Below are 72,089 nucleotides of genomic sequence, written 5' to 3' on the forward strand. Positions count from 1 at the left end.
GTAGCCGAGCTGGCCCAATTATTAAGGGCGAACTCAGCCAAAGGCAAGAAGGACACCCAATCATCCTGATCAGCAGAAACAAAGCATCTCAGATATGTTTCCAAAGTCTGATTAGTTCGTTCGGTTTGGCCATTTGTCTGAGGATGGAAAGCCGAAGAAAAAGACAAATCAATGCCCATCTTAGCACAAAAGGACCGCCAAAACCTCAAAACAAACTGGGAACCTCTGTCCGAGACGACATTCTCCGGAATGCCATGGAAACGAACCACATGCTGGAAAAACAATGGCACCAAATCAGAGGAGGAAGGCAATTTAGACAAGGGTACCAAATGGACCATCTTAGAGAAGCGATCACAAACCACCCAAATGACCGACATCCTTTGAGAGACAGGGAGATCTGAAATAAAATCCATGGAAATATGCATCCAGGGCCTCTTCGGGACCGGCAAGGGCAAAAGCAACCCACTGGCACGAGAACAGCAGGGCTTAGCCCGAGCACAAGTCCCACAGGACTGCACAAAAGAACGCACATCCCGTGACAAAGAAGGCCACCAAAAGGATCTAGCCACCAAATCTCTGGTACGAAAGATTCCAGGATGACCAGCCAACACCGAACAATGAACCTCAGAGATAACTCTACTAGTCCATCTATCAGGGACAAACAGTTTCTCCGCTGGACAACGGTCAGGTCTATCAGCCTGAAACTTCTGCAGCACCCGCCGCAAATCAGGGGAGATGGCCAGCTGTACTGTTATGGACCTGGTGGTTAGGAGCACGCGGAAAGACCTGATGGTTAAACTAACACAGGAAAAGCGCTGGGAAGTGGGAGCTCTGCTGACCTCATCCCCTAATCCTATCACACACACTAGAAATAGCCGTGGAGCGTACCTAACTCTGCCTAGATGCCTCTTCACAGCCTAAGAGCTAACTAGCCCTAGAGATAGAAAATAAAGCCTACCTTGCCTCAGAGAAATTCCCCAAAGGAAAAGGCAGTCCCCCACATATATTGACTGTGAGTTAAGATGAAAGTCACAAACACAGAAATGAAACAGGTTTCAGCAAAGGAGGCCAGACTTACTAAACAGACCGAGGATAGGAAAGGTATCTTTGCGGTCAGCACAAAAAACTACAAAAGACCACGCAGAGTGTGCAAAAAGACCTCTGCACCGACTCACGGTGCGGATGTGCCACTCTGCATCCCAGAGCTTCCAGCTAGCAAGGCAAAATCATGATAGCAAGCTGGACAAGAAAACAATGAACAAATAATTAACTAGCAGGGACTTAGCTTCTGCTGGAGTAGACAGGTCACCAGAAAGATCCAAGAGCGAACTGAACCAGTACAATAACATTGACAGCTGGCATGGAGTAACGATCTGAGTGGAGTTAAATAGAGCAGCCAGCCAAAGAATAAACTAAGTCACCTGTGGAAGGAACCTCAGAAGCAGCAGCTCCACTCACAGCCACCAGAGGGAGTCCATGGACAGAACTCGCCGAAGTACCATTCATGACCACAGGAGGGAGTTCGATAACAGAATTCACAATAGAGTACACAGGCGGCAATGCTTTGTTCAGTGGAGGAGGACAATGGTAATGAGTGGCGCAGACAGACTTAGTAGGCCTAAAATAAAAAAGTAGGCTAAATGCAGTTCAAAATTGGTAACAAGAGTACTGCTATGGACCTGGTGGTTAGGAGCACCCGGAAAGACCTGATGGTTAAACTAACACAGGACAAGCTCTGGGAAGTGGGAGCTCTGCTGACCGCAACCCCTAATCCTATCACACACACTAGAAATAGCCGTGGAGCGTACCTAACTCTGCCTAGACGCCTCTTCACAGCCTAAGAGCTAACTAGCCCTAGAGATAGAAAATAAAGCCTACCTTGCCTCAGAGAAATTCCCCAAAGGAAAAGGCAGTCCCCCACATATATTGACTGTGAGTTAAGATGAAAGTCACAAACACAGAAATGAAACAGGTTTCAGCAAAGGAGGCCAGACTTACTAAACAGACCGAGGATAGGAAAGGTATCTTTGCGGTCAGCACAAAAAACTACAAAAGACCACGCAGAGTGTGCAAAAAGACCTCTGCACCGACTCACGGTGCGGAGGTGCCACTCTGCATCCCAGAGCTTCCAGCTAGCAAGGCAAAATCATGATAGCAAGCTGGACAAGAAAACAATGAACAAATAATTAACTAGCAGGGACTTAGCTTCTGCTGGAGTAGACAGGTCACCAGAAAGATCCAAGAGCGAACTGAACCAGTACAATAACATTGACAGCTGGCATGGAGTAACGATCTGAGTGGAGTTAAATAGAGCAGCCAGCCAAAGAATAAACTAAGTCACCTGTGGAAGGAACCTCAGAAGCAGCAGCTCCACTCACAGCCACCAGAGGGAGTCCATGGACAGAACTCGCCGAAGTACCATTCATGACCACAGGAGGGAGTTCGATAACAGAATTCACAATAGAGTACACAGGCGGCAATGCTTTGTTCAGTGGAGGACAACTGTAAGGAGAGGCTGACACAGTTAATAGGCCCAAAAAATTAAGTAGGCTAAATGCAGTTCAAAATTGGTAACCGGAGTACACAGGCGGCATTGCTTTATTCAGTGAAGGACAACTGTAATGAGTGGCTGACACAGTTAGTAGGCCAAAATAATAAAGTGGGCTAAATGTCTGCCAAAAAATTGTTCATAAATAAACTGGTGGCATAGCTAGGTACAGCGGTGGGCTCCTCTGCTGAGTAGCAGACAGTGGTAGTTGGCGCAAAGTATTAACTGGTCTAAATGAAGGTCAGGGCCCTTGTTTAATTTTACTATCATCTATCATTTTAACAAATTTGTATTGACAGTGCCATTGAAGGATTTAACAGCACAGACTACACAGTGGTGGAGCAGGGAGAGGTAAGTTTTGCAAGTGGTAGAGCACTGTTCGAGCTGGGGGGGAACACTCTCTCGTGGGCGGCGGTACTGGCACAGGGCCCCTCATATTATGATGGTGTGTCTGATGTTGGTTGTGCACCACCACCATCAGAGACACTTCATTGTACTATGAGGGACCCTGTGCCAGTGCCGTCGCCCAAGAGTGGGCACACCCACCTGTCCAGGCAAACGGCACTCGCACGGGTGCTTGCGCCAAGTGGTGACCACGGCCCTGTGGGGGGAGTCAGCCCATTTAGGGAGGTGTAAAAATGGCCTATGGTGGACATTCAGCAGCTGCAAATGGAGTAATTGGAGCAGTCAGTAAGAGGAGGCCAAAAGCAAGACATTTTTCAGGTAAGTTACTTGTCAGCAGGGGAAGGTGGGGCAAAATAATTTGAAATCCATGATTGGTTCATTTTAATGAAGGTTAGATCATCAACATTTCTGGTAGCCAGACGTGTCCTTTTTTCGGTCAGTATTGAACCAGCAGCACTGAAGACTCTTTCTGATAGCCCAGTAGCAGCTGGGCAAGCGAGCTCTTGTAATACATATTCTACCAATTCAGGCCAGGTGTCTATTTTAGATGCCCAGTAATCAAAGGGGAATGACCTGTGATGGAGAACATCTATAAGGGAGGAAAAATAGTTTGTAACCATACTGGACAAATGCTGTCTCCTGTCACTTTGAATCGATGCAGCAGTACCTGTCATGTCTGCGGTCATTGCGAAATCACTCCACAACCTGGTCATAAAACCCTTCTGTCCAGCACCACTTCGGATTTGGGCACCTCTAACACCTCTGCCATGTTGCCCCCTACAGCTCATGTGAGAACCATCACGGGCGCTGTGTGCTGGGAATGCCTGAACCAAACGGTCTACAAGAGTTGCTTGTTTGGTAGCCAATATTTGCTCAAGGTTCATGATATTTTGTAATTTTCCTTTATATCGTGGATCCAGGAGGCAGGCCAACCAGTAATCGTCATCGGTCATCATTTTGATAATGCGGGGGTCCCTTTTTAGGATACGCAAGGCATACTCAGCCATGTGGGCCAATGTTCCAGGTGTCAATTCACTGCTTGTGCTGGGTTGAGGAGCACTTTCCTGCAAATCAACATCACTTAGAAGAAAAAAAACCCATCGCATATTTAATATGCCAAAAGTGGAGATACTAAGTAGTATCAACCCACATTCACAATATTTTATTGACTCTGTAATGTAACTATATAAATAGGAGAAAAACTGGAGTAACCAATAAATAAGTAAGAAAGTACAAAATTTATTTTAAAAAAATCAAAGAAAAACACATATAATAAAATTGTCAATCAGGACAAGGACACGGAAGTACATACAGTAGTCAGGTGCACATGGGAGTTCAGAGGTAGTACATCTTTCTGATTTACATTTGAATGCTTGTCCATGTGCTAGGTAAGTAGAGCCAAAAATAAGACACAATAAATAAAGCCCAAGTATTGTATAACAATGCGGGGATCCACAGCAGCAGCGGGAGCTCTATAGCAAGGTTTAAAGCCAAAAGTAAGGCAAAAAAAAAAGGTCAGGGTAAATCAACATAGATCAAGCCCAGCTGGAGATCCGCAGAGTAAAGGGACTGTATCATAAATTAAGGGCAAAACTTACCAGGCCTAGTGCACAACACTACTCAGATGGTAATGAGCCCCAAATGATGGCGGGTGACCCCGACGTACGTTTCGTGTCTATACCAGACACTTCCTCAGGGGGTGTGATGTAAGTGTGAATAGAAGGACCTTATATTGCCATGACAATGGGTCACAGGGTGTATCACATGTTTGTGATCACCCTATGAGAAGCGGCGCTGTCGGCGCGTGTGCAGTGCGTCCCCGCAGGTCATAGCATCCAGACAAAGCGTCAGGTAAAGACGCCCGACTGAATGCCGGAAGCGGGGGACAACAGCGCGCACGCGCACGGCCGCATATAAACAAAGGGGAGGTATCTGAACTTACAAAATGTGCTAGAATATCAAATCATGTTGGTACACATAAAATCCATACATATCAATATAATAAGGTGGCATACAAATTCTGATATAAAGAGAAAACAGTATACTATATAAATATAATAAAATGATGGCACAATATATTTCTCCACTTGTTTTTCAGTGATGGGTTGGCACGGCAGAATGTTCATAATAGGGTCCAAAAAAGAGACGAATAACCACATAAAAATATAACTAAAAATAAAGAGAATACATAGAAAGAGTTAAAACAATAAAAATAAAACCACACACTCATTAAGGCCCTTGGGGGCCACAGTATCCAGCTTAACAATCCACTTTGCCTCTCTTTGGGCCAGGATTTTCTTGTAATTACCCCCTCTAATACCTAGATGAATAATGTCTATCCCCCTGATTTTCAACGTTTTGGCATCACAATTGTGATATGCCCTAAAGTGGCGGGGGATAGTTTTTAATTGGAGGGGGTCGACCACTGTCTTGGCCGCGCAAATGTCCCGCACGTGCTCACGTACGCGGATGCGTAATTCTCTGGAGGTCAAACCTATATATATTTTAGAACATCCGCAAGTAGCGTAGTATATAACATTACTGCTACCGCAGGATATTCGTTGTCTTATCTGAAATTGTTGTGACCCATCTGAAGATTGAAAAGAAGAGCAGCGCAGGACATTTGCGCAGGCAAGACAGTGGCCACAGGGAAAGCAGCCCGGAATAGGGCCCTTAGTACCAAAATGATTAGCCATTTTAGGTACATAATGGCTATTAACGAAGAGATCATTCAAATTTTTAGATCTCCTTGATGTCATCAGTGGGAAGTCGCCAATGGCGGGAACCAGGGAGGACTCAGCACCAAGAACAGCCCACTGTTTGGCTAGAATGTCTCTCATTTTATACCATTCGTGGTTAAATGTAGCGATAAAACGAATTTTCTGACAGTCACTGCCGGTTAATGTTTCCTTTTTAAGTGGATATAACAAATCACCACGGGGGGTCTTCCTTGCTCTGCCGTATCCTTTCTTTATACACCTGATACTGTACCCTCTATCTTGAAAGCGAGTTTTCAAGTCGAGGGCTTGTTTCTCAAATCGGTCATTGGTGGAGCAGATCCGCCTCATCCTCAGAAACTGTCTGACCGGGACAGCCCGAATAGTAGCAGGGTTATGTGATGAGTCGGCATGTATAAGAGAGTTTACTGATGTTGGCTTTCTGTAGACATCTAGTGGTATCGATCAGTAGAGAGATGTCCAGAAAGTCAATAGTAGCTGAACTATATTTATAACTTAATTTAATATTAAGTGTTTTGTTGTTCAAAGATGTCATATATTCCTCGAGCTGATCCACAGTCCCGTCCCACAACAACAGTACATCATCTATGAATCGTAGCCAGCACAGCACATGGGAGGCGGCCTGCGCGCCTTCGCCGCCAAATAAAGATCTCTCCCAGATTCCCAGGAAGAGATTAGCATACGAAGGCGCACAGGCCGCGCTCATGGCTGTACCACGCCTCTGTAGATAGTAGTTGTCCTTAAATACGAAGAAGTTCTGGGTAAGGACAAAGTGCATCAGCTCGAGGATCAAGTTGCACATCGGGCTGTCCAGGTCGGAGGTCCCGAGGAAAAGGCGGACCGCATCCAGACCGTGCTTGTGATCAATACAGGTGTACAAGGACTCGATGTCTGCAGTGACTAGAAGAACATTATCGTCCACAAGGACACCGTCAACCCGTGCCAGGACGTCTGTTGTGTCACGGATATATGATGGTAAGGACTCAACTAATGGTTTCAGGTAGAAGTCAATAAACTTACAGATCGGATCACAGAGACCCTCTATTCCGGACAAAATGGGACGTCTGTGTGGGTTCAGGGCGTCCTTGTGGACTTTCGGCAGAAGATAGAAGGTAGGTATTTTTGGTGATCTGACTGTTAAACCCTCAAGAACGTCCTTTGTAATTACATTGTTTTCTAAGGCAGAAATTAATATACGTTGGAGTTCACACGAGAAGGAGGTAACAGGGTTATAAGATAATTTTGAATATGTGAGAGGATCTCTCAATTGGCGAAAGGCCTCACGTTCATATAGAGTGGTAGGCCAGACGAAAATGTTCCCTCCCTTGTCCGCCCGTTTGAATACCACATCAGATAACGATTGTAATTCGGCAATAGCCCGATGCTGTACAGCTGTTAAATTATCAAATCTGCGTCTTGTAGACAATTTCTTGAAATCACTTGTGGCCCGCAAAAACCCTGTACCTGACCTTGCAACGCCACCAGTTTCTATTGCCCCCTGAGAAGCATCCTCCTCCCATAAATATTCATCCCCATCATCCTCCTCCTCCTCTTCATCTGCCACCTCATCCAGAAGAGTTCCATGAGCAGACAATGGCTGACTGTCATCAATGCTTCCCTCCTCCTCGGCTGCAGACGCCTGCTCCTTAATGTGCGTCAAACTTTGCATCAGCAGATGCATTAGTGGGATGCTCATGCTTATGATGGCGTTGTCTGCACTAACCAGCCATTCCTCAAAACACTGAAGGACTTGACAGAGGTCTTGTAGCTTCGACCACTGCACACCAGACTACTCCATGTCTGCCATCCAACTGCCTGCCCGTGTATGTGTAGCCTCCCACAAATACATGACAGCATGCCTCTGTTCGCACAGCCTCTGAAGCATGTGCAATGTGGAGTTCCACCTTGTTGCAACGTCGATTATTAGGCGGTGCTGGGGAAGATTCAGCGATCGCTGATGGTTCAGCATACGGCTGGAGTGTACGGGCGACCGGCGGATGTGCAAGCAAAGTCTTCACACCTTCAGGAGCAGGGCTGGTAACCCCGGATAATTTTTCAGAAAGCACTGCACCACCAGGCTCAAGGTGTGAGCCAGGCAAGGTATGTGTTTCAGTTCTGAAAGGGCTATGGCAGCCATAAAATTCCTTCCATTATCACTGACTACCTTGCCTGCCTTAAGATGTACACTGCCCAGCCATGACTGAGTTTCTTGCCGCAAGTACTCGGCCAGTACTTCCGCGGTGTGCCTGTTGCGCCCAAACACTTCATTTGCAGCACAGCCTGCTGACGCTTACCACTAGCTGCTAGGGGTGGCGAACGCCTACAGCCAACTGTTTCCTAGACCGTGGGCTAGGCAGAACTGTCCCACTATGGCTGTCTCCTGTGGACCCTGCATCCACCACCTTAACCCAGTGCGCCATGATGGACACACAACATCCCTCACCATGCCTTCTGGTCCATGCATCTGTTGTGTGGTGCACCTTTCTACTGACTGATTGCCTCAGTGCATGGACAATGCGGTCTTTGACATGCTGGTGGAGGGCTGGGATGGCCTTTCTCGCAAAGAAGTGTCGACTGGGTAGGTCATAGCGGGGTACTGCATAGGCCATCAGGGCTTTGAAAGCTTTGCTTTCAACCAACCGGTAGGACGTCATCTCTAACGAGATTAGTCTAGCAATGTGGGCGTTCAAACCCTGTGTATGCGGATGAGAGGATGAGTACTTTCTTTTCCTAACGAGAGTCTCTTGTAGGGTGAGCTGGACTGGACTGGAGAGCGGCATATGGTGGAACTAGCGGGTGTGGTGGTGGACATGGCAGATTGAGAGAGGGTTGGTGATGGTATTCTTGATGTTGGCCTACACACAGTATTTCCTACCAAGAACCTTGTGATTCCCTGACTGCTTTGGCCTTGCAACGATACCTCCACATATGCTGCTCGTGTTGTACTAACCGGTGGGCTTACAGTGAGGGAAGCAATGTAGCGTTGCTGACTACCTTCATTCTGAGCATGTGCACTAACGGTGCGGGACGTTTGGTAGTTAGTCCAGGCTTGCAAGTGCATGCTGGTTAAATGTCTAAGCATGCAACTTGTATTTAAATTTTGAAGATTCTTCCCTTTGCTATAGGTCTTTGTGCTTTTCTTACAGATAACTTTGCACTGATCATTCGGATCTTGGTTAAAAATTCCCACACTGCACTCTTCCTACTATGGAATACCTTTTCAGGCATTGCACACTGTGCTACTTTAACTGGATGGCCACGATGTTCTAAAACTGTTTTTGGTTTTGACAAACGTTTTTGGCCAGAAACGGGCCTGCCAGATGAAAGCTGTTGCGATGTAGATGGCTGCTGCGGATCATCCTCCTCCACTTCTGAGCTACTGGCAGCGGCACCCTCTTCCCCCAATGGCTGCCAATCTGGGTCAACAACTGGGTCAACTATCACCTCCTCTTCAATGTCATGTGCACCTTCCTCTGTGTCACCATGTAAGGTGCTATAGCGTTGGGGACGGGGCACCATAGTCTCATCAGGGTCAGATTCTGGCTCAGTACACTGCGAGGGCAATGTAGTGATCTGAGTCAATGGAACAGTATAATAATCTAGCTGTGGCTGTGCATCTGTGCACTCCATGTCCGATTCATCTTGTAATGGGCTGCTAACAATTTCCCTCTCTAACCCAGGCACAGTATGTGTAAAGAGCTCCATGGAGTAAACTGTAGTGTCGCCTGCCACATCCTTCACTTTTGGTTTGGGTGAAGGACACAAGGAAGTGACTTGTTCCTGACCGGGAGCATCCACTGACGACTCGCTGCTTTTATATTTCGAATTTTCTGAAGAGGAGGCGAAAGAGCTAGAGGCTGAGTCAACAAGGAAAGCCAAAATTTTTTCCTGCTGCTCCGGCTTTAGAAGCTGTTTTCCTACTCCCAGATAAGGGAGCCTTCGAGGCCTTGTGTAGCCACACGATGACGCTGGCTCAACACCTCGAGCTTTTGGTGCTATTTTGCTTTTCCCACTACCACCAGATGCTCCACCACCACTATCAGTACCAGCTGGCAACAACCGCCCACGGCCTCTTCCATCAGACTTCCTCATTTTTGGAAAAATCTAACCAAAATAACAACCATTATATGGTACTGTAAAACAAGGTAGAAGGTGTACATAAACTTGTTGAGAATTTAAAACTCCATTTTTTTTTGGGGGGAGACTGCAACAAAACTCAGGCCCAGTGTATTACACTACACAATGTAAGTGGCAGAACGTGGCTGAAAGATATACGATAAACTAACAGAACTGACTTAGATCCACTTAGTGCCAATTTAAATCTCCCTTTTTCTGGGGGGAGACTGCACCAAAACTCAGGCCCAGTGTATTACACTACACAATGTAAGTGGCAGAACGTGGCTGAAAGATATACGACAAAGTAACAGAACTGATGTTGATCCACTTAGTGCCAATTTAAATCTCTCTTTTTTGGAGGGGACACTGCACCAAAACTCAGGCCCAGTGTATTACACTACACAATGTAAGTGGCAGAACGTGGCTGGAAGATATACGACAAACTAACAGAACTGACTTAGATCTACTTAGTGCCAATTTAAATCTCCCTTTTTGGGGGGGAGACTGCACCAAAACTCAGGCCCAGTGTATTACACTACACAATGTAAGTGGCAGAACGTGGCTGGAAGATATATAAAAAAAATACAAAGACTGTAGTACAATTTCAATCTCCCTACAATGATCTCAGGACAAGTATGGCAGCAATAAAAAAGAACTGCTGCACACAAAGTGTGGACAAATAAACAAGAAAACTGTGCAGAAAGGAGCAACAGGATTTTTGCTTTTAAAAAAGCAGTTGTTTGCACAGCGGCGTACAAACAGCAATGCAGCTATCAGGGAGCCTTATAAGGCAGCCTAATAAGCTACAGCGCTGATGCACAAAAATATAAACTCCACTATCCCTGCAAAGAAAAGGTGGTGTTGGACAGTGGAAATCGCTACAGCACAAGCAGTTTCGGGGCTTAATCTTCCCTCCCTAACTATATCCCTTCTTCTGATGCAGCTGCAGCAACCTCTCCCTATGCTACGATCGGCAGAAATAAGATGGCAGTCGGCATGCACGCCCCTTTATAGCCCTTGTGATGCCACAGAAAGCAAGCCAATCACTGTCATGCCCTTCTCTAAGATGGTGGGGACCGAGACCTATGTTATCACGCTGCCCACACTCTGTGTCCTCCTCCATTGGCTGAAAAATGGCGCTGAAAACGTCATACAAAACGTGACTTTGGCGCGCTGATCGCTGACCTCATTGCCAATCCCACACTAGGATGGGGTCGGGTTTCACGAAACCCGACTTTGCCGAAAGTCGTCGATTTTTGAATTTGTCCGATCCATTTCGCTCAACCCTAGCAGCAACCTCTCCCTATGCTACGATCGGCAGAAGTAAGATGGTGGTCGGTGTGGATGCCCCTTTATAGCCCCTGTGACGCCGCAGAAAGCAAGTCAATGACTGTCATGCCCTTCTCTAAGATGGTGGGGACCGAGACCTATGTCATCATGCTGCCCACACTCTGCGTCCTCCTTCGTTGGCTGAAAAATGGCGCTGAAAACGTCATACAAAACGCGACTTTGGCGTGCTGATCGCCGACCTCATGGCCGATCCCACACTAGGATCGGGTCGGGTTTCACGAAACCCGACTTTGCCGAAAGTCGGCGATTTTTTAATTTGTCCAATCCGTTTCGCTCAACCCTAGTCCTCAGCACAAAAGTGCACTGCACCATTGTCAGGATTCCTTGACCGCTGCCACCAATTTGTCACGATTCACACCGTGACCGTCACCCCTATGTCACAGATCAGGGTGACTTTAGGCCAACAGACGGCTATCACATGTGCAGGGGGCTTATCTTAGTTATCCCTCCACTCCACAATGTGATGAAAAAACACACACAAGGCTATTGACCTCTTAGTTTACAGCAGGGGCTTATTCTAGGTATCCCACTGCTCTTCAATATACCACGAACTGCAGGGATTTATGTATATCCCGCTTACAGTTCCACTTAAAACTTGCAGCTCTCTGGCGCCCCCCTTATTCTCAGGTCAGATGTGATACTGCACCCTGGGTAATTAGTCGCCAGACAGGCTGCCTTCTATGTACTGGCTATTGGGCACGCTGCAGCGACGCGATAAACTACTCCCACTCAGGCAGGAACAATAATTATCAACGCCGCAGTCGCTACAACATAACCCAAAAGTTTGCGCACGGTATCACTGCCACAAGCTTCGATTAAACGGGTCCGAAGCTAACCCAACACAGTAGCGTATTTCCCTTCAAGAGACAGGGTACGTTTAGAGCATGGAGAATGAACTAATATTAAATATTATATCCCATAAAAATTAGGCAGTGCTTTATCAAAAATATGTTATAAAGATGTTACAAATGAGACAATTGCAAATATGTACAAGGGTAATTATAAAATAAACAGGGATTAAATGAGAAAAGGTATCACTCACATGTTCTCAGTTTATTGCATGGCAGGCAACCATACGTCCCAGCTCATTGGACGTGCTCAGGGCTTCAGGAGACAAGACGTCAAGAAGAAAGACAAGCTGCTGAGAGCCTGCCACAAACTTAAGACCTGCAGCTAGTGACATCACAGAAAGGCTGGGTTATCCAGACCCTCCTCTCTCTACATTCTGAGTACTTCCAATCTTAAATTTATCTACTTTCTATAACTTCGCTACAAAACATGTCATAGTCATAACAAACCCAGCATTCATCTCGGATTACCGTGGGCATTCTAATGAGATCAAATATGTCCTATCTGGGATACATATTTACAGAGAAATACCTACTTCTTTACTAGATGGAGCTAGAAGCTCAGGTTTACCGTGGCGAATAGATCCACCGAGGGATGTAAAGAATATATATTTTCGTGTTCTTTACGTAAACGGTTTGTGTAATATCTTACAAAAGCAAAACAAAGAACTTCCATGAATTTTGGAGCCATTTTTCCAGTTCCAGCTAGTGCAGGTGGGAGGGGCGAGGGACTTTCGTCGAGCCTGGAATTTATGACCCCAGGGCAATAAAACCCCCTTCTAGCATACAGTCCGTAGCCCAGAGAGAAACAAGGAGAGTCAGCTAGAGAAGGGGGGGTTTAGCCCACCTCATGAGCTGAAGAACAACTAAACTTATATGATATTTCATACCATATCGTGACAACCATTATCAGCACTTCCACTTCCACGCACTTCATTAATGCATGCCTTATGCATTTTGTAATTGCTAGGCCTCTTGAAACCAAGTTTATGTTTTATAAAAGAAAAAAATTGGTTACCTGCAGCAATCAAAGCAGTTTTTGGAAGTTTACTCCACCGCAATGTAACAGAAAGCTCACAAAAGTGTATGGAAGGCATTCAAATTCAATCCAGAAAAATGTTTCAATGCTTTTTTCAGTTTTAGAGACCACAGAAATGTTCACAGACTGCGTAACACTGTATGTCTGAGAAATGGAAGCCTTCAAAATTTTTAAAAGCTTTTTAGCAGGTTCAGAGATCACAGAAATTTACTCCACACTATGGAATTGTTTATGGCTGAGAAATGTAGCCCAGGAAACTGTTTCAACTATTTTTGGGTGTGTTATATTACACAAAAAAAGGAACTCAAAGCACAAAATACTTGATGGATCAAAATGTAATACATTTTTAAACCCCCACAAAAAATACTGCAGCTATATATTTACCAACGGACTTCAGAGGCCTAATCCCTGTTTACAAACTAGATTCTGTCACTGTTCCTGCTCCTACGACTCTCTCTCCTTCCCTATGCTAAATGAAGATTGTATGACATACAAATGATTAGCGTTTAGAAGAGCTGTTAGTATGAAGGCTCAGCTTCAACACCAGTATAAACACTACAGTCCTTTGATTCGTTATACTATGCACACACAGGCCTCGACAAGAACTCTCTACCAGCCAATCACATTAATTACACAATCAAGATGGCTACAGCATTACAATGAATTAAAGTCAATGGCCCCATGCTTATTGGCTGCGTAATAGGTGCCAAAGATGTGGGGAGGGGATTTGAGTTTTACGTCAAGCACCGCCCATTACTTGCCAAGTAACTAGCACATCCAAGCATCATGATACTCAAATGATAACCAAGTATCATTGAGCACGTTCGCTCATCGCTAGTTATCTTATTTAGTTTGTAAATAAATTCAGTCTTTTTTTGTGATATCTTTCTAAGTATACCATCTCCTCTACAATCTCTATCTATATTGCAAGACGGCATTGCTATCAAACCATTTGGATTGCCAGAGTGGACTTCACACTGTGGGTGTTAAAGAGACTTTTTTTAATGTTCTCCAGGCTTTATTCATACATAAGTATTTTATCAATATTGCCAAAATCAGGAATGTCTCCAAAAGACAGAAAAGGTGTCTTTCAATTAAAGTTTTACTTTGTATGTTCCACTCCTGATTTTGGCATAGAAATACCTTTGAAAAACATATAGGTATAAATGAGGCCTTAGGTGTTTATTTACTCTTGTTTTAAATGTCCTCCTCATTCTGTAAACGTAATGATAAATGAGCTGTGATGCAATGACCCATGTTACAGCCAGGGGGCGCTCTATATTCTCTTAAGGATACGCATGGATTCATATCTGTGTGGGTGATAATAAAACAGTGTCCGGCATGATTGTAAATGGCCGGTAAGTGTCGCAGAGGGAGTCTGTGTTGTAAGCCTGTAGTATTGTTGTTCTGGGACATGTAGTCCCACAAGTGTTTGTTGACTTAAATGGGATGCTTGCAGGGTTAGTCGGAGAGCTGGGCAGAACTGTCTTACCACGCACACACCTCCCACCTATGGGGGTGATTACAGGTACTTAATGTGACCAGGGTTTGGGTCACATGGTTGAGAGTGTATGGATCTGTTTGGTCCATGTGCAAAGTCCCGGAAGCCTATGTGTTGGGAGTGATCTCTCCCTAAATAGCACATGGTGGGGCTTTGGCACTGAGTGGCCTGTGTTTTGGACGGTCCCAGCTGAGGAAGGACGTCCTAAAGAGCGCATGGAAAGGCCATGTACCTACAGAGCCTAGGACAGCCTCTGTGTTGGCGAAGCCAGGACTGACAAGGAGACAGCAGGAGGAGCGGAGCTCCTGGAAGGTAACCCCAGACAGGGGGGGTTGTAATATATGGCCAAGAGGTTTATCTGATACATGAACAGACTGGTGGTCATGATATGTTTGTGGATGTAATGAAATGGACTTTATGTTATGTGGTTTATGCGGAGTTAATAAACCAAATAGAGTGTTTATGTGAGAAACCATGCCTGAGTGCTTTAATCCGGTTGCAAAGCGAGTGTCCCCCAACCAACTCAGGTAGCGCTATCTCACAGCACTCACAAATTTAGCAGATAAACCACATTAGTTGTATCAGAACTGATTTGTTTCCAAGTTTCATATATTTATCACTATTTCTATGTTTATATGATTTTTGATTTTTCAGTTTTAGTATTTTAAAAACCTTTCATTTTTTGCATAAAAAACTTTTATGTTAGTGTTTTCTACAACCCCAATTTCAAAAGAGTAAAACATAAAAGAAGCATAAATACAATGATGTGGAAAGCTCTGATATCCATATTTTTTCACAATAGAACACAGATGAGAAAATGAAAGACGTTTTGTATTTCATAAAAAAAAATTACTTATTTAAAAGTTTGTGCTAACCATGCATCTCAAAAAAAGTTGGCACAGGGTTAACAAAAAGCTGGAAAAGCAAGTGAAAGTCAGTTTTCAACATGACTGTCTATAGAAAGAGCATGTTAGAGGGGCAGAGTCTCTCAAAAACGAAGATGGGCAGAGGTTTACCAATCTGTGAATAACTGTTCTTAAAAATTGTGGAACAATTTAAAAAAAAAATGTTCCTCAACTTAAAACTGTAAATACTTTGAACATCCAACCATCTACCGTACATTAAATCATAAAAAGGTTCAGAGATTCTAGAGAAATCAATGTGTATCAGGGAAAAGGTCGACATATTTGATGCTCATCATGTTATGGACCATCAGGCAGCGTTTCATTAAAAACAGCCATGATTTGGTCATGCAAATCATTACATGGACTCAAACATACTTCCAAAAATCATTGTCTGTGAACACAGTTTGCCATGCAATACACAAAAGCAAGTTAAAACTGTTTCAGTAAAAGAAGAAACCATATATCAACACAATCTAGAAACGCTGCTGTCGTCCCTGGGCCAAAGCTCTGTTAAAATAGACTAAGAAAAAAATGCAAAAAAATGTCCTGTGGTCAGATGAGTGAAAATTTTAAATTTGTTATGGAAGTCTTGGATGCTGTGTCCTGCGGACTCAAGAGGTGTGCCACTATTCAGCTTCTTAATTAGGCATGAGGTTGTAGTAGTGCCTACAGAATGGGCAGCTTTTATTTCTTGAAAGGCATTTTCAATGCTGAGCATTAGTATGTCGAAGTTTAGACCAACAAATGCTCCTTTCCAGACAACATCTATTTTAGGGAAGGCCTTTCATATTTCAGCAAGACCATGCTAAACCACGGTTAGGACTGGCGGAACGCACCAGGAATAAGATGTAATATTAATAGATGCGTTCGCAGTCCGGGGTCCACCGTGCAGGTGAAAACCTGCTGCTAGTAAATGGCAGCGTAATATGGCGGTGGAAGCGAACCCAGTTAAGCCACTGGTCCGCAATACCGCACCTAGGAGTGCAAGCAAGGAGTCAGCGAACTCAACCCAAAGACTCAGGATTGAAGTCCGATCAGACTACTAGCACTCAACACCGCAACTGGGTGTGTTAGGTAACAGTAATAATTAGAGCACCGAAGTGCGAACTGTGCCGAGCTGGCAGACACCACTAAGAACCCAGACGTGGGTCAGGAGGCTCACTACTGGCGCGTGGCGCCACACTGGCGGTCACAACAATAGACGCTGATACGTGTGTGACACGTTGAGTGGTTAGTCGGGCGCTAGATAGCAGCCATACACCATACGCGAACAGTCATACAATAGGGTAGGGGTATTTAATGAACGACTTGCACTCACAACAAACACACGTATACAATTGTACACTAGCGCATGGCCGTGCGGTCATGCGAAGCTTATATAGCTGCAGTACTTTCAGGACCTGCCAGGAGGACCAATGGGAACCACTGCAGCATCTGAGCATGTGACCCTCGATCTCCAACGGGAGATCTCACCCTGGGCATGCTCAGAAGGGAAAAAGCAGGACTTAGTCTCAAAGGCGTCCACTCGCTGCTGCCCAGCACTGGCTTTAATGGCAAAAGCTGGAGAAGCAACAGCAAGCCTAAGCAGAGAGTGAGACTGAGCCAGACGCAAGGACCGTCGTCTCTGCTGAGCAGGTTTACCTGCGGCAGGAGAGGAATGGGAGACCGCAGCAGAAGCGGCCCGAGATTCCCCCTGTGCAGAAGCGGGAACTCGACCCCTAACATTGCCTCCCCTCTTAGGGCCCCCCCTTCCTTGGGCCTCGCTACGTTCGAAGGCAGCAATGAGCTGCGGAACCCGAATGTGCTCAGCAGGCTCCCAGGATCTATCCTCAGGGCCGTAACCCCTCCAGTCTACCAAATAAAATTTTCTGCCACGAACCACCTTGCACCCCAAAATAGCGTTCACCTCGTAATCGTCCGTAGACGAACCCGACGTCCCGGTAGATGACTCAGAAAACCGGGACATGTAAACGGGCTTAAGGAGGGACACATGAAAGGTGTCAGTGATACCTAGGCGTGGAGGAAGGGCTAGACGGTAAACCACAGGATTAACCTGTTCGAGGACCTTGAAGGGACCCAAGTAGCGAGGAGCAAACTTAGTGGACTCAACACGCAGCCTGATGTTACGAGCGGAGAGCCACACTAAGTCACCTGGAGCAAAGGTCGGAGCAGGGCGCCGATGTGCATCGGCAGAGGACCTCATTCTCTCCTTGGAGGCCCAGATTGCATCCTGAGTGAGGTCCCAAATGTCTCGTGCCTCCACCGCCCAGTCTGCCATCCTGGAGTCAGCAGAAGACACGGGCATAGGCACTGGAACCCGCGGATGCTGGCCGTAATTAAGGATGAAAGGAGTCTGACCGGTGGAATCGGCTACAGCGTTGTTAAGGGCAAACTCTGCCCATGGTAACAAAGATGCCCAGTCATCCTGCCTGGCAGAGACAAAATGTTGCAGATATGTGACCAAGGTCTGGTTGGCTCTCTCCACCAACCCATTCGTCTCGGGATGATAGGCAGAAGAGAGATTTAACTCAATACTGAGAAGATGACAAAGCTCTCTCCAGAACCGAGACGCAAACTGAGGACCCCGATCACTGACAATTTTGTCCGGCATACCGTGAAGGCGGAAGACATGTTTAATAAACAACGCTGCCAAGACCCGTGCAGAAGGTAGCCGAGGAAGCGGCACCAAATGCACCATTTTAGAAAAAATGACAGTACAGCCACGTGACTTGGGCAAACCCACCACAAAGTCCATCCCGACCATCTCCCAGGGCCTGTCTGCCACCGGCAGAGGATATAACAATCCAGCTGGCCGTTGACGAGGAGACTTATTTTTGGCACAGGAGACACATGCCCGAACATAATCTCCGACATCACGAACCATATGCGGCCACCAGTACATTCTCGCCAGCAACTCAGATGTCCTCTTTGCCCTAAAGTGTCCACCCACTCTGGACGAATGAGCCCAAGAGAGAACCTCCGGTCGCAAATTGATGGGAACAAAAGTCTTGCCCGGAGGCACAGACTCTAGCGAAACCGGAGCTACGGTTCTCAGACTCTCTGAAGGGACAATAAGCCGAAGCTCCTCTTCCTCCTCCTCAGTTGACACAAGGGAGCGAGAGAGAGCGTCAGCACGAATGTTCTTCTCCCCGGCGAGATAATGGAGAGTGAAGTGGAACCGGGAGAAAAACAAGGACCATCTAGCCTGATGAGAATTCAGCCGCAAATAGACCAAATTTTTGTGGTCCGTGAAGACTTGGAAGGGAAACCGAGCACCTTCCAAAAGATGTCTCCACTCCGAAAAGTCCAACTTCATTGCTAGCAACTCCCTGTCCCCGATGGAGTAATTTCTCTCCGCTGGTGTGAAGGTCTTTGAGAAGAAGAAGCATGGATGCTTCCAACCTTGAGCATTCTTTTGATAGAGGACTGCTCCAGCACCAACGGATGAGGCATCCACCTCCATAAGGAATGGCTTATCCACATCGGGACGATGTAAGATGGGAGCGCTAGCAAAATGGGACTTTATAGAAGTGAAGGCCTTGGAGACCTCTTCCGACCACAATTTGGGATTCGCTCCCTTCTTGGTGAGGGATACCAAGGGAGCTACCAAAGTTGAGAAGTGGGGGATGAACTGGCGATAGTAATTTATGAACCCCATAAAGCGCTGCACCGCTTTAAGAGAATGAGGTTCCTGCCAGTCCATCACAGCCTGTAGTTTGGCAGGATCCATAGCCAATCCCTGGGCCGAGATGATATAGCCCAGGAAAGGTAAGGACTCCTGCTCAAACACACACTTCTCCAACTTAGCATAAAGGGAATTCGCCCGTAGGAGTTCGAAGACTCTGCCAACATCTCTCCGGTGGGAGTCAATATCTGGAGAGAAGATGAGGATATCATCCAGATAGACTACAACTGAGGTGGAAAAGCATATCCCGGAAGATATCGTTGACAAAGTCCTGAAAAACAGCTGGGGCATTACAGAGCCCGAAGGGCATCACCAGATACTCATAGTGCCCATCCCTGGTATTAAAAGCCGTTTTCCATTCGTCCCCCTCTCGGATGCGAATCAGGTTGTAGGCACCCCGCAGATCTAGTTTGGTGAAAACCTTTGCTCCCCTTAGCCTGTCAAAGAGCTCAGATATCAGGGGCAACGGGTACTTATTTTTAATGGTGATAGCATTAAGACCCCTGTAATCGATGCAAGGACGTAATTCCCCGTTCTTCTTCTGTACGAAGAAGAATCCCGCCCCTGCAGGAGACACTGACTTCCTAATGAACCCTCTTGCCAAATTCTCCTGAATGTATTGAGACATAGCCTCCGTCTCTGGGAGAGAGAGGGGATATACCCTTCCCCGAGGAGGTTCAGCTCCAGGCAAGAGGTCAATAGGACAGTCGTAGGGGCGATGAGGCTGTAGAGTCTCAGCAGCCCTTTTAGAGAATACGTCACCATAGCACCAATAGCACTTGGGAAGAGAAGAAAGGTCTGCGGGTACCTCGGTAGTAGAAACCTGAACACACTCACTCACACACCTGCCCATACAAGACTTACTCCAACCCAATATTCTCCCTGAGGACCACTCAATATGTGGGGAGTGGAAACGGAGCCAGGGTATTCCCAGCAAAATCTCATCCATTCCCTCGGGAAGAACAAGAAGGGAAATAATCTCCTGGTGGGAAGGTGACATGGACAGCGAGAATGGAAATATCTGGTGTGTGATTTGCAGTGGAAGTGTCGTCCCATTCACAACTCTAACTGTTACAGGTTTGGCGAGCATGACTAGTGGTATAGCGTGGCGCAGAGCAAAAGCAGAGGACATGAAGTTTCCCTCTGCTCCTGAATCCACACAAAGCTCGACTGTTAGAGTGGAGGAGCCTAACAGGATTATCCCTTTAAAGGACAGTTTGGAGGAAAATGCAGCTGTGTCTAGTGAACCTCCCCCAACGGTTGCTAGACGCGATCGTTTCCCGACCGCCGCGGACATTTATTGGCGTAATGTCCTAGTTGATGACAGTTTTTACAAACCACGGATACTCGAGCGGCCTGAGACTTAGGTCCCGCTCGAGAAACCTCCATGGCCTCATGGGAGTCGGACGCCAAGACAGGAGATTCAAGAGGTCTGGCGAAGGTGGGAGCCAGCCGAAACCTCTGCCTACACTGGGTCCGCTCTAACCTCCGCTCATGAAAACAAAGGTCGATGCGGGTAGATACAGAAATAAGTTCCTCCAGTGTGGCGGGTATCTCCCTGGTGGCCAAGGCGTCCTTCACATGGTCTGCCAGTCCCCTCCAGAACACCGGAATAAGAACTTTGTCTGGCCACTCTAACTCTGAAGCTAGAGTCCGGAACTGGATGGCAAACTGGCTGACCATGGACGAGCCCTGAGTAATAGACAACAACTGGAGCGCGGTATCGTGGGTAACACGACCTAAAAAGACCTGCTTCAGAGTGTCCAGGAAGAGAGGAGCACTCTGTACCACACGATCATCTCGCTCCCAAAGTGGCGTTGCCCACTCCAACGCCCTGCCCGACAAGAGAGATAGAATAAATCCCACTTTCGCCCGTTCCGTAGGGAAACGTGACGCCAGGAGCTCAAGGTGTATCGAGCACTGGCTCACGAATCTGCGACATTGTTTACTGTCGCCAGCAAACTTGTCAGGAAGTGGGAGACGGGATAAAGTCGGAGCAGGGGTGGCAGCGGACAAACTGGCTGCGGCTACACTTGCAGCCTGAACAGCGACAGCAGTGACATCCACAGCTGAGGTTGAACGCTCTAGAGCCACCAACCTTCCCTCCAGCTGCTGGATGTACCGCTGTAAACGCTGATCGTCCGCCATTTACTAGCCAGACCCTGGCGCTAGTGTTCTGTTAGGACTGGCGGAACGCACCAAGAATAAGATGTAATATTAATAGATGCGTTCGCAGTCCGGGGTCCACCGTGCAGGTGAAAACCTGCTGCTAGTAAATGGCAGCGTAATATGGTGGTGGAAGCGAACCCAGTTAAGCCACTGGTCCGCAATACCGCACCTAGGAGTGCAAGCAAGGAGTCAGCGAACTCAACCCCATGACTCAGGATTGAAGTCCGATCAGACTACTAGCACTCAACACCGCAACTGGGTGTGTTAGGTAACAGTAATAATTAGAGCACCGAAGTGCGAACTGTGCCGAGCTGGCAGACACCACTAAGAACCCAGACGTGGGTCAGGAGGCGCACTACTGGTGCGTGGCGCCACACTGGCGGTCACAGCAATAGACGCTGATACGTGTGTGACACGTTGAGTGGTTAGTCGGGCGCTAGATAGCAGCCATACACCATACGCGAACAGTCATACAATAGGGTAGGGGTATTTAATGAACGACTTGCACTCACAACAAACACGTATACAATTGTACACTAGCGCATGGCCATGCGGTCATGCGAAGCTTATATAGCTGCAGTACTTTCAGGACCTGCCAGGAGGACCAATGGGAACCACTGCAGCATCTGAGCATGTGACCCTCGATCTCCAACGGGAGATCTCACCCTGGGCATGCTCAGAAGGGAAAAAGCAGGACTTAGTCTCAAAGGCGTCCACTCGCTGCTGCCCAGCACTGGCTTTAATGGCAAAAGCTGGAGAAGCAACAGCAAGCCTAAGCAGAGAGTGAGACTGAGCCAGACGCAAGGACCGTCGTCTCTGCTGAGCAGGTTTACCTGCGGCAGGAGAGGAATGGGAGACCGCAGCAGAAGCGGCCCGAGATTCCCCCTGTGCAGAAGCAGGAACTCGACCCCTAACAATCACATGCTGCATTTATCACAACAGCATGTCTTCACATAAGAAAAGTTTGGGTGATGAAATGGCCGCCTTCAGTCCAGACCTTTCACCAATAGAAAACGTTTGGCGCATTATGGAACAAAAGATGTGTTTTATAATCTACAAATTCTAAACACAACTTTGTATGTGTATCACATGTTATAGCAGGGACAATTAAAGGTACTATCAAGGTAAGGCTAGTTTCACACTAGCGTTTCCCTGATGTGCGACGGGCTGTGGACTTCCTCCGTGAAGCCCCGCCCTCGGCCGCACCTCCGCCGCCAGCTCTGCATGCGGCCCGTATGCGGCCTGCGTACCTATATTTAACATTAGGTACGCAGGTCGTGCGGCTGTATGCGGATGGTGCTTTGATGATGCGGCAACCAGCAGAGACGGAGCCACGTAGCATTTTTTTTCCGCATCGTCAAAATGACGCATGCGGCACCATCCGCATACAGCCGCATGACCTGCATACCTAATGTTAAATATAGGTACGCAGGCCGCATGCGGGCCGCATGCAGATGTAGGCGGAGCTAGCAGCGGAGGTGCGGCTGAGGGCGGGGCTTCACGGAGGAAGTCCGCAGCCCGCCGCAGATCAGGGAAACGCTAGTGTGAAACTAGCCTTACACAGCAGCCATTTTGTGGTGAGTCTGGGTAGTGATAGGGCATCACTGCTCACAGCTCAGCCATAGCGGTTAGGAGAGAATCCCATAAAACACTGAATAGTCTGTATAGATAGTGTGGTGACAGCACAGCAGTGAAGAATTCGAATTTTAAAAGATTTCCTCTTATGTATGCTTATGGGAAAGATTTCATACTGACTAGAGATTAGAAAATTGTTTTAACTGATATCAGTTTGGTGGTTTCTCAAAGCATTTCACAATTTGTCAGCTTTTGGAAAGCACTGGCCAAAGTGACGCAAGCAATCTGATTCACCCATCTCGTGTTGCGACCTTTTTAATGTATCTATATTTAACTAAATACTTGAAACTGATTCAAGTCCCATCTAGTTCGACATTATTAAACTTTATTCCGAAACCAGATAGGGCATGTATACCTGTCCTTAAATCAAACAGAGCAGGAATAAGAAACCTTTATAAACAGAGTGCAGTCTTTATTTTAGGTATTGTATGATGTAATTGTCTTTTGCTTAAAGGCACAAAAGGGCTGCCCAGATTGACAGGGAAAATAAATACGCCTCCAGCTACACATATTGTAGACATACAGTGCGACTATAGGAGTCACATGGTAATGAAAGTATTATTTATACATAGAGATTGGAAAATCATTAATAAAAAAAAAATTCTGCTATTTCTATTAGTTATTGATTACCAAAGGGAAATAAAGGCAATTGTAGCATTGTTAGAGATGTCAACTGCGACCGCTTTACGGATTGATAGTTGAGTAGTATGCAATGGCAACATTCAGAGTGCCCTTTATCGAAGCGTGACTTTTATAAAAGTTGGTGGCTTAACAAATTTGAATCACCTACATTAATGTCAAACTCCAAATACCCTATAATAAATTTCTGATGTGTAATTCTGTGAGCTGCAAACTACAGATAGAGCATACTAGAAGGGCATTTGTCATATATATACCGTTGTCCCGTTCTGAACAATATTCCCCATATACCGGTAATATCCGGAACATTATTCAGTATGTTTACCTACTACATCTATGGTTTGATTTATTTGCTTGTGTGGTTTGGATGGGTTGTTTACTGACATTATTATTGTTATCTATTCTGATGACATCTGATGAGAATTTCATGTCAAAAGCACCTTTAGAAACATATTTACTTAGAAAACTGGTGATGTGTTTCATACTTATTTCTCCCGCTGTTTTTTTTTCCTTTTTGCTCAATCAATATTGTTCCTCCATATAGAGGCATATGGAGGGAAAAATAAATATTTGATACACTGCTGATTTTTCAAGTTTTCCCACCTACAAATAATGGAGAGGTCTGTAATTTTTATCATAAGTACACTTCAATTCTGAAAGACAGAATCTAAAAATAAAAAGCAGAAAATCACATTGTAAGATTTTAAAATAATTAAATAGCCTTTTATTGCATAAAATAAGTATTTGATCACCTACCAGCCAGCAAGAATTCTATCTCTCACAGACCTGTTAGTTTTTCTTTCAGAAGCCCCCTACTCTGCACTCATTACCTGTATTAATTGCACCTGTTTGAACTTTTTACCTGTATAAAAGACACCTACCTGTCCAAACACACAATCACACTCCAACCTCTCCACCATGGCCAAGATCAAAGAACTGTCAGAGAACATCAGGGACAAAATTGTAGACCTGCACAAGGCTGGGATGGGCTACAGGACAATAGGCAAGCAGCTTGGTGAGAAGGCAACAACTGTTGGCACAATTATTAGAAAATGGAAGAAAGATAAGATGACTGTTAATCTTCCTCAGTCTGTGGCTCCATGTAAGATCTCACCTTGTGAGGTAAGGATGATTCTGCGAAAGGTCAGGAATCAGATCAGAACGACACAGGAGGACCTGGTCAATTACGTGAAGGGAGATGGGAACACAGACTCGAATATTAACATTAGAAACACACTTCACTGTGATGGATTAAAATCCTGTAGGGCACACATAGTCCCCCTCCTCTTGCCAGCACATGTCTCGAGCAGTTCGCCAATGACCATCTGGATGACCAAGAGGTGGCATGGGAGAAGGTCATGTTGTCAGATGAGAAGAAAATAGAATTTTTTGTAGTAACTTCACTCGCCGTGTTTGAAGGAAGAAGAAGGATGAGCACAACCCCAAGGGCACCTTCCCAATTATGAAGCATGGTGGGGAAAATGGCATACTTTGTGGGTGCTTTTCTGCACGGGACAGGATGATTGCACCATATTGAAGGGGGATGGATGTATCACAAGATTTTGGCCAACAACCTCCTTCCCTCTGTAACACCATTGTAGATGGGTCATCGCTGGGTTTTCCAGCATGATAATGACTCGAAATACACATCCAGGGCAAGTAAGGAGTGCCCCCATAAGAAGAATTCCAAGGCACTAGAGCGGCCTAGCCAGTCTCCAGACCTGAACCCAATAGAAAAATCTTTGGAGGTTGCTGAAACTCAATGTTGCCTAACGACAGCCTCAAAATCTGAAAGATCCTGAGAGGATCTGTATGGAGGAGCGGACCAAAATCCCTGCTGCAGTGTGTGCAAACTTGGTCAAGAACTACAGGAAATATTGGACATCTGTAATTGTAAACAAAGGTTTTTTTCACCAAATATTAAGTTCTGTTTTTGTAGTGTATCAAATACTTATTTCATGCAATAAAATGCAAACTAATTATGTGAAAATCCTACAATGTAATTTTCTGGAATTTTTTTTAGATTCTGTCTCTCACAGTTCAAGTGTACGCACGATAAAAATTACAGACCACTCTATTCTTTGTAGGCGGCAAAATTGGCAGTGTATCAAATACTTATTCCCCCCACTGTATAGAGATTTTGTTTTTTACCGGACTAATTACAAGTTCTACAACTTTTTTCTGTGTGCGTGCATATAGAGGAGAACATTTGATGGCGCTCCACATTGACGAAAAGATTTGCAAATGACTCCATGTGCCCCATTATTGACACCTACAACTAGTTCTACCATGCATGTGGGGTATCTACTTTCAAATATTTATGGTAAGTTAATTCTTAATTTTCTTCTAGGCTTATAATTTTTGTATGTGTTATCACATTCAAGCATGAGAATATATTGTACAATTACTGAGACGGTGCTGGTTATATAATTTTTATAATGCGTCACAGAGAAACACTACTATATTTGGGAATGTGTATAAAGGTGCATCCTTCTTTCTACCTTAACTGCCAATATTAAGATTTATACAGAAAACACCCTTCTGAAATATTATATGTTCGCATCATCACAGTTTCCAAGGTCAGTTCCCTATCTGGTACATGGCTCATTGACTTCTGTATCAGCAGTGAGGTGTTAATGGATGTCCACAGTGTTTTTCTGTCACATAGTGTCCTGATCTCAACACACCGATATAATGGCCCCACCTAACTACATGGCAACACTGAAATCTTGGCTATTTGCCACACATTTTATAAATAATTGTGTGCGAAACCTCATGCCCATAATATATTGTGTGGCAGCCAAAAAGAAATTACAGTTTCAATTTGTTGTCAACCCTTCTTAATCCCCAGCCATTCTAGTGAAGACATCTCAGTAAAATGATATTTAATATGTTAACTGTGTCAGTAAACCATCTTGAATGGCTTTATCATAGCTCACAATAGACTGTTTGTTTTTGATGTGTATGTTTTACACTTCCAAGCAGCAGAGTCATTGGAACGAAAGTTCCTTTTATTTTATAGTGTCAGTTTCCATTTTGTGTAGATATCTTTTTCTAGATTTCCAGGTGCAGTAGCTGCATTGACCACATAGATACTCCTAGAACAGATGCATTGCTGGATGCTACACTTGAGCTTCAGATTGTGACCAGGTTGTCTTTTACATCTTTACATTGAATGTAAAAAAATGTTCTGCTTACTGAAAATTGCATGTCTTCTTCAAATATCTGTCAGTCCACAACCTTGTCTAGGGCTGTGCGCTATGTCTAATAGTTGAATGAACCTCGCCTAGGAAAAATGTGTCTATTTTCCAAAAAGCTGATGGGAACTTGTTTCTCATGAAAAACCTTTTTAATGATTGAAGAGTTCCTATGATAATCAAATGTTGTTGCAAGAAATAGTCGGGCTTTTTTTTTAAATTAAACTACGCTTGTTTTATATGACAAAAATTAAAATGAATGTCCACTGGTTGTCATTATTGTCATTATGTCATTTTTAGGTCCAGCATTCTGCTATAACTCTACATAGCTCCATAATCCCTGCATAGATAGAAGTATAAAGGATAAAGTTGTAGTCCGAAGTAGCGCCCTTTAAAATGAGTTTAGGAGCTATTTGCATACAGTTCAGCGTATAAATTGTATATAGTAAGCTAATATGTCCTATACGTTAATAGTGCTTGGAAGAAGTCACACTGATATAATTGATGTGAATCTGACAACGGGGTTACTGGATGTGTTATTACAGTTGTGAATATTTTACTCTGAAATGCAGTGGTGTTTTAGAGAAAATACATTTTGAAAAGATGCTGGGACCATGTATCTCGGATGACAGGCACCAAAGCCACCACACACAGATGTATCCAGGACATGGGCTACAAGTGTCACATTCCGTGTGTCAAGCCGCTCATGACCAATAGACAATGTCAGAAGCGTCTTACCTGGGCCAAGGAGAAAAATAACTGGACTGTTGCTCATGCTCAGTGGTCCAAGGGGTTATTTTCAGATGAAGATAAATTTTGCACTTCATTTTGAAATCAAGGTCCCAGAGTCTGGAGGTAGAGTGGAGAGGCACACAATCCAAGCTGCTTGAGGTCTAGTGTGAAGTTTCCACAGTGATGGTTTGGTGAGCCATGTCATCTGCTGGTGTAGGACCACTGTGCTTTATCAAGACCAAAGTCAGCGCTGCCGCCTACCAGAAAACTTTAGAGCACTTCATGATTCCCTCTACTGAAAAGCTTTTTGAAGATGGAAATTTCATTCTTCAGCAGGATTTGGCACCTGTCCACACTGCCAAAACTACCAATACCTGGATTAAAAAACAACAGTATCACCATGCTTGATTGGCCAGCAAACTCACCAGACCTAAACTTCATAGGGAATCTATCTGGTATTGTCAAGAGGAAGATGAGAGACAACAGACCCAACAATGCAGACGAGCTGAAGGTTGCTATGAAAGCAACCTGGGCTTCCATAACACCTCAGCAGTGCCACAGGCTGATCACCTCCATGCCACGCTCCATTAATGCAGTAATTGACACAAAAGGAGCCCCAACCAAGTATTGAGTGCATTTACTGATCATACATTTCAGTAGGCCAATGTTTCGGATTTTAAATTCATTTTTCAAACTGGTGTTATAAAGTATTCCAATTTACTGAGATTAAGAATTTCTGGTTTTCATTGGCTGTAAGCCGTAATCATCAACATTAACAGAAATAAACACTTGAAATAGATCACTCTGTAATGATTCTATATAATACTGTTAGGTCCATATATATTTGGACAGAGACAACATTTTTCTAATTTTAGTTATAGACATTACCACAATGAATTTTAAACAAAACAATTCAGATGCAGTTGAAGTTCAGACTTTCAGCTTTCATTTGAGGGTATCCACATTAAAATTGGATGAAGGGTTTAGGAGTTTCAGCTCCTTAACATGTGCCACCCTGTTTTTAAAGGGACCAAAAGTAATTGGACAATTGACTCCAAGGCTATTTCATGGACAGGTGTGGGCAATCCCTTCATTACGTCATTCTCAATTAAGCAGATAAAAGGCCTGGAGTTGATTTGAGGTGTGGTGCTTGCATTTGGAAGGTTTTGCTGTGAAGTAAACATGCGGTCAAAGGAGCTCTCCATGCAGGTGAAACAAGCCATCCTAAAGCTGCAAAAACAGAAAAAACCCATCCGAGAAATTGCTACAATATTAGGAGTGGCAAAATCTACAGTTTGGTACATCCTGAGAAAGAAAGAAAGCCTGGTGATCTCATCAATGCAAAAAGACCTGGGTGCCCACGGAAGACAACAGTGGTGGATGATCGCAGAATAATCTCCATGGTGAAGAGAAACCCCTTCACAACAGCCAACCAAGTGATCAACACTCTCCAGGAGGTCGGCGTATCAATATCCAAATCTACCATAAAGAGAAGACTGCATGAAAGTAAATACAGAGGGTTCACTGCACGGTGCAAGCCACTCATAAGCATCAAGAATAAAAAGGCTAGACTGGACTTTGCTAAAAAACATCTAAAAAAGCCAGCAAAGTTCTGGAAGAACATTTTTTGGACAGATGAAGCCAAGATCAACCTCTACCAGAATGATGGAAAGAGAAAAGTATGGCGAAGGCGTGGTGCACTTCATGATCACAAAGCATACCACATCATCTGTAAAACACGGCGGAGGCAGTGTGATGGCTTAGGCATGCATGGCTGCCAGTGGCACTGGGTCACTAGTGTTTATTGATGATGTGACACAGGACAGAAGCAGCCGAATGAATTCTGAGGTATTCAGAGACATACTGTGTGCTCAGATCCAGCCAAATGCAGCCAAACTGATTGGTCGTCGTTTCATACTACAGATGTACCATGACCCAAAACATAAAGTCAAAGCAACCCAGGAGTTTATTAAAGCAAAGAAGTGGAATATTCTTGAATGGCCAAGTCAGTCACTGGATCTTAACCCAATTGAGCATGCATTTCACTTGTTAAAGACTAAACTTCAGACAGAAAGGCCCACAAACAAACAGCAACTGAAAACCACAGCATTGAAGGCCTGGCAGAGCATCAAAAAGGAGGAAACACAGCGTCTGGTGATGTCCATGAGTCCAAGACTTCAGGCAGTCATTGCCCACAAAGGGTTTTCAACGAAGTACTAAAAATGAACATTTTATTTAAAATTATTGAATCTGTCCAATTACTTTTGGTCCCTTTAAAAACAGGGTGGCACATGTTAAGGAGCTGAAACTCCTAAACCCTTCATCCAATTTTAATGTGGATACCCTCAAATGAAAGCTGAAAGTCTGAACTTCAACTGCATCTGAATTGTTTTGCTTAAAATTCACTGTGGTAATGTCTATAACCAAAATTAGAAAAATGTTGTCTCTGTCCAAATATATATGGACCTAACTGTATATGAGTTTCATTTTTTGTGTTGAAGAACTGAAATATATTAACTTTTTGATGATATTCTAATTTATTCAGAAGTACTTGTATAATTGATACAACCTGCGCAGCCACTCAGGGGCCCAAGAGGTAAGGGGGCCCACGTCTACGTCCAAAGCAGGCACAGTTTTGCATTTTATGGAACTCTTGGTTTGCAAAGGGTCCATGTATTGTTCTTTCAGGTAGCTCATTAACCCTTTAGGTGATTTTCAGGAATTAATGCAAAGTGACATGACAGGAATGAGAAAGTTTATTTTTACCACCTAAATGTTTCAAACTTCTGAACAGGCCGTTATAGTTGGAAGACAGACATTATTTGGCCATGACTTGCCATCAAAATCAACAGAAGTACGCGATGAAGATCTCAGGGTGCCGATGGGGTTAAAGAGGGAGCCCAAACACTCTTTTAACCTCATATAGATGCCGTAGTCGCTATTTGCAGCAGCATAAAGGGCTATGGTCGGTGCCAACACTGATCACGGCTGATGCAAATAGTTGTCAGCTGTAGTGTACTGCTGATTGCCGCTGGATTGTCACACATCGGAGGATGCTATTATATCGCAGGTCAGTTTTAAGTCGTATTGTTGGTCATTAAGTCATTAACCTTTTTTTTTCTGAGCCATTGTACCACTAACAGGTACAGTGGTAAAGTGATTTATATAGGGGCCAAGTCCCTTATATCACTGTATAGGTCATTAAAAATGCATTTTAGGAGTGACACAGTCCCTTTAAGCGTAATCAATTATGTGATAAACTACAAAGCAAAGTGCCTTGAGAATAGTTAAAGAAGAAATAAAAATACCCAAAGTGTATGCAACATTGTTATCTCCCAAATAAAATCCATTGTTTCCCTATGTGGCACCATGCAGCCTTTTCCTAATGTGCTCACAGGAAACATCACATTGTGCACTCTGTATGATAGCATCTGCATGTAGACAATTGAGCAAATGCCATAGATAGTGTGATGCAAAATCAGCTTTGTTCATTACAATTACATGGCTTTCCAGGTCATGGTATGTGAAAGAGATGATTACTTCTTACGTTTAGGTTTCCAGTGCTTTTTAAACATTATTTGACTTTCAGATATGCGGTATCTTGATTATGTTATGACAATAGCTAAGGATAAAAACCTAAAATATATTCACCTTCACTACAGGGTGGGCCATGTTTATGGATACACCTAAATAAAATGGGAATGGTTGGTGATATCAACTTCCTGTTTGTGGCACATTAGTATATGGGAGGGGGAAAACTTTTCAAGATGGATGGTGGTGACCATGGTGGCAATTTTGAAATCGGCCATTTTGGATCCATCTTTATTTTTTCCAATGGGAAGAGGGTCATGTGACACATCAAACTTATTGAGAATTTCACAAGAAAAACAATGGTGTGATTGGTTTTAACGTAACTTTATTCTTTCATGAGCTATTTACAAGTTTCTCTTTGTTTACAGCCATTGACATGTCACAGAGGTTAACAGGTGAGGAGCGGATAGAAATTGTGTTGATGTGTGGTATACGCAGAACCCAGGTCATTACAGCAGATTTCAATTCAAGACACCCTACTCAAGAAAACTGTCACCATTTCCATGTTATTTAGGTGAATCCATATAAATGGTCCAGCCAAAAACGTTTGCCTCATCACTGAACATAATGTTCTGTGTAAACTGAGGGTCCTGTTCCAATTTTTGTTCTGCCCATTCTGCAAATTCAGCGCACCAATCTGCCATCAGTCAAATATCCATTCGGCGGATGTTGGCTACTCACAAATGGCACCCTTACAAAATCCAGCTGCTGTGGCATCTCAACGAAGACGACTCACATCGGCGTGCTGAATTTGCAGAATGGGCAAAACAAAAATGTAATGATGTAAACTTTAAATCAAGTGCAGCAGTGCTGGGAGGAGATGGCCAGAGGTGGGAGGAGACAGAGCGTTTCAGAGAATCATATGCCTGGTTGCAATTGTGCAGCCAGGTTGCGATTCATGCTGCCCACGGTTTGGGCAGCATGAATCTCCTTACAGACTCCCTTTAGGTGCTATTATTGTACCTTTTATGGCATACATCATATGCATTTACATAGGGCGAGACCTGCTGTGGCGCTGGAAAAAGTCTGATCTCCAGCTTTGGTCCGTGAGTCTTAATTTTGGGGAAAATGTGGCTTGTTTCAAATAAAAATATATACCTGGCTGAACTGAGCAGCCTGTGATTCATATTACCTGTGTTTGGGGCAGCATGAACCACCTAACAGGTTCCCTTTATGTTAGCTGCTGCATGATATGTCTGTGACCCCCTGGGAAGCTCTTTTATACTCTAAGGAAGCACTTATACTGCCCAAATAACAGGAAGTTTGTTCCCAATAATTGGTAAGTACTTAAAGGCAGTCATCTAACAGCCTCAGGTTGTTTACTGTAAAATTACCTAAAATTATTCCCTACTCTACAGTATTTTTAACACATTAAATACAAGGTGATTTTTAATTTTTAGGCTTTCTTTTTTTTTTTACTCGTCTTCTTTTAAGAACCATTCATTTTCTATTCTGTGGTCAACATAGCCAGAGCTTGTTTTTGCAGGACAAATTGTAGCTTTGTATAAAGCAATTCATTTTACCCTACAATGTACTAGAAAATTACAGGAAAAATTAAGTGCAATGAAAATGCATTAAAACAAATCACTGCAGTGCATTGGCATGCAGTAACCTTGACGACGTCACCGCAAGTCACTGATGCTGCCGGGTTGAAAACTGTTTATCCCCAGACATGGATTACAGAGTGGGATAGTGTTGTCTGCTTTAGCTTGGCTGGTTGTCAAAAATAGGGGGACCCCACACAGATTTTTTTTTTATTATTTATTTACAGCGCAGGCGACGGCTGTTGAATACTCCCATCAGCCACTGCCTGATCTGGCTGTTATTAGCAGCAGCTGTTTGCTGATCGGAGCAGTAGTCCCATTAGCCAACACCAGTGAATGGACGTAAACTTTTGACCTCCTATCACAGCTGTGGGATCATGCTGTCATATGACAGCAAGGGAACCGCGGCTGTCTGACCGGCGGTATGATTTTTTTATCTATCGGAAGCAGTGTTTGCCACACTGTCATGCACATGACAGCATACAAAACACCCGGAGTGCAGGGGCAGAACCCAAACAGTAACACAGACTTCCTGGTGAAGTCTGTGTTCGGTGTCCACGCCCAAACAGTAGGTGTTCGCTGCGGACACCAAACTTTAATTTTTGGGTTTGCCCATCTCTAATCACCATCAATAACCATACTGTAATCTCATACATATTCTGCAGGATTGGTATCTGCTACTATATGGTCTCGAATGGCGGTAATATCAGTGTTGGTACTTGTGTAGAGATATATTTTGAGTAGCAGCATTATCATCTGCTGAAGTTCTTTTTATACCCACCATTAGGATGCACCACCATAGTTTTAAATATGGTTACTTGGTTAGGGGCCCACTCAGATGTTTCACAACCACCCCTGATCCAAACCCCAAGCTATGTCCCTGCTTCCAGGGCAGTAGCTAGTGGTAACATCAGCTTGGACCCCGCAGGCATTGGGGCCAGAATGACACAGGAGAGATTCAAGATTAAAAAGAAAAGCAACACCATATTCAGGAGAGCAGGTAAAAAAAACATTTGTATAGCAATTGACAGGTTTTTTTTAACATATGATTTTACTAGAATGGTACATTTTTAGCGCAGTCCTAGATGTATATTAGGTCAAATATTTGTAAAAAATACATTTTTAAGGGTTCACTATCCGGCTTTGCTGTTCTTAGAGCTATAATCCAATTAATGTTGATCTTGACAAGTTATACATTATTATGCTAGCTTGTTTAGTGCCAAGATATTCTGCAGCACTTTACATGCATTATCATCACTGTCCCTATTGGGCTTACATTCTAAATTCCCTTTTACTATATACTTGTATTTTGTAGTGTGGGTGCAAACCGCAGTACGCGAAGCAAACCGATGCAAAAACGTAGACAACATACAAACTCCTTGCAGATGTTGTGCTTTGTGGGATTTGAACCCAGGACCTCTGTGCTGGAAAGTAACAGTGATAAGCACCTAGATATATGTATGTATAGATATTAGTAGTGTAGTCATATATACTGTATATCATAGACATTTTCTTTTGATAACAGTATCCGGTATACCCATAAGTGCACGTTCCTTAGATTCATACAGAAACGGATGATGAGAAACTACAATTTATACAAAGGACCAAGCATGCCTGAAAACCTGCAATTTGTGTGGGTGGGAAATAGTTACAAATGAGTGTGGCAAGGGAATGTGTTAAAATAAGAAATGGGAGACAAGATTACCTTTCAGATACAAATGATGATAATGTCATTCATTAAGACAGGTTTTAAACATGCTGTCAGAAGAACCACGAATCACCAAAGTGTTAAACAAATCCTCAGTTATCCATAATAGAAAATTAACAATGACCTGTAAGCTTGTTTCTTCTTTTTATAAAATAATATAGAAAGGGCTTCAATTGATTAGGCATAAAGGAGAGTATTAGTGCTTTCCAGAGGCGTAGCTAGGGTTTTGGTTCGGGGGGGGGGCAAAACTTCTGAGTGGGCCCCTAACCAGGTAACCTTCATTACAACTCGATGACGTCCCCTAATAGTGGAGGAGAACCTCAGCAGATGACCGCGCTATTGCTAAAGATAATTTCTATATAAAGACCAACATATATACCATATATAACAGATATTACCGCCATATGGTCAGTGGTAGATACTAGCCCTACAGAGCATATAAGAGATCACAGCACAGTTATAGATAATGACTTACCATTGACATCCTTTCTGATGAAATCGTTCACTTTTCCCGTCTTTTCAATCTGGCCCAGACCGACATGACAACTTCTTCCAGCCAGGACTCGTCTGCAGAGAATACAACAAAGACACGTTTCACTTCTCATATTCCAGCCCCATCACCATCTATTCCCAATCTGCACAACCTCCTCATCCTGCTGATACCCCAATACTGAGCCGCTGCTGCCGTATGTGTCCCTATTACTGCACCTGATACCCCAATACTGAGCCTCTGCTGCCGTATGTGTCCTTATTACTGCACCTGATACCCCAGTACTGAGCAGCTGCTGCCGTATGTGTCCCTATTACTGCCCCTGATACCCCACTACTGAGCCGCTGCTGCCGTATGTGTCCCTATTACTGCACCTGATAATGCAATACTAAACCGCTGCTGCCATATTTGTCCCTATTACTGCCCCTGATACCCCAATACTGAGCCGCTGCTGCCGTATATGTCCTTATTACTGCACTTGCTGTGTGTTTCTCTGTGCCCTCTAAATTCTAAGGCACCCCTGTATAATATAGTAATGCTGGGTGCAAGTGCCCTAGAAAACAGTGCCCATATTTTGCCCCCTAGAAATTAATATTGCCCTGTGTGCTCCCTTTGATAGTCACAGTAACCTGAGTTCCCCTATAACAATAAGTGCCCACTTTACATTTAATAATGTTCCCAGTCTCCCCTGTACAGCTCCCCTATACACAGGGTGATGCTCTCTTATACACAGTATACTGACCCCTTAGTCGCCTCCAAACTGTTTGATGGCTCCAACACTGTAATACCCACACTGTATGATGCCCCTCTAGATGGCCTCCATATAAAATAATGCACCAGATCGTCCTCAATATAGTATAATGCACCAGATAGTCCTCAATATAGTATAATGCACTCCCCATAGGCAGACTCTATAGCACAAGGTAGCATCCCGCAGGCAGACCCTGTAGTATAAAGCAGCACCCCTATAGGCAGACCCTGTAGTATAAGACAGCACCCTTATAGGCAGACCCTGTACTATAAGGTAGCACTTCTATAGGCAGACCCTGTACTATAAGGCAGCACCCACATAGGCAGACCCTGTACTATAAGGCGGCACCCCCATAGGCAGATACTGTACTAAAAGGCAGCACCCCCATAGGCAGACCCAGTAGTATTTAGTAGACCACCCCCATAGGCAGACCCTGAAGTATTAGGCAGACCCCCCATAGGCAGACCCTGTAGTATTAGGCAGACCCCCCATAGGCAGACCCTGTAGTATAAGACAGCACCCCCCATAGGCAGACCCTGTAGTATAAGGCAGGCCCCCCACAGGCAGACCCTGTAGTATTAGGCAGACCCCCATAGGCAGACTCTGTAGTATTAGGCAGACCCTGTAGTATTAGGCAGACCCCCCATAGGCAGACCCTGTAGTATTAGGCAGACCCCCCATAGGCAGATTCTATAGTATAAGGCATCACCCCTTAAAAAAATAAATACTCACCTCTCTTTTTCCTGGTTCCTGCGCTGCTCTGAGCTCCCGCTTATCTCCTGACAGCGGGCGCCGGGCAGTGACTCATCACGCCCACTGTCAGCATCACCGAAATCAGATGCTGACAGGGGGATGATGAGGAAGGACTGCAGCGCAGCGCTCCTTCCGTCATCATTGCGGTCAGCTGTATTAGCTAAATGCCAGTACAGTTGACCCTGCGATGACAGGCGGGGGGCCCACTGCTGGCACCGGGCCCCCCGCCTGCTCAGGGCCCCATAGCGGCAGAGTAGGGAGACCGATTCTCCCTGCTCTGCCCCCAGAAGGTACAGTTACAGCAACGTAGCTCCAGGTGGGCACCCTAAGAGCACCAGGCCCGGGGCGCCGGCACCCTCTGCTCCCCCCCACTCCCCGGTAGCTACGTTACTGGTGCTTTCTATTTTTTTTTTTAATAAAAGTGTCATTATCTTTCTTTCAATTAAAGAATTTTATTCTGGCTGTGTCTTTTTTACAATATAACTATGGGGTCAGTAATGTGAGTGTCTTATAGATACCTCTCCATTACTAACCCCTGAGCTTGATGTCAGCTGCAAATTCAAAGCTGACATCAACTCCACAACCATTACCCCATTTGCCATCGCACCAAGGAAAGTGGGAAGAGCGATGCTAAGTGCCCGATTTGGTGCAAATTATTGATGCACCATTTCTTGGGAGACTGAGGTTGGATGTTTTTAGTCTGGTAGAGGGCCAATATTCATGGCCCTTTCCTAGGCTGTTAATATCAGCCTGCAGCTGTCTGCATAGCCTTTGCTGGTTATTGAATATAGAGGGGCCCCAGGTCATTATTTGGGGGGGTCTCCCCTATAATAACCTGTAAAGATTAAGCAAAAAAAAGTGGCTCCTTCCCAAAGTATTAACATCACCATCCATTTGATGTGCCTTTTCTGGGGTGGCTGTGGGCTGTTATTTTTAGGCTATTGGCATAATATCCATAGCCCCTTACCAATCAGAGAATACAGGCCCCCAGCTGTTTGCTTTAGCTTGGCAGATTGTCAATAATGGAAGGACCTCAGGCTTTTTTTAAATTATCTATTTAAATAATGTTAAATGGCGTGAGACCCCTCTGTTTTTGATAACAGGCCATGATTAAGCTGGCAGCTGAGGACTGCAGCCCACAGATGTCATCAGTTTTGCCTACGCTGGTTATAAATAATACAAGAGAACCCATGTCATTTTTTTTAATTTATTTATAGCACAGGTTTTGGCTGATGAATGCTTTCATCAGTGGCGCCTGGTCTTGTTGTTATCAGAGACAAGAGGCATAGGCTGATGAGTAGTACTCTCTTTTCAGCTGATGCCTGTGAATGGCGGTAACCTTTTTACTACTTGTCACAGCTACTGGCTCATGCTGTCATCTGACAGAGTGAGAACCACAGTTATCTCACCGGCGGTAATGATCTAACCGCCGATCAGAGCCTCCGGGGTTACTTGCAGTCTCTTGCAGATAACAGCATGGTAAACACCTGATGTTCTGGGTGCCAAACCTGAACAGTGACACTGACTTCCTGGAGGAGTCCGTGTTTGGGGTCCATGCACAAACACTAGGTGTTCAGTATGGACCCTGAACTTTACTGTTTGGCTTTGCCCATCACTAGTTGTTAATATTGCTATTGCATTTTTTAAATGGTAAAATGGTAAATTGTAAAATATGAATATTAACATGTAACAGTTTTTTTTTATGTCTGGAATAGCCACTCCGTATTATCAGTCTGTAAAACAAAATATTTTAAAGGTTTTAAAAGTTTTCAAGAACATATATAATTCATACTTGTAATGTTACCAAGGATCAGCAAATCTGAGATAATTTTAATTTTTCAGATTTGCTCAACTTTGGCTTGGAAGTTGAATTTAAATGTGCCATGTCATGCTCTATGGTCCTTTTCAGAACAAAACAAACATAGGTAAATATACATATTAACCTGGCCCTCACCTGTCCTGATACAGTTATTGATATAGTTGAAGCAGCAATTCCAAGAAATGTTTTATTTGCTTAACTTGTCTACATGTGTGTAATGTGATGTAAGTGCATTAATATAATTACCAACCACCGTCTTGCCTGCCACTCCGGTCTTCTCATGAAAATGACTGAAATTCCAACCTGTCAGATCACACTGGTGTCTATAGGTGAACTGAAAACGGCTTTTAAAATGTGAATCTATGGAGCATTAGAACCAGGCACAATAGACTTAGGTCGGCGTCACACTAGGCGTACGAAAATACGGTCTATTTTTAATGGCCGTAATACGCAGTAATTGTCCCAAAACACTGTTCCATATTCAATACGAGGATGCGATTTTTACGCACAAATTTATCCCTGTGTCATCCGTATGGCATCCGTATGGCTTCCGTACGGCGATTTTTTTCTCGCAGACTTTCAAAATGGACATATCATGGATCCATCGGCTCAAATATTCTGAAGAACATATATACAGTCTACATATAGATATATATATGTATATATATATATATATATATATATATATATGGCAGTGAGACACACACACATATATATATATATACATATATATATATATAAAATTCAGCGCTAGATAGCAGAAAAGCCGGTAATTCAATTGCCGGCTTTTCCCATCTCCTTCACAAACCCGACAGGATATGAGACATGGCTTCCATACAGTAAACCATCTCATATCCCTTCTTTTATTCCATATTCCTCTTTAGTAATGTAGGAAGTATCTTTGTGTCAAATTTGGGGTCTCAAGCTATTAAATTAAAGGGTTAAATCCCAGAAAAAATTGGCGTGGGCTCCCGCGCAATTTTCTCCGCCAGAGTGGGAAAGCCAGTGACTGAGGGCAGATATTTATAGCCTAGAGAGGGACCATGGTTATTGCCCCCCCTAGCTAAAAACATCTGCCCCCAGCCACCCCAGAAAAGGCATATCTGGAAGATGCGCCTATTCTGGCACTTAGCCTCTCTCTTCCCACTCCCATGTAGCGGTGGGATATGGGGTAAGGAAGGGTTAATGTCACCTTGTTATTGTAAGGTGACATTAAGCCAGGTTAATAGTGGAGAGGTGTCAATTATGACACCTATCCATTATTAATCCAATAGTACGAAATGGTTAATAAAACACACACACATTATTAAAAAGTATTTTAATGAAATAAAGACACATGGTGTTTTTATATTTTATTATACTCCTAATCCACCTGAAGACCCTTGTCACCTGAAACAAAGTAAAAAAAAAGCAAACAACAATATTCCATACCTGCCGTCGTTACAGTCTTGTCCCACGCTGTAAATCCATCTGAAGGGGTTAAATAATTTTACACCCAGGAGCTCTGCTAATGCAGCTGTGCTCCTGACTGTAAAACTTGGTGAATGAATGGAATGCAGGGGAATGTACTGTAGTTACCCCGAGTCGCGGTAATGCGCCCTCTGCTGGATGAACTCATATGAATTTGAGCCTGGGAACTTTTCAGAATATTTTCTGGGGTGCTGGGGGCAGATATTTTTAGCCGGGGGGGTGCAATAGCCATAGTCCCTCTCTAGGCTATTAATATCTGCCCTCAGTCACTGGCTTACCCACTCTGGCGGAGAACATTGAGCGGGAGCCCACACCAATTTTTTCCGGGATTTAACCCTTTAATTTAATAGTTAGAGACCCCAAATTTGACACAAAGACACTTCTTACATTACTAAAGAGGAATATGTAATAAAAGAAGGGATATGAGATGGTTTACTGTATGTAAACCATGTCTCATATCCTGTGGGGTTTGTGAAGGAGATAGGAAAAGCTGGCAATTGAATTACCGGCTTTTCTGCTATCTAGCGCTGAATTATATATATATATATATATATATATATATATATATATATATATGTGTGTGTGTGTGTGTCTCACTGACATATATATATATATATATATATATATATATATACCTATATTATGTGTACACATTTATTCTACCTATTCTATTCTATCCTGTCAGTGTGATTTTACTGTACACCGCGCTGAATTACTGGCTTTTCTATAGAACACCACTGCGTATTTCTCGCAAGTCACACGCATGGTCCGCGTGTAGTCCGTAATTTTCTCACCCCCATAAACTTTCATTGGCGTATTTTTTGCGCAATACGCTGACAAATGCAGCATGCTGCGATTTTCTACGCCCGTAACATACCGTATATTACGGATGTGTACTATACGGCAGATAGGAGCTGCCCCATAGAGAATCATTGGGCCGTGTGCAATGCGTATTTTCTGGACGTATTTTCTGCGCTCATACATCCGTAAAACTCGCTAGTGTGACGCCGGCCTTACAGTGTAAAATTTACTTCCAGCAAACATATTGAGCCCATTGTGATCTGGCAAGTCAGAATTCCAGTCACGTAAGTGAAAAGAGGATCAAAACAGCATTGGAAACCAGTGGAGACGGTGATCGGTGATAATTTTATAGCACTTACATTTCAAATCACAGAGTTTTAAACAGATTTAGCTAATAGTTCATTTTGTGGGAGTGATTTTTAAACATTCATCTATTGTTAAAATATGTATGCTATATATCATATTTACACCAGAGAAGTACAGTTATAATCTTCCATGAAGTTGAGATTTCTTTTAATATGAGTCTGGCTCTCCCTAGTGGAGAGATTTTTTTAATTTTCTGTTTAAATATTTGGATATCTACTTTTTTTGTTTAGTCATTTTATTTAGAGTAGTCTTCTTCAGGAAGAGAATCTATGAAATATATTTTTAACCCCTTCCCGACCTTTGACGCCACGTAGGCGTCATGAAAGTCGGTGCCAATCCGACCCATGACGCCTATGTGGCGTCATGGAAAGATCGCGTCCCTGCAGGCCGGGTGAAAGGGTTAACTCCCATTTCACCCGATCTGCAGGGACAGGGGGAGTGGTAGTTTAGCCCAGGGGGGGTGGCTTCACCCCCTCGTGGCTACGATCGCTCTGATTGGCTGTTGAAAGTGAAACTGCCAAACAGAGCGATTTGTAATATTTCACCTATTATAACGGGTGAAATATTACAATCCAGCCATGGCCGATGCTGCAATATCATCGGCCATGGCTGGAAATACTAATGTGCCCCCACCCCACCCCACCGATCGCCCCCCCAGCCCCCCGATCTGTCCGGTACACTGCTCCGGCTCCCCTCTGTCCTGTGCTCTGCTCCCCCCCGTGCTCTTGTCCGCTCCCCCCGTGCTTCAATCACCCCCCCGTGCTCCGATCACCCCCCCTGCACTCCGATCCACCCCCCTCCGTGCTCCGTTCCACCCCCCCGTGCTCCGTTCCACCCCCCGTGCTCCGTTCTACCCCCCCCCGTGCTCCGTTCCACCCCTCCCGCGCTCCGATTCACCCCCCCCATGCTCCGATCCCCCCCCCCCGTGCTCCCCTCCCACCCTATCATACTTACCGATCCTGCCGGTGTCCGTCCGTCTTCTCCCCGGGCGCCGCCATCTTCCAAAATGGCGGGCGCATGCGCAGTGCGCCCGCCGAATCTGCCGGCCGGCAGATTCGTTCCAAAGTGCATTTTGATCACTGAGATATAATCTATCTCAGTGATCAAAATAGAAAAAATAATAAATGACCCCCCCCCCTTTGTCACCCCCATAGGTAGGGACAATAAAAAAAAAAAAGAAATTTTTTTTCCACTAATGTTAGAATAGGGTTAGGGTTAGGGGTAGGGTTAGGGTTAGGGGTAGGGTTAGGGGTAGGGTTAGGGGTAGGGTTAGGGTTAGGGCTAGGGTTAGGGCTAGGGTTAGGGTTAGGGGTAGGGTTAGGGGTAGGGTTAGGGCTAGGGTTAGGGGTAGGGTTAGGGGTAGGGTTAGGGTTAGGGGTAGGGCTAGGGTTAGGGCTAGGGTTAGGGGTAGGGGTAGGGTTAGGGGTAGGGTTAGGGTTTCGGTATGTGCACACGTATTCTGGTCCTCTGCGGATTTTTCCGCTGCGGATTTGATAAATCCGCAGTGCTAAACCGCTACGGATTTATGGCGGATTTACCGCGTTTTTTCTGCGCATTTCACTGCGGTTTTACAACTGCGATTTTCTATTTGAGCAGTTGTAAAACCGCTGCGGAATCCGCACAAAGAAGTGACATGCTGCGGAATGTAAACCGCTGCGTTTCCGTGCAGTTTTTCCGCAGCGTGTGTACAGCGATTTTTGTTTCCCATAGGTTTACATTGAACTGTAAACTCATGGGAAACTGCTGCGGATCCGCAGCGTTTTCCGCAGCATGTGCACATACCTTTAGAATTAGGCCATGTGCACACGGTGTGGATTTGGCTGCGGATCCGCAGTGGATTGGCCGCTGCGGATTCGCAGCAGTGTTCCATCAGGTGTACAGTACCATGTAAACATATGGAAACCAAATCCGCTGTGCCCATGGTGCGGAAAATACCGCGCGGAAACGCTGCGTTGTATTTTCCGCAGCATGTCAATTCTTTGTGCGGATTCCGCAGCGTTTTACACCTGTTCCTCAATAGGAATCCGCAGGTGAAATCCGCACAAAAAACACTGGAAATCCGCGGAAAATCCGCAGGTAAAACGCAGTGCCTTTCACCCGCGGATTTTTCAAAAATGATGCTGAAAAATCTCACACGAATCCGCAATGTGGGCACATAACCTTAGGGTTAGGGTTGGAATTAGGGTTGTGGTTAGGGGTGTGTTGTGGTTAGGGTTGTGATTAGGGTTATGGCTACAGTTGGGATTAGGGTTAGGGGTGTGTTGTGGTTAGGGTTGTGATTAGGGTTATGGCTACAGTTGGGATTAGGGTTAGGGGTGTGTTGGGGTTAGGGTTAGGGTTAGGGCTGTGATTAGGGTTATGGCTACAGTTGGGATTAGGGTTAGGGATGTGTTGGGGTTACGGTTAGGGTTAGGGCTGTGATTAGGGTTATGGTTACATTTGGAATTAGGGTTGTGGTTAGGGTTAGGGGTGTGTTGGGGTTAGGGTTGTGGTTAGGGGTGTGTTGGGGTTAAGGTTGTGATTAGGGTTATGGCTACAGTTGGGATTAGGGTTAGGGGTGTGTTGGGGTTAGTGTTGGAGGTAGAATTGAGGGGTTACCACTGTTTAGGCACATCAGGGGTCTCTAAACACAACATGGCGCCACCATTGATTCCAGCCAATCTCGTATTCAAAAAGTCAAATGGTGCTCCCTCAATTCCGAGCCCTGACGTGTGCCCAAACAGTGGTTTACCCCCACATATGGGGTACCAGCATACTCAGGATAAACTGCGCAACAATTACTGGGGTCCAATTTCTCCTGTTACCCTTGTGAAAATAAAAAAATGCTTGCAAAACATCATTTTTGAGGAAAGAAAAATGATTTTTTATTTTCATGGCTCTACGTTGTAAACGTCTGCGAAGCACTTGGGGGTTCAAAGTGCTCACCACATATCTAGATAAGTTCCTTGGGGGGTCTAGTTTCTAAAATGGGGTCACTTGTGGGGGGTTTCTACTGTTTAGGCACACCAGGGGCTCTGCAAACGCAACGTGACGCCCGCAGACCATTCCATCAAAGTCTGCATTTCAAAAGTCACTACTTCCCTTCTGAGCCCCGACGTGTGCCCAAACAGTGGTTTACCTCCACACATGGGGTATCAGCGTACTCAGGAGAAACTGAACAACAACTTTTGGGGTCCAATTTCTCCTGTAACCCTTGGGAAAATAAAAAATTCTGGGCTAAATAATTATTTTTGAGGAAAGAAAACGTATTTATTATTTTCACGGCTCCGCATTATATACTTCTATGAAGCACTTGGGGGTTCAAAGTGCTCACCACACATCTATATAAGTTCCTTTCGGGGTCTAGTTTCCAAAATGGGGTCACTTGTGGGGGGTTTCTACTGTTAAGCCACATCAGGGGCTCTGCAAACGCAACGTGACGCCCACAGAGCATTCCATTAAAGTCTGCATTTCAAAACGTCACTACTTCACTTCCGAGCCCCGGCATGTGCCCAAACAGTGGTTTACCCCCACATATGGGGTATCAGCGTACTCAGGAGAAACTGGACAACAACTTTTGGGGTCAAATTTCTCCTGATACCCTTGGGAAAATAAAAAATTGCAGGCTAAAAGATCATTTTTGAGAAAATATATATTTTTTTTTATTTTCATGTCTCTGCGTTATAAACTTCTGTGGAGCACTTGGGGGTTCAAAGTCCTCACCACACATCTAGACTAGTTCCTTTGGTGGACTAGTTTCCAAAATGGGGTCATTTCTGGGGGATCTCCAATGTTTAGGCACACAGGGGCTCTCCAAACGTGACATGGTGTCCGCTAATGATTGGAGCTAATTTTCCATTTAAAAAGCCAAATGGCGTGCCTTCCCTTCCGAGCCCTGCCGTGCGCCCAAACAGTGGTTTACCCCCACATATGGGGTATCAGCGTACTCAGGACAAACTGGACAACAACATTAGGGGTACAATTTCTCCTATTACCCTTGGCAAAATAGGAAATTCCAGGCTAAAAAATCATTTTTGAGGAAAGAAAAATTATTTTTTATTTTCATGGCTCTGCGTTATAAACTTCTGTGAAGCACCTGGGGGTTTAAAGTGCTCAATATGCATCTAGATAAGTTCCCTGGGGGGTCTAGTTTCCAAAATGGGGTCACTTGTGTGGGAGCTCCAATGTTTAGGCACACAGGGGCTCTCCAAACGCGACATGGTGTCCGCTAACAATTGGAGCTAATTTTCCATTCAAAAAGTCAAATGGCGCGCCTTCCCTTCCGAGCCCTGCCGAGTGCCCAAACAGTGGTTTACCCCCACATATGAGGTATCGGCGTACTCGGGAGAAATTGCCCAACAAATTTTATGATCCATTTTATCCTATTGCCCATGTGATAATGAAAAAATTGAGGCGAAAATAATTTTTTTGTGAAAAAAAAGTACTTTTTCATTTTTACAGATCAATTTGTGAAGCACCTGAGGGTTTAAAGTGCTCACTAGGCATCTAAATAAGTTCCTTGGGGGGTCTAGTTTCCAAAATGGGGTCACTTGTGGGGGAGCTCCAATGTTTAGGCACACAGGAGCTTTCCAAACGCGACATGGTGTCCGCTAACGATGGAGATAATTTTTCATTCAAAAAGTCAAATGGCGCTCCTTCCCTTCCGAGCCTTACCATGTGCCCAAACAGTGGTTTACCCCCACATATGAGGTATCAGTGTACTCAGGAGAAATTGCCCAACAAATTTTAGGATCCATTTTATCCTGTTGCCCATGTGAAAATGAAAAAATTGAGGCTAAAATAATTTTTTTGTGAAAAAAAAGTACTTTTTCATTTTTACGGATCAATTTGTGAAGCACCTGGAGGTTCAAAGTGCTCACTATGCATCTAGATAAGTTCCCTGGGGCGTCTAGTTTCCAAAATGGGGTCACTTGTGGGGGAGCTCCAATTTTTAGGCACACGGGGGCTCTCCAAACGTGACATGGTGTCCGCTAAAGAGTGGAGCCAATTTTTGATTCAAAAAGTCAAATGGCGCTCCTTCCCTTCCAAGCCCTGCCGTGCGCCCAAACAGTGGTTTACCCCCACATATGAGGTATCAGCCTACTCAGGACAAATTGGACAACAACTTACGTCATTCAGTTTCTCCTTTTACCATTGGGAAAATAAAAAAATTGTTGCTAAAATATAATTTTTGTGACTAAAAAGTTAAATGTTCATTTTTTCCTTCCATGTTGCTTCTGCTGCTGTGAAGCACCTGAAGGGTTAATAAACTTCTGGAATGTGGTTTTGAGTACCTTGAGGGGTGCAGTTTTTAGAATGGTGTCACTTTTGGGTATTTTCAGCCATATAGACCCCTCAAACTGACTTCAAATGTGAGGTGGTCCCTAAAAAAATGGTTTTGTAAATTACGTTGTAAAAATGAGAAATCGCTGGTCAAATTTTAACCCTTATAACTTCCTAGCAAAAAAAATTTTGTTTCCAAAATTGTGCTGATGTAAAGTAAACATGTGGGAAATGTTATTTATTAACTATTTTGTGTCACATAACTCTCTGGTTTAACAGAATAAAAATTCAAAATGTGAAAATTGCGAAATTTTCAAAATTTTCGCCAAATTTCCGTTTTTATCACAAATAAACGCATAATTTATTGACCTAAATTTACCACTAACATGAAGCCCAATATGTCACGAAAAAACAATCTCAGAACCGCTAGGATCCGTTGAAGCGTTCCTGAGTTATTACCTCATAAAGGGACACTGGTCAGAATTGCAAAAAACGGCAAGGTCTTTCAGGTCAAAATAGGCTGGGTCATGAAGGGGTTAATAAATGTTATAATTTAATTCATTCATCCTTATTCATTTTCTGACAAAATGTAGAAGGAAAACTTGAACAGTAAGTTGCTCCTAAGTCTAAGGCTAGGTTCACATTTGCGGTTGGGTCCGCAGCGTATTGTCCACAACTGCAAACGCATGCAAAAACGCATGCAAACGCATGATAATGCAGCGGTTTTTATCCACATCAGCTTTCGCATGATGGCAAAAAAAGCATTTGCATGTGTTTTTACATGCGTTTGTGCTTCTTATGCGCATGCGTTTGATATTTCCAGGAGGGCATGTCTGAATGGGCGTGTCTAAATCAGTTCCCGGACATGCGCAGTCTGAAGTACGCAAGTGCATCGAACACATGCGTACGCAAAGACATGTGTACGCATGCATTTCCATAGACAATAATGCATTTTTTAAACACATTCATCCGCATGCGCGTCAAAAATTCTAACATGGTGCGTCAGACGCGCCCCGCCACACACCTCAAAAAAACGCATGCATAAGCAAACGCGGGCAAACGCATGCACCTGCGTCTACAATGTTAAAGATTGGAAATCAATACGCATGTGGATGTATGCGTCAGAAACCCTGAGGACACAACTGCAAATGTGAAACCAGCCTAAACCATTTTAAAGACAAGCATTTCAACAAGTGTCTTAAATTTGCAGTCCAGTCTAAGGCCGGAGTCACACTAGCATATAATATGGATGAGTGCTATGCGAGAAAACATCACATACCACTCGGACCATAGTTAATCTATGGGGAAGCTCACATCACCATTTTTTTCTCGGGGCGTATTCGCATGCTGCGATTGTTCGCGTATATCGGCCGAGTCTCGCCAATGGAAGTCTATGGGTGCAAGAAAAAAAATCAGACACCACATGGACCATCCATGTGACTTGCGAGAAATACACACACATTTTTCTCAATTCAGCCCATTGAGCCATTAAATTCAATGAGGAAAGGCAGTGAGAAATGTAAAGCCATATGCCATACCCACTCCTGGTTTTGGCTTGCAAATACTGACCAAATGCTGCTAGTATGACGGCAGACTAAGGGTACGTACCCATATGTGAGAAATTTTTTTTTCGATATCTGGACCAAAAAACAGACGAGTGCTATGCGAAAGTCATGCGAGTGTCACATGAGAACAATGCGATTTCCACACCTAGCATCCGATTTACATCTGAGTGCATTGCGATTGCTATCTGATTACAATACGATTTTAACATGAGCTTTTACATTCAGCAGTTCCCTATGTCATTTACACATAGTTTTCAAAGGAAATATTCATCAAAACACACACTGCTCAAAAAATAAAGGGAACACTTAAACAACAGAATATAACTCCAAGTGACTAAAACTTCCGTGAAATCAAACTGTCCACTTAGGAAGCAACACTGTGTGACAATCAATTTCACATGCTGTTGTGCAAATGGAATAGACAACAGATGGAAATTATTGGCAATTATCAAGACATACTCAATAAAGGAGTGGTTCTGCAGTTGGGGACCACACACCACATCGCAGTACCAATGCTTTCTGGCTGATGTTTTGGTCACTTTTGAATTTTGGCTGTGCTTTCACACTCGTGGTAGCATGAGACGGACTCTACAACCCACACAAGTGGCTCAGGTAGTGCAGGTCATCCAGGATGGCACATGAATGCAAACTGTGGCAAGAAGATTTGCTTTGTCTGTCAGTGTAGTGTCCAGAGGCTGGAGGCACTACCAGGAGTCAGGCCAGTACACCAGGAGACGTGGAGGGAGCCGTAGGAGGGCAACAACCCAGCAGCAGGACCGCTACATCAGCCTTTGTGGAAGGAGGAACAGGAGGAGCACTGCAAGAGCCCTGCAAAATGACCTCCAGCAGGCCACAAACGTGCATGTGTCTGCACAAAATGTTAGAAATCGACTCCATGAGGATGGTCTGAGTGCCTGACGTTCACAGATTGGGGTTGTGCTCACAGCTCAACACCGTGCAGGATGCTTGGCATTTGCCACAGAACACCAGAATTGGCAAATTTGCCACTGGCGCCCTGTGCTTTTCACAGAAGAAAGCAGGTTCACACTGAGCACATGTGACAGATGTGACATAGTCTGGAGATGCCATGGAGAGGGATCTGCTGTGGGTCAGTAATGGTGTGGGGTCGCATTTCTTTGGAGGGCCGCACAGCCCTCCATGTGCTCGCCAGAGGTAGCCTGACTGCCATTAAGTACCGAGATGAGATCCTCAGACCCCTTCTGAGACCATATGCAGGTGCGGTTGGCCCTGGGTTCCTCCTAATGCAGGACAATGCCAGACCTCATGTGGCTGGAGTGTGTCAGCAGTTCCTGCAAGATGAAGACATTGAAGCTAGGGACTTGCCCGCCTGTTCCCCAGACCTGAATCTGATTGAACACATCTGGGACATCATGTCTCGCACCATCCACCAACGTCACGTTACACCACAGACTGTCCAGGAGTTGGTGGATGCTTTAGTCCAGGTCTGGGAGTAGATCCCTCAGAAGACCATCTGCCGCCTCATCAGGAGCATGCCCAGGCATTGCAGGGAGGTCATACAGGCATATGGAGGCAACACACACACAACTGAACATAATTTCCTTGTCTTGAGGCATTTCCACTGAAGTTGATCAGCCTGTAATTTGATTTTCCACTTTGATTATTGAGTATCATTCCAAATCCAGACCTCCATGGGATATTAATTTTGATTTACATTGATCATTTTATGTTTTATTGTTCTCAGCACATTCCACTATGTAATGAATAAAAATTTGCAACTGAAATATATAATTCAGTGATACCTAAGATGTGGTATTTTAGTGTTCCCTTTATTTTTCGATCAGTGTATATTAGATAGATAGAAGAAAAGCTGTCACACTGACAGGTTAGAATAGAATAAATAGAATATATATATATATATATATATATATATATATATATATATATATATATATATACTAGCAGTACTACCCGGTTTCGCCCGTGTTAATAACTGCTGTTAGCAAAATGGAATGTGTTAACAAAAATTTACCGTATATACTCGAGTATAAGCCGAGATTTTCAGCCCAAATTTTTGGGCTGAAAGTGCCCCTCTCGGCTTATACTCGAGTCACGGTAGCGGTGAGGTCGGCGGGTGAGGGGGTGAGGGCGCTGAGGTATACTTACCTAGTCCCAGCGATCCTCGCGCTGTCCCTGCCGTCCCACGGGCTTCTGTGCTGCAGCTTCTTCCCCTCTTCAGCGGTCACATGGGACCGCTCATTAGAAAAATGAATGGACGGCTCCACCTCCCATAGGGGCGGAGCCGCCTATTCATTTCTCTAATCAGCGGTGCCGGTGTCCGCTGATAGAGAAAGAATCTGCGGCACCGAAGACAGCTGTGTGTTGTGAATTCTGTGGCTGAATTCACTCCTGTTCACTCAGGTGTTCTGGTGAGCTCGTTAACTGCTTCATTACTTAACTCCGCCTGATGCTGCTATCCTTGCTCCTTATAAACACCTATAAACAAAGGCACCACACATTGCTACTATAAAAGATCACTTTATTAATAGAAAAAAGACCACAGCCTGATCTATATTAAAAAAGCCATAACAGGCATGCTGGTAAGACATAACAAACACAGAACGGGTAGACACAACCTGGTAGATAACAACAAATCATTATATATATGCACTAAGTGTGACAATAAAGACTCTCATTACATAACATACATGCTATATATAGCAATAGGGCAATTATGGAGTCACTTTATTAACTCCAGGACAGTGCTATAGTCACTGTCCACCAAGTACAGGTGTACATATCTAATGGTGCTGGAGTAAACAAAGTGAGTCCACATATATTACATCTGACTCATTGGAACAAATCAACATACGTTGTAACGTGAGATTAGCTAGGCCAAAAACACCTAATATGCACAATATCAGAAAAATACCAGAACATATGCCCTGCTACAAAGTATATACATAGAACATTCGTCCTGGACGAAGCATTTCACTGCGAAACGCGCGTCGGGTGTGGTAGACTCCTGGTTCCTCTCTCTCCTGTACACGGGTAACACATGTTCTATGTATATACTTTGTAGCAGGGCATATGTTCTGGTATTTTTCTGATATTGTGCATATTAGGTGTTTTTGGCCTAGCTAATCTCACGTTACAACGTATGTTGATTTGTTCCAATGAGTCAGATGTAATATATGTGGACTCACTTTGTTTACTCCAGCACCATTAGATATGTACACCTGTACTTGGTGGACAGTGACTATAGCACTGTCCTGGAGTTAATAAAGTGACTCCATAATTGCCCTATTGCTATATATAGCATGTATGTTATGTAATGAGAGTCTTTATTGTCACACTTAGTGCATATATATAATGATTTGTTGTTATCTACCAGGTTGTGTCTACCCGTTCTGTGTTTGTTATGTCTTACCAGCATGCCTGTTATGGCTTTTTTAATATAGATCAGGCTGTGGTCTTTTTTCTATTAATAAAGTGATCTTTTATAGTAGCAATGTGTGGTGCCTTTGTTTATAGGTGTTTATTTGTAGTTTGGTAATCCACATAAGGATATATTATAGGTGTTACAGTTAGGGCCAGAAATATTTGGACAGTGACACAATTTTCGCGAGTTGTGCTCTGCATGCCACCACATTGGATTTGAAATGAAACCTCTACAACAGAATTCAAGTGCAGATTGTAACGTTTAATTTGAAGGGTTGAACAAAAATATCTGATAGAAAATGTAGGAATTGTACACATTTCTTTACAAACACTCCACATTTTAGGAGGTCAAAAGTAATTGGACAAATAAACATAACCCAAACAAAATATTTTTATTTTCAATATTTTGTTGCAAATCCTTTGGAGGCAATCACTGCCTTAAGTCTTGAACCCATGGACATCACCAAACGCTGGGTTTCCTCCTTCTTAATGCTTTGCCAGGCCTTTACAGCCGCAGCCTTCAGGTCTTGCTTGTTTGTGGGTCTTTCCGTCTTAAGTCTGGATTTGAGCAAGTGAAATGCATGCTCAATTGGGTTTAGATCTGGAGATTGACTTGGCCATTGCAGAATGTGCCACTTTTTGGCACTCATGAACTCCTGGGTAGCTTTGGCTGTATGCTTGGGGTCATTGTCCATCTGTACGTTGAAGCGCCGTCCAATCAACTTTGCAGCATTTGGCTGAATCTGGGCTGAAAGTATATCCCGGTACACTTCAGAATTCATCCGGCTACTCTTGTCTGCTCTTATGTCATCAATAAACACAAGTGACCCAGTGCCATTGAAAGCCATGCATGCCCATGCCATCACGTTGCCTCCACCATGTTTTACAGAGGATGTGGTGTGCCTTGGATCATGTGCCGTTCCCTTTCTTCTCCAAACTTTTTTCTTCCCATCATTCTGGTACAGGTTGATCTTTGTCTCATCTGTCCATAGAATACTTTTCCAGAACTGAGCTGGCTTCTTGAGGTGTTTTTCTGCAAATTTAACTCTGGCCTGTCTATTTTTGGTATTGATGAATGGTTTGCATCTAGATGTGAACCCTTTGTATTTACTGTCATGGAGTCTTCTCTTTACTGTTGACTTAGAGACAGATACACCTACTTCACTGAGAGTGTTCTGGACTTCAGTTGATGTTGTGAACGGGTTCTTCTTCACCAAATTAAGTATGTGGCGATCATCCACCACTGTTGTCATCCGTGGACGCCCAGGCCTTTTTGAGTTCCCAAGCTCACCAGTCAATTCCTTTTTTCTCAGAATGTACCCAACTGTTGATTTTGCTACTCCAAGCATGTCTGCTATCTCTCTGATGGATTTTTTCTTTTTTTTCAGCCTCAGGATGTTCTGCTTCACCTCAATTGAGAGTTCCTTTGACCGCATGTTGTCTGCTCACAGCAACAGCTTCCAAATGCAAAACCACACACCTGGAATCCACCCCTGACCTTTTAACTACTTCATTGATTACAGGTTAACGAGGGAGACGCCTTCAGAGTTAATTGCAGCCCTTAGAGTCCATTGTCCAATTACTTTTGGTCCCTTGAAAAAGAGGACGCTATGCATTACAGAGCTATGATTCCTAAACCCTTTCTCCGATTTGGATGTGGAAACTATCATATTGCAGCTGGGAGTGTGCACTTTCAGCCCATATTATATATATAATTGTATTTCTGAACATGTTTTTGTAAACAGCTAAAATAACAAAACTTGTGTCACTGTCCAAATATTTCTGGCCCTAACTGTATATCCTTGCTCCTTGTCAATGTTTCAGTGTTGGATCTGAGCTTCTCCTGATTGTTCCTGTGTCCTGCTGCTCTGTATAGCTAAGTGCTTTTTGCTTTTTTGTTGCTTTTTTTCTGTCCAGCTTGTCTTTTGTTTTGCTGGAAGCTCTGAGACGCAAAGGGTGTACCGCCGTGCCGTTAGTTCGGCACGGTGGGTTTTTTTGCCCCCTTTGCGTGGTTTTGCTTTAGGGTTTTTTGTAGACTGCAAAGTTCGCTTTACTGTCCTCGCTCTGTCCTAGAATATCGGGCCCCACTTTGCTGAATCTATTTCATCCCTACGTTTTGTCTTTTCATCTTACTCACAGTCATTATATGTGGGGGGCTGCCTTTTCCTTTGGGGAATTTCTCTGGGGCAAGTCAGGCCTATTTTTCTATCTTCAGGCTAGCTAGTTTCTTAGGCTGTGCCGAGTTGCCTAGGTAGTTGTTAAGCGCAATCCACAGCCGCTTTTAGTTGTGTTTAGGATAGGATCAGGTGTGCAGTCTACAGAGTTTCCACGTCTCAGAGCTCGTTCTTGTATTTTTGGGTATTTGTCAGATCACTGTGTGCGCTCTGATCGCTAAGCACACTGTGTTTCTGGATTGCCTTCATAACACCTGTCATTAGCAAACATAACAGTACAAGGAGCCCACTAATGATTCTCAATAGAGGGAAAGAAAAAGTTCTGACATCATTTTTTTTTTTTTTTTCTGCTCTGTGTTCACTTTTTTTTTTCCCCTAGACATTTGGGTGATTCTGGACACAGGTGTGGACATGGATATTCAGGGTCTGTGCTCTTCAATGGATAATCTCGTTATAAATGTACAAAAAATTCAAGATACTATTGATCAGAAATCTATGTTAGAACCAAGAATTCCTATTCCTGATTTGTTTTTTGGAGATAGAACTAAGTTTCTAAGTTTCAAAAATAATTGTAAGCTATTTCTGGCCTTGAAACCTCATTCTTCTGGTAATCCTATTCAACAGGTTTTGATTATTATTTCTTTTTTGCGCGGCGACCCTCAAGACTGGGCATTTTCTCTTGCGCCAGGAGACCCTGCATTGAGTAGTGTCGATGCGTTTTTCCTGGCGCTCGGATTGCTGTACGATGAGCCTAATCAGTGGATCAGGCTGAGAAAAATTTGCTGGCTTTGTGCCAGGGTCAGGATGATATAGAAGTATATTGTCAGAAATTTAGGAAATGGTCAGTACTCACTCAGTGGAATGAATCTGCGCTGGCAGCTTTGTTCAGAAAGGGTCTCTCTGAGGCTCTTAAGGATGTCATGGTGGGATTTCCTATGCCTGCTGGTTTGAATGAGTCTTTGTCTTTGGCCATTCAGATCGGTCGACGCTTGCGCGAGCGTAAATCTGTGCACCATTTGGCGGTACTGCCTGAGGTTAAACCTGAGCCTATGCAGTGCGATAGGACTATGACTAGAGTTGAACAGCAGGAATACAGACGTCTGAATGGTCTGTGTTTCTACTGTGGTGATTCCACTCATGCTATTTCTGATTGTCCTAAGCGCACTAAGCGGTCCGCTAGGTCTGCCGTCATTGGTACTGTACAGTCCAAATTCCTTCTGTCCATTACCTTGATATGCTCTTTGTCGTCGTTTTCTGTCATGGCGTTTGTGGATTCGGGCGCTGCCCTGAATCTGATGGATTTGGATTATGCTAAACGTTGTGGGTTTTTCTTGGAGCCTTTGCGGTGTCCTATTCCATTGAGAGGAATTGATGCTACACCTTTGGCCAAGAATAAACCTCAATACTGGGCCCAGCTGACCATGTGCATGGCTCCTGCACATCAGGAAGTTATTCGCTTTCTGGTGTTGCATAATCTGCATGATGTGGTCGTGTTGGGGTTGCCATGGCTACAAACCCATAATCCAGTATTGGATTGGAATTCCATGTCGGTATCCAGCTGGGGTTGTCAGGGGGTACATGGTGATGTTCCATTTTTGTCGATTTCGTCATCCACCCCTTCTGAGGTCCCAGAGTTCTTGTCTGATTATCAGGATGTATTTGAAGAGCCCAAGTCCGATGCTCTACCTCCGCATAGGGATTGTGATTGTGCTATCAATTTGATTCCTGGTAGTAAATTCCCTAAAGGTCGATTATTTAATTTATCCGTGCCCGAACACGCCGCTATGCGCAGTTATGTGAAGGAATCCCTGGAGAAGGGACATATTCGCCCATCGTCATCACCACTGGGAGCAGGGTTCTTCTTTGTAGCCAAGAAGGATGGTTCACTGAGACCGTGTATTGATTACCGCCTTCTTAATAAGATCACTGTTAAATTTCAGTATCCTTTGCCATTGTTATCTGACTTGTTTGCTCGGATTAAGGGGGCTAGTTGGTTCACTAAGATAGATCTTCGTGGTGCGTATAATCTGGTGAGAATCAGGCAAGGAGATGAATGGAAAACTGCATTCAATACGCCCGAGGGTCATTTTGAGTATCTAGTGATGCCGTTCGGACTTGCCAATGCTCCATCTGTGTTTCAGTCTTTTATGCATGACATCTTCCGTGAGTATCTGGATAAATTCCTGATTGTTTACTTGGATGACATTTTGATCTTCTCAGATGATTGGGAGTCTCATGTGAAGCAGGTCAGAATGGTTTTTCAGGTCCTGCGTGCTAACTCTTTGTTTGTGAAGGGATCAAGGTGTCTCTTCGGTGTGCAGAAAGTTTCATTTTTGGGGTTCATCTTTACCCCTTCTACTATCGAGATGGATCCAGTTAAGGTCCAAGCCATCCAGGATTGGATTCAGCCGACATCTCTGAAAAGTCTGCAAAAGTTCCTGGGCTTTGCTAATTTTTATCGTCGCTTCATCTGTAATTTTTCTAGCATTGCCAAACCATTGACCGATTTGACCAAGAAGGGTGCTGATTTGGTTAATTGGTCTTCTGCTGCTGTGGAAGCTTTTCAGGAGTTGAAGCGTCGTTTTTGTTCTGCCCCTGTGTTGTGTCAGCCAGATGTTTCTCTTCCGTTCCAGGTCGAGGTTGATGCTTCTGAGATTGGAGCAGGGGCGGTTTTGTCACAGAGAGGTTCTGATTGCTCAGTGATGAAACCATGTGCTTTCTTTTCCAGGAAGTTTTCGCCCGCTGAGCGTAATTATGATGTGGGCAATCGAGAGTTGCTGGCCATGAAGTGGGCATTCGAGGAGTGGCGTCATTGGCTTGAAGGAGCTAAGCATCGCGTGGTGGTATTGACTGATCATAAGAACTTGACTTATCTCGAGTCTGCCAAGCGCTTGAATCCTAGACAGGCCCGTTGGTCGTTATTTTTTGCCCGCTTCGACTTTGTGATTTCGTACCTTCCGGGCTCTAAAAATGTGAAGGCGGATGCTCTGTCTAGGAGTTTTGTGCCCGACTCTCCGGGTTTATCTGAGCCAGCGGGTATCCTCAAGGAAGGAGTCATTGTGTCTGCCATCTCCCCTGATTTGCGGCGGGTGCTGCAAAAATTTCAGGCGAATAAACCTGATCGTTGTCCAGCAGAGAAACTGTTCGTCCCTGATAGGTGGACTAATAAACTTATCTCTGAACTTCATTGTTCGGTGTTGGCTGGTCATCCTGGAATCTTTGGTACCAGAGAGTTAGTGGCTAGATCCTTCTGGTGGCCATCTCTGTCACGGGATGTACGTACTTTTGTGCAGTCCTGTGGGATTTGTGCTAGGGCTAAGCCCTGCTGTTCTCGTGCCAGTGGGTTGCTTTTGCCCTTGCCGGTCCCAAAGAGGCCTTGGACACATATTTCGATGGATTTCATTTCTGACCTTCCCGTTTCTCAAAAGATGTCAGTCATTTGGGTGGTCTGTGATCGCTTTTCTAAAATGGTCCATCTGGTGCCCTTGGCTAAATTGCCTTCCTCCTCTGATTTGGTACCTTTGTTCTTTCAGCATGTGGTTCGGTTGCATGGCATTCCTGAGAATATTGTTTCTGACAGAGGTTCCCAGTTTGTTTCAAGGTTTTGGCGAGCCTTTTGTGGTAGGATGGGCATTGACCTATCCTTTTCCTCGACTTTCCATCCTCAGACTAATGGCCAGACCGAACGAACCAATCAGACCTTGGAAACATATCTGAGATGTTTTGTTTCTGCAGACCAGGATGATTGGGTGTCCTTTTTGCCGTTGGCTGAGTTCGCCCTTAATAATCGGGCCAGCTCGGCTACCTTGGTTTCTCCATTTTTTTGCAATTCTGGGTTCCATCCTCGTTTCTCTTCAGGACAGGTTGAGTCTTCGGACTGTCCTGGTGTGGATTCTGTGGTGGATAGGTTGCAGCAGATCTGGACTCAGGTAGTGGACTATTTGATCTTGTCCCAGGAGAAAGCTCAACTTTTCGCTAATCGCAGACGCCGTGTGGGTCCCCGACTTCGTGTTGGGGATCTGGTTTGGTTATCTTCTCGTCATATTCCTATGAAGGTTTCCTCTCCTAAATTTAAACCTCGTTTTATTGGTCCGTATAGGATTTCTGAGGTTCTCAATCCTGTGTCTTTTCGTTTGACCCTCCCAGACTCCTTTTCCATACATAATGTATTCCATAGGTCGTTGTTGCGGAGATACGTGGCACCTATGGTTCCATCTGTTGAGCCTCCTGCCCCGGTTTTGGTGGAGGGGGAATTGGAGTATATTGTGGAGAAGATTTTGGATTCTCGTGTTTCTAGACGGAAACTCCAGTATCTGGTTAAATGGAAGGGTTATGGTCAGGAAGATAATTCCTGGGTTTTTGCCTCTGATGTTCATGCTTCCGATCTTGTTCGTGCCTTTCATGCGGCTCATCCTGGTCAGCCTGGGGGCTCTGGTGAGGGTTCGGTGACCCCTCCTCAAGGGGGGGGTACTGTTGTGAATTCTGTGGCTGAATTCACTCCTGTGGTCACAAGTGGTACTGCAGCTTCTGAGCTTCCTCCCTCAGGTGTTCTGGTGAGCTCGTTAACTGCTTCATTACTTAACTCCGCCTGATGCTGCTATCCTTGCTCCTTGTCAATGTTTCAGTGTTGGATCTGAGCTTCTCCTGATTGTTCCTGTGTCCTGCTGCTCTGTATAGCTAAGTGCTTTTTGCTTTTTTGTTGCTTTTTTTCTGTCCAGCTTGTCTTTTGTTTTGCTGGAAGCTCTGAGACGCAAAGGGTGTACCGCCGTGCCGTTAGTTCGGCACGGTGGTTTTTTTTTGCCCCCTTTGCGTGGTTTTGCTTTAGGGTTTTTTGTAGACTGCAAAGTTCGCTTTACTGTCCTCGCTCTGTCCTAGAATATCGGGCCCCACTTTGCTGAATCTATTTCATCCCTACGTTTTGTCTTTTCATCTTACTCACAGTCATTATATGTGGGGGGCTGCCTTTTCCTTTGGGGAATTTCTCTGGGGCAAGTCAGGCCTATTTTTCTATCTTCAGGCTAGCTAGTTTCTTAGGCTGTGCCGAGTTGCCTAGGTAGTTGTTAGGCGCAATCCACAGCCGCTTTTAGTTGTGTTTAGGATAGGATCAGGTGTGCAGTCTACAGAGTTTCCACGTCTCAGAGCTCGTTCTTGTATTTTTGGGTATTTGTCAGATCACTGTGTGCGCTCTGATCGCTAAGCACACTGTGTTTCTGGATTGCCTTCATAACACCTGTCATTAGCAAACATAACAGCTGTGACAGGCAGATGGAGCCGGACGTCGGGACCAGGTAAGTATGTAATATTCACCTGTCCGCGTTCCAGCCGCCGGGCGCCGCTCCATCTTCCCGGTGTCGCTCCGCTCTGAATGTTCAGGTCAGAGGGCGCGATGACGCATATAGTGTGCGCGGCGCCCTCTGCCTGATCAGTCAGAGCGGGGAGACGCCGGGACCGGACGCTGGGAGATGCAATCAGCGAGGTGAGTATGGCTTTTTTTTTTTTATTGCAGCAGCAGCGGCCATGGCACAGATTTATGTGGAGCATCTATGGGGATATATGAACGCTGCAGAGCACTGTATGGGGCACAGCTATGGGGAGATATGAACGCTGCAGAGCACTATATGGCACAGCCAAGGGGGAATATGAACAGTGCAGAGCACTGTATGAGGCACAGCCAAGGGGGAATATGAACAGTGCAGAGCACTGTATGAGGCACAGCCAAGGGGGAATATGAACAGTGCAGAGCACTGTATGAGGCACAGCCAAGGGGGAATATGAACGGTGCAGAGCACTGTATGGGGCACAGCCAAGGGGGAATATGAACAGTGCAGAGCACTGTATGGGGCACAGCCAAGGGGGAATATGAACAGTGCAGAGCACTGTATGGGGCACAGCCAAGGGGGAATATTAACAGTGCAGAGCACTGTATGGGACACAGCCAAGGGGGAATATGAACAGTGCAGAGCACTATATGGGGCACAGCCAAGGGGGAATATGAACAGTGCAGAGCACTATATGGCACAGCCAAGAAGGAATATGAACAGTGCAGAGCACTATATGGCACAGCTATGGGGCAATATGAACAGTGCAGAGCACTATATGGCACAGCTATGGGGAAATAATGATCTATTTTTGTTTTTGAAATTCACCGGTAAATGCTGCATTTCCACCCTAGGCTTATACTCGAGTCAATAGGTTTTCCCAGTTTTTTGTGGCAAAATTAGGGGGGTCGGCTTATACTCGGGTCGGCTTTTACTCGAGTATATACGGTATTCTGCACACAAAAACTACAAAACAAATAGATGGAAATGTAATTATTGAAAGGCAAAAACTGAGCTAATAGAAGCATTTAACAACATATATTTCAACACCAGCGATATTCCACATAGATTTAAAGTTCATTGGCCCTTGAGGAAGCAGCTCTTGTTCTCTTGTCTGCAAGCCTCTCTTCCCTCTGCTCAGAAAGTTCATTGGCTCTTGAGGAAGCAGCTGCTGTTCTCATGTGTGTCAGCCTTGTTTCTAGTAACATAGTAACATAGTAACATAGTTAGTAAGGCCGAAAAAAGACATTTGTCCATCCAGTTCAGCCTATATTCCATCATAATAAATCCCCAGATCTACGTCCTTCTACAGAACCTAATTGTATGATACAATATTGTTCTGCTCCAGGAAGACATCCAGGCCTCTCTTGAACCCCTCGACTGAGTTCGCCATCACCACCTCCTCAGGCAAGCAATTCCAGATTCTCACTGCCCTAACAGTAAAGCATCCTCTTCTATGTTGGTGGAAAAACCTTCTCTCCTCCAGACGCAAAGAATGCCCCCTTGTGCCCGTCACCTTCCTTGGTATAAACAGATCCTCAGCGAGATATTTGTATTGTCCCCTTATATACTTATACATGGTTATTAGATCGCCCCTCAGTCGTCTTTTTTCTAGACTAAATAATCCTAATTTCGCTAATCTATCTGGGTATTGTAGTTCTCCCATCCCCTTTATTAATTTTGTTGCCCTCCTTTGTACTCTCTCTAGTTCCATTATATCCTTCCTGAGCACCGGTGCCCAAAACTGGACACAGTACTCCATGTGCGGTCTAACTAGGGATTTGTACAGAGGCAGTATAATGCTCTCATCATGTGTATCCAGACCTCTTTTAATGCACCCCATGATCCTGTTTGCCTTGGCAGCTGCTGCCTGTCACTGGCTGCTCCAGGTAAGTTTATCATTAACTAGGATCCCCAAGTCCTTCTCCCTGTCAGATTTACCCAGTGGTTTCCCGTTCAGTGTGTAATGGTGATATTGATTCCTTCTTCCCATGTGTATAACCTTACATTTATCATTGTTAAACCTCATCTGCCACCTTTCAGCCCAAGTTTCCAACTTATCCAGATCCATCTGTAGCAGAATACTATCTTCTCTTGTATTAACTGCTTTACATAGTTTTGTATCATCTGCAAATATCGATATTTTACTATGTAAACCTTCTACCAGATCATTAATGAATATGTTGAAGAGAACAGGTCCCAATACTGACCCCTGCGGTACCCCACTGGTCACAGCGACCCAGTTAGAGACTATACCATTTATAACCACCCTCTGCTTTCTATCACTAAGCCAGTTACTAACCCATTTACACACATTTTCCCCCAGACCAAGCATTCTCATTTTGTGTACCAACCTCTTGTGCGGCATGGTATCAAACGCTTTGGAAAAATCGAGATATACCACGTCCAATGACTCACCGTGGTCCAGCCTATAGCTTACCTCTTCATAAAAACTGATTAGATTGGTTTGACAGGAGCGATTTCTCATAAACCCATGCTGATATGGAGTTAAACAGTTATTCTCATTGAGATAATCCAGAATAACATCCCTCAGAAACCCTTCAAATATTTTACCAACAATAGAGGTTAGACTTACTGGCCTATAATTTCCAGGTTCACTTTTAGAGCCCTTTTTGAATATTGGCACCACATTTGCTATGCGCCAATCCTGCGGAACAGACCCTGTCGCTATAGAGTCCCTAAAAATAAGAAATAATGGTTTATCTATTACATTACTTAGTTCTCTTAGTACTCGTGGGTGTATGCCATCCGGACCCGGAGATTTATCTATTTTAATCTTATTTAGCCGGTTTCGCACCTCTTCTTGGGTTAGATTGGTGACCCTTAATATAGGGTTTTCATTGTTTCTGGGGATTTCACCTAGCATTTCATTTTCCACCGTGAATACCGTGGAGAAGAAGGTGTTTAATATGTTAGCTTTTTCCTCGTCATCTACAACCATTCTTTCCTCACTATTTTTTAAGGGGCCTACATTTTCAGTTTTTATTCTTTTACTATTGATATAGTTGAAGAACAGTTTGGGATTAGTTTTACTCTCCTTAGCAATGTGCTTCTCTGTTTCCTTTTTGGCAGCTTTAATTAGTTTTTTAGATAAAGTATTTTTCTCCCTATAGTTTTTTAGAGCTTCAATGGTGCCATCCTGCTTTAGTAGTGCAAATGCTTTCTTTTTACTGTTAATTGCCTGTCTTACTTCTTTGTTTAGCCACATTGGGTTTTTCCTATTTCTAGTCCTTTTATTCCCACAAGGTATAAACCGCTTACACTGCCTATTTAGGATGTTCTTAAACATTTCCCAATTATTATCTGTATTCTTATTTCTGAGGATATTGTCCCAGTCTACCAGATTAAGGGCATCTCTAAGCTGGTCAAACTTTGCCTTCCTAAAGTTCAGTGTTTTTGTGACTCCCTGACAAGTCCCCCTAGTGAAAAATAGGTGAAACTGTACAATATTGTGGTCGCTATTTCCTAGATGCCCGACCACCTGCAGATTTGTTATTCTGTCAGGTCTATTAGATAGTATTAGGTCTAAAAGTGCTGCTCCTCTGGTTGGATTCTGCACCAATTGTGAAAGATAATTTTTCTTGGTTATTAGCAGAAACCTGTTGCCTTTATGGGTTTCACAGGTTTCTGTTTCCCAGTTAATATCCGGGTAGTTAAAGTCCCCCATAACCAGGACCTCATTATGGGTTGCAGCTTCATCTATCTGCTTTAGAAGTAGACTTTCCATGGTTTCTATTATATTTGGGGGTTTATAACAGACCCCAATGAGAATTTTGTTACCATTTTTCCCTCCATGAATTTCGACCCATATGGACTCGACATCCTCATTCCCTTCGCTAATATCCTCCCTTAAAGTGGACTTTAGACAAGACTTTACATAGAGACAAACCCCTCCTCCTCTCCGATTTTTACGATCCTTTCTAAACAGACTGTAACCCTGTAAGTTAACTGCCCAGTCATAGCTTTCATCTAACCATGTCTCGGTTATTCCCACTATGTCAAAGTTACCTGTAGATATTTCTGCTTCTAGTTCTTCCATCTTGTTTGTCAGGCTTCTGGTGTTTGCGAGCATGCAGTTTAGAGGATTTTGTTTTGTTCCAATCTCCTCGCTGTGGATTGTTTTAGAAATGTTCTTACCTCCCTTCTGAGTATGTTTTCCTGGGTCTTCTTTGTTCGCGTCTAATGTTTTTCTTCCCGTCCCCTCTTCTTCTAGTTTAACGCCCTCCTGTTTCTCGGTCTTCACATTTTTCATTGGCCCCTAATGCAGCTTTTCATTTCACATCAGCTTACATTCGTGCAATGGAATTCCTTTTCTTATGAGGCATTATTGTAGTAAAAATAGTTTGTAACTGGCAGTTTCTATATCCTCTCACATAGAGGTAATGTGACTGACATCAGCCTTTCCACCAACACACCCTAACTAACATGCTATTACCTCACACAAGCTTTGTTATACTGAGAATGTCCTTTGTTGCCTATATTAACCAATCAGATCTCAGATTAATTAACTGTAGCAAAATAGAAGCTGAGCTGTGATTGGTTGCTATTGGCAACCTGATAACTCCCCAGCCAACAGGAAGCCCTCCCCCCTGGCAGTATATACAGTAGTAGCTCACACATACACATAATAGACAGGTCATGTGACTGACAGCTGCCGTATTTCCTATATGGTGCATTTGTTGCTCTTGTAGTTTGTCTGCTTATTAATCAGATTTTAATTTTTGAAGGATAATACTTGTGTGTGTTTTAGTGCGAGCTTCATGTGTCACGTTGTGTGTGTTGAGTTGCGTGTGGCAACATTCATGTAGCGACTTTTGTGAGATGAGTTTTGTGTGGCAACATGCGTGTAGTAACTTTTTGTGTGTCGAGTTGCATGTGACAGGTTAGTGTAGCAAGTTGTGTGCAGCAAGTTTTGCGCATGGCGAGTTTTATGTGGTGCATTTTGAGTATGTGCAAGTTTTGTGAGGCAACTTTTGCATGTGTTGCAACTTTTGTGCATGTGGCTCATTTTTCCATGTGTGCAAGTTTTGTGTGTGGCGAGTTTTCCATGAGGTGAGTTTTGCACGTCTAGCGAGTTTTGCGTAATCCTAATTTTGCATGTGGCGAGTTTTACATGTGGCGAATTATGCGCGTGGCGAGTTTTGAGTGGCGACTTTTGTGTTTCGACTTTTATGTGGCGAGGTTGGTGTATGTGTGGTGAAATGTGTGCTGAGGGTGGTATATGTGTTCAAGTACGTGGTAGTGTGTGGCGCATTTTGTGTGTGTGTTCATATCCCCATGTGTGGTGAGTATCCCACCTTAGCAACTGTACAGTATATACTCTTTGGCGCCATCGCTCTCATTCTTTAAGTCCCCTTTGTTCACATCTGGCAGCTGTCAATTTGCCTCCAACACTTTTCCTTTCACTTTTTCCCCATTATGTAGATAGGTGCAAAATTGTTTGGTGAATTGGAACTGGTAGGGTTAAAATTTCGCCACACAACATAGCCTATGATGCTCTCGGGACGTGTGACTGTGCAAAATTTTGTATCTGTAGCTACGACGGTGAAGAGTGGAGATGCCAATCCCAGACATACACACATACATACATACATACACACACACACATTCAGTTATATATATATGTATATATATATATATATATATATATATATATATACAGTGCCTAGCGAAAGTATTGCGCTCCCTGGAACTTTTCAACCTTTTCCCACATATCATGCTTCAAACATAGAGATACCAAATGTAAATTTTTGGTAAAGAATCAACAACAAGTGGAACACAATTGCGAAGTTGAACGAAATTTATTAGTTATTTAAAATTTTTGTGGAAATTCAAAAACTGAAAAGTGGGGCGTGCAATATTACTCACCCCTTTAACTTAATACATTGTTGCGCCACCTTTTGCTGCGACGACAGCTGCAAGTCGCTTGGGGTATGTCTCTATCAGTTTTGTACATCAAGAGACTGAAATTCTTGCCCATTCTTCCTTGGCAAACAGCTCGAGCTCAGTGAGGTTTGATGGAGATCGTTTGTGAACAGCAGTTTTCAGCTCCTTACACAGATTCTCGATTGGATTGAGGTCTGGACTTTGACTTGGCCATTCAGTCACCTTAATACATTTATTTGTGAACCATTAAATTGCAGATTTTGCTTTATGTTTGGGATCATTGTCTTGTTGGAAGACAAATCTCTGTCCCAGGTTCAGGTCTTTTGCAGACTCCAACAGGTTTTCTTCAAGAATGGTCTTGTATTTGGCTCTATCCATCTCCCCATCACTTTTAACCATCTTCCCTGTCCTTGCTCAAGAAAAGCAGGCCCAAACCATGATGCTGCCACCACCATCTTTGACAGTGGGGATGGGGTGTTCAGGGTGATGAGCTGTGTTGCTTTGCGCCAAACATATCATTGGGCATTGTTGCCAAGAAGTTCGATTTTGGTTTCATCTGACCAGAGCACCTTCTTCCACATGTTTGGTGTGTCTCCCAGGTGGTATGTTGCAAACTTTAATCAACACTTTTTATTTATATCTTTGAGAAATAGCTTTCTTTTTGCATAAAGGCCAGATTTGTTCAGTGTACAACTGATTGTTGTCCTATGGACAGACTGTCCCACCTCAGCTGTAGATCTCTGCAGTTCATCCAGAGTGATCATGGGCCTCTTGGCTGCATCTCTGATCAGTCTTCTCCTTGTTTGAGATGAAAGTTTAGAGGGACGGCCGGGTCTTGGTAGATTTGCAGTGGTATGATACTACTTTCATTTGAATATGACCGCTTGCACAGTGCTAATTGGGAAGTTTAAAGTTTTGGAAATCATTTTGTGTCCAAATCCAGCTTTAAACTTTTCCACAACAGTATCACGGACCTGCCTGTTGTGTCCCTTGGTCTTCATGATGCTCTCTTTGCTTCAAACAGAACCCTGAGACTATCACAGAGCAGGTGCATTTATACGAAGACTTGATTACACACAGGTGGATTATATTTATCATCATTAGGCATTTAGGACAACATTGGATCATTCAGAGATCCACAATGAAATTCTGTAGTGAGTTTGCTGCACTGAAAGTAAAGGGGGCAAATAATATTGCACACCCCACTTTTCCGTTTTTGAATTTCCACAAAAATTTTAAATAACTAATACATTTTGTTCAACTTCACAATTGTGTTCCACTTGTTGTTGATTCTTCACCAAAAATTTACATTTGGTATCTTTATCTTTGAAGCATGATATGTGGGAAAAGGTTGAAAAGTTCCAGGGAGCCGAATAGTTTAGCAAGGCACTGTATATATCGATGTCACTGACACAGACATATATATATATATATATATATATATATATATATATATATATACAGTACAGACCAAAAGTTTGGACACACCTTCTCATTTAAAGATTTTTCTGTATTTTCATGAGTATGAAAATTTTACATTCACACTGAAGGCATCAAAACTATGAATTAACACATGTGGAATTATATACTTAACAAAAAAGTGTGAAACAACTGAAATAATGTCTTATATTCTAGGTTCTTAAAAGTAGCCACCTTTTTGCTTTGAGGACTGCTTTGCACACTTTTGGCATTCTCTTGATTAGCTTCAGGAGGTAGTCTCAGGGAATGGTCTTCCAACAATCTTGAAGAAGTTCCCAGAGATGCTTAGCACTTGCTGGCCCTTTTGCCTTCACTCTGAGGTCCAGCTCACCCCAAACCATCTCGATTGGGTCCAGGTCTGGTGACTGTGCAGGCCAGGTCATCTGGCATAGCACCCCATCACTCTCCTTCTTGGTCAAATAGCTCTTACACAGCCTGGAGGTTTGTTTGGGGTCATTGTCCTGTTGAAAAATAAATGATGGTCCAACTAAACGCAAACCGGATGGAATAACATGCCACTGCAAGATGCTTTGGTAGCCATGCTGGTTCAGTATGCCTTCAATTTTGAATAAATCCCCAACAGTGTCACCAGCAAAGCACCCCCACACCATCACACCTCCTCCTCCATGCTTCATGGTGGGAATCAAGTATGTAGAGTCCATCCATTCACCTTTTCTACGTCGCACAAAGAAACGGTGGTTGGAACCAAAGATCTGAAATTTGGACTCATCAGACCAAAACACAGATTTCTACTGGTTTAATGTCCATTCCTTGTGTTCTTTAGCCCAAACAAGTCTCTTCTGCTTGTTCTTGTCCTTATGAGTGGTTTCCTAGCAGCTATTTTACCACGAAGGCCTGCTGCACAAGGTCTCCTCTTAACAGTTGTTGTAGAGCTGTATTTGCTGCTAGAACGCTGTGTGGCATTGACCTGGTCTCTAATCTGAGCTGCTGTTAACCTGTAATTTCTGAGGCTGGTGACTCAGATAAACTTATCCTCAGAAGCAGAGATGACTCTTGGTCTTCCTTTCCTGGGGCGGTCCTCATGTGAGACAGTTTCTTTGTAGCGCTTGATGGTTTTTGTCACTGCACTTGGGGACACTTTCAAAGTTTTCCCAATTTTTCAGACTGACTGACCTTCATTTCTTAATGTAATGATGGCCACTTGTTTTTCTTTACTTAGCTGCTTTTTTCTTTCCATAATACAAATTCTAACAGTCTATTCAGTAGGACTATCAGCTGTGTATCCACCAGACGTCTTCCATTTATAAGGCAAGAAATCCCACTTATTAAACCTGACAGGACACACCTGTGAAGTGAAAACAATTCCCGGTGACTACCTCTTGAAGCTCATCAAGAGAATGCCAAGAGTGTGCAAAGCAGTCATCAAAGCAAAAGGTGGCTACTTTGAAGAACCTAGAATATAAGACATAACTTCAGTTGTTTTATGCTTTTTTGTTAAGTAAATAATTCCACATGTGTTAATTCATAGTTTTGATGCTTTCAGTGTGAATGTACAATTTTCATAGTCATGAAAATACAGGAAAATCTTGAAATGAGAAGGTGTTTCCAAACTTTTGTTCTGTACTGTATATATATACATGTATATGTATATATATACATTTATATTGCATAGAGAGATAGATAGATAGAAGTAAAGCCGGTAATACATCTGTCGGGTTCTGTAAATTCACTCCAGGAGCCGACAGGATAGAAAAGATGGATTACATACAGTAAAAACATATAGAATAGGTAGATATATAGATGTCTGTGACAAATGCAATTAGTACAGGGTGTGTGCAAATTACTGTACATGTATTTAATTCATTACATTTTTTTTTTACGGGAAAAAATGGCGTGGGCTCCAGCACAATTTTCAAAAACAGCAGAGGGAAAGCAAACAACTGGGGGAAGATGTTTATAGCTTGGCAAGAGAGTAATACCCATGGAGCTTTCCAGGCTATTAATATCAGCTCACAGCTGTATACTTAGCCTTTACTGGCTATTAAAATAGGGGAGCTTCCCAAAAAATGATGTGGGATCCACCTAGAATTAATAACCAGCAAAGGCTATGCCGACATAGCAAAGGCTATGCTGGTATTAATAGCCTAGGAAGGGGCCATTGATATTAGCCCCCCGGCTAAAAACATTCAGCACTCAGCCACCACAGAAAAGGTGCATCTCTAAGATGCACCAATTTGGCACTTAGCCTTGCTCTTCCCAATTGCTCTGTAGTGGTGGCAAGTGGGGTAATAGTTGTGGGGTTTGATGTCACCTTTGTGACATCAAGCCCGAGGTTAGAAATGGAGAGGTGTCAATAAGACGCCCCTATTACTAACCCCATAGTCAAATTATTAAGAAAACACAGACACCCAGTAAAAAATCATTTAATTGAAATAAAAACACAGCCTCCTTTAATATTCTTAATTAAACCATACTTACAACCACGCATGATTCCTGCAAATCCTTCGATCTATTGTAATAAAAGTAAAATAGCAAACCAACAATATACCCAAAACTGTCCGTCGTTGTGTCCCACGCAGTAATCCATATCTGGGGGATATACAGTTTTCAACCTGGATGTGCTAAGACGCGACATTCCGGCTGAAAACTAGTGGTGAATGAGCTGCTGGGAGAGGAACTTCAGTGACTAGCGGTGATGTCACTTAAGCTGCGCTCCCTTACCTGACAAGATGGGTCTTTGTCAAACCTCACTGGGAATTAGATAGGATAGTGTGTACAACACCGCAGAAAGCGCTTTTCTCCCATGCAGAGCTTTAAGGGAACCTTATCCCAATATGTCCACTCTAACCTATCTAATTCCCAGTAAGGTTTGACAAAGACCCTGGAAGGGTCAAAACGTTACCTTATCATAACTGTTTCATCCTAATGTGGTGTTTTCTGCATATGTAATAAAGACAAAATAATTTTGCAACGTATACTGCTCAAAAAAATAAAGAGAACACTAAAATCCCATATCCTAGATATTACTGAGTGAAATATTCCAGTTGTAACTCTTTATTCATTACATACTGTAGTGGAATGTGTTGAGAACAATAAAACCTAAAAATGATCAACGCAAATCACAACTAATATCCCACGGAGGTCTGGAGATGGAATGATGCTCAAAATCAAAGTGGAAAATGAAGTCACAGGCAGATCCAACTTTAGTGGAAATGCCTCAAGACAAGGAAATGATGCTCAGTAGTGTGTGTGGCCTCCACGTGCTTGTATCACCTCCCTACAACACCTGGGCATACTCATGATGAGGCCACGGATGGTCTCCTGAGGGATCTCCTCCCAGACCTGGACTAAAGCATCCGCCAACTCCTGGACAGTCTGTGGTGCAATGTAACGTTGGTGGATGGTGCGAGACATGATGTCCCAGATGTGTTCAATCGGATTCAGGTCTGGGGAATGGGTGGGCTAGTCCATAGCTTCAATGTCTTCATCTTGCAGGAACTGCTGACACACTCCAGCTACATGAGGTCTGGCATATTCCTGCATTAGGAGGAACTTAGGGCCAACCGCACCTGCATATGATCTCACAAGGGGTCTGAGGATCTAATCTCAGTACCTAATGGCAGTCAGGCTACCTCTGGCGAGCATGTGGAGGGCTGTACGACCCTCCAAAGAAATGCCACACAACACCATTACTGACCAACTGCCAAGCTGGTCATGCCAAAGTATGTTGCAGGCAGCAGATCGCTCTCCACGGCATCTCCAGAATCTGTCACATGCGCTCAGTGTGAACCTGCTTTCATCTGTGAAGAGCACAGGGCGCCAGTGGCAAATTTGCCAATCCTGGTGTTCTGTGGCAAATGCCAACCATCCTGCACGGTGTTGGACTGTGAGCACAACTCCCATCTGCAGACGTCGGGCACTCAGACCATCCTCATGGAGTCGATTTCTAACCTTTTGTGCAGACACATGCACATTTGTGGCCTGCTGGAGGTCATTTTGCAGGGCTCTGTGAGTGAGCCTCCTGTTCCTTCTTGCACAAAGGCTGATGTAGCAGTCATGCTGCTGGGTTGTTGCCCTCCTATGGCCCCCTCCACATCTAATGGTGTACTGGCAAGACTCCTGGTAGTGCCTCCAGCCTCTGGACACTACGCTGACAGACACAGCAAACTTTCTTGGCACAGCTCGCATTGATGTACCATCCTGGATGAGGTGCACTACCTGAGCCATTTGTGTGGGTTGTAGAGTCTGTCTCATGCTACCATGAGTGTGAAAGCACAACCAACATTCAAAAGTGACCAAAACATCATACAAAAAGCATTGGTACTGAGATGTGGTCTGTGGCCCCTGTCATGATCCCAATGGCAGGGGATCACAAAAGGACAAGCACACAAAAAACAGAACAAGCTCTAGGGTGATGGAAACTGAGCTGACCGCGATCCTGAACCTAATTCACAACACTAGCAGTAGCCAGGGAACGTGCCTACGATGATTCTAGACGTCTCGCGCCAGCCGAAGGACTAGCTTCCCCTATTAGAAGAAACAAAGACCTCTCTTGCCTCCAGAGAAACACCCCACAGAAATAGCAGCCCCCCACATGTAATGACGGTGAAATGAGAGGAAAGCACATACGTAGTAATGAAAACAGATTCAGCAAAATGAGGCCCGCTAAAACTAGATAGCAGAGGATACAAAAGTGAACTGCGCGGTCAGCAAAAAACCCTACAAAAAACCATCCTGAAATTACCTGAACTCATGTGCCAACTCATGGAACATGAGGAGTAATATCAGCCCACTAGAGCAACCAGCAACAAGGAATCACATAACTGCAAGCTGGACTAAAACAAAAATAAAGCAAAACGTGGAACAGGAAAATCAAAAACTTAGCTTGTCCTGAAGATTACAGAAGCGGAAAGCAGAGGAAACAAGACACACTGATTACATTGATCGCCGGCGAGGAAATGACAAGAAAGCCAGGTTAAATAGGAAACTCCCATATCCTGATAGAACAGGTGGACACCAGAGACCGCAGAGAACACAAGTCACCCAGTACCATCTGTAACCACCAGAGAGAGCCCAAAAACAGAATCCACAACAGTACCCCCCCCTTGAGGAGGGGTCACCGAACCCTCACGAGAACCACCAGGGCGACCAGGATGAGCCCTATGAAATGCACGGACCAAATCAGCAGCATGAACATCAGAGGCAACCACCCAAGAATTATCCTCCTGACCATAACCCTTCTACTTGACCAAATACTGAAGTTTCCGTCTGGAAACACGAGAATCCAAGATCTTCTCCACAACATACTCCAATTCTCCCTCCACCAGCACCGGAGCAGGAGGCTCAAGCGAAGGAACAACAGGTACCTCATACTTCCGCAACAACGACCGATGGAACACATTATGAATAGCAAACGATGCCGGGAGATCCAAACGAAACGACACAGGGTTAAGAATTTCCAAGATCCTATAGGGACAGATAAACCGAGGCTTGAACTTAGGAGAAGAGACCTTCATAGGAACAAAACGAGAAGACAACCACACCAAGTCCCCAACACGAAGTCGAGGACCCACGCGGCGACGGCGATTAGCAAACTGCTGAGCCCTCTCCTGGGACAACTTCAAATTGTCCACCACATGACTCCAAATCTGATGCAACCTATCCACCACCATGTCCACTCCAGGACAATCAGAAGGCTCCACCTGACCAGAGGAAAAACGAGGATGAAACCCCGAATTACAAAAGAAAGGAGAAACCAAGGTAGCAGAACTAGCCCGATTATTAAGGGCAAATTCGGCAAGCGGCAAAAAGGTAACCCAGTCATCTTGATCAGCAGAAACAAAACACCTTAAATAAGTTTCCAAGGTCTGATTAGTTCATTCCGTCTGGCCATTCGTCTGAGGATGGAATGCAGATGAAAAGGACAAATCAATGCCCATCTTAGCACAGAACGTCTGCCAAAATCTAGACACAAACTGGGATCCCCTGTCAGAAACAATGTTCTCCGGAATCCCATGCAAACGAACCACGTTCTGAAAAAACAGAGGGACCAACTCAGAGGAGGAAGGTAACTTAGGCAAGGGGACCAGATGAACCATCTTAGAAAAGCGGTCACACACAACCCAGATGACGGACATTTTTTGAGAGACAGGGAGATCCGAAATAAAGTCCATGGAAATGTGCGTCCAAGGCCTCTTCGGGAT

The sequence above is a fragment of the Ranitomeya imitator genome, chromosome 6 (assembly GCF_032444005.1).
Source record: "Ranitomeya imitator isolate aRanImi1 chromosome 6, aRanImi1.pri, whole genome shotgun sequence".
In the NCBI taxonomy this organism is placed as follows: Eukaryota; Metazoa; Chordata; class Amphibia; order Anura; family Dendrobatidae; genus Ranitomeya; species Ranitomeya imitator.